Source organism: Gastrolobium bilobum, unplaced genomic scaffold, assembly GCF_033153095.1.
Source record: "Gastrolobium bilobum isolate Gb01-03AN ecotype WA unplaced genomic scaffold, APGP_CSIRO_Gbil_v1 utg8690, whole genome shotgun sequence".
Lineage (NCBI taxonomy): Eukaryota > Viridiplantae > Streptophyta > Magnoliopsida > Fabales > Fabaceae > Gastrolobium > Gastrolobium bilobum.
In genome coordinates this window covers 27,993-97,727 of record NW_026896141.1, presented here as the reverse complement: position 1 = coordinate 97,727, position 69,735 = coordinate 27,993, and the positions used below count along the sequence as shown (strand labels likewise).

Here is a 69,735-nt window from a genome sequence, read left to right as displayed (position 1 = left end):
TTAGCTAATCAGTTTGAATTGAAGGATCTTGGATCTCTCAAATATTTCCCGGGTATGGAAGTTGCTCGAAGTAAGGCAGGAATTTCTTTAACTCAGATGAAATATATTCTAAACCTGTTACAAGAAACAAGAATGTTTGGGTGCAAGCCAGCAGCGACTCCAGTTGAACCCAATATTAAATTGGGAATTGAAGATGAGAAAGAAGTTGACAAAGAGCAGTATCAGAGATTGGTGGGGAAGTTGATCTACTTATCTCACACTCGGCATGATATTGCATTTGCAGTTAGCATGGTTAGTCAATTCATGCATTCTCCTAAGGAAAAACACTTGAGTGCAGTTTATAGAATTCTGAAGTACCTTAAAAACACCCCTGGTCGAGGATTGTTCTTTAAAAGGGGACACAAGAGGATGATTGAAATATATACATATGCAGATTGGGCTGGCTCTGCAATGGACCAAAGATCCACTTCAGGATATTGCACCTATATCTGGGGAATTCTTGTGATCTGGAGAAGTAAGAAACAAACAGTTGTTGCCCGGAGCAGTGCAGAAGCAGAATTTCGGGCTCTAGCCCATGGTATTTGTGAAGGAATTTGGTTAAGAAGACTCCTTGAGGAATTGAAGATCGCTTTTTCCCTACCTATCAGAGTGTATTGTGATAATAAGGCCGCTGTTAGTATTGCTCAAAATCCAGTTCACCATGACAGAACAAAACATGTGGAGGTTGATCGCCACTTTATCAAAGAAAAATAGATGATGGAAGTGTATGTATGATGTATATTCCTACCAAAGAGCAGATTGCAGATATCCTCACTAAGGGCCTACACCGGCCAGCCTTTGAAGACCTGATTGGCAAGTTGAGAATGATCAACATTTACCTCCCAACTTGAGGGGAAGAGTAGAAAATCGAGATCAGAATCTTTTCATTTTTATTTGGGATGCAATCATATCCCTGATTTATATCCTATTAATTAGAGATTTATTTTTTCCTTTAATAAGGATTTGAATTTGTTTCTGTTTTTCTCATTTACTCTTATATCAAATCAGAAAACCATTTGTCCTACATCTTACAATATTGCTATAGTGATTTCCCCCCCAATGTATCAGGTAGCAGATTTGGGTTCTCCAGGGGTTAGAAGATCTTCTCATGCAAGTCATTACTCAAATTGTGAAGGACCAGATTCAACCCCTCAAATTCCACCTCCACCACCACAGAGTTGAATATTTGATGTAGTCATTGATGTTAGATAATGTTCTTGCTTTCTTTGTCATTATCATGTGGGACATAACAGTTGAGACATTTTTTATGGTTGTTAAACATTTTGTTGTATGATTTTGGTTAATGTATGTAATTATGCGCTTTTAATCTTGTGATGAATTTATATATATAATCCTTTAAATTCAAGGATGTTAAAATTGTGCAACAATTAAAAAAAAACAGATTAAATGCACTGGCTTTTGGAGGGTTATAAGTAAACATACATTAACAAAATTAGAATAATTATATAAAAAATATATTATATAAATTCAGAGGTGGTTCAACGAAATTGCCTATATATGCAATGCTTTAAATTCAACCCATTGCTAGGAGGCGGTTTGAAAAACCGCCTTAGAAATAAGAACAAGGGCAGATACCTCAACAACCCAGAAATTTATAAGGAGGCGATTTTATAAATCGCTTAAGAAAAAATTATATGAGGCAGTTACTAGAAAGGCCTCCAAATGTTATACAGAGGCGGTTAACTAAACCGCCCTTGATTGCACACCAGATTCTTGTTCTGCTAACTGAGGCATTAATAGCCTCCGTTATGTACGCCTCTATTTATCCGTAAGCGGTTCTACCCGCGCTTTCTTTTAACTGCCCTAGATAGCCTCTCGACAGTGGTAACTGAGGCAGTTCTAGAATCGCCTATCGATGCAATCAAAGACGGTTATAACCGCCTCAAAATATTAGTATAATCGCCTCAAAATAGCATGTTTCTTGTAGTGTATGGACCTTGTAAGGTCCATAATACTATCATTTGATATCCTTGTGATGTACGGGTATTACATTTTATCTTCATGATTGTTTTCATATCAAGATATCATTTTGTATCTTAAGCAAAAGAATTACGTTGACAAGACTTTTTCATATTACTTTTTGAAATATTCATAAATTGTTATAATATTTAGGTTAAATGTGTGCAAGAATATAAATATAATACTAATTAACAATAAAAAAAAAATTGTGGGTGAAATTACCAAAAACCCACAAATTCTTTTGATTATAACACATGTACATATATAGAATTAGAATAATATTTTTCAACTGCTCTGAATTTACGTCTGTTTCTCGTCGTTTCCGGCGGAGTAAGATTATGGAGAAGTGGTAAGTTAAAAAGTGTCCTTTTTTTTCGGTAAACAAAAAAAAAAGTCTCTTTACTGATAGAAGAATATATTTATATGTAAAAAACATTTTCAACCATAAGAGAGTTATAATCATTTTTATTTTTTGTGTCCTATTATTTGTGACACAAACATCCTCATTCGTTACATGATATCCAAAGGAGTGAGGTTGAGAGTGACGAGATAATAATTTTCTTCCCTTAAGGTAAGGGTTCAATTGATCGGGTTTGCGTGACGTTTCAAAATGAATTTCTGCTTATATTTAAATGTTCAAGACTAGCAAGTATAAGTAAGGAAATAGATCCACTCTTATATATTATTTAACATTATCATGTCATCCGAGATAATCTTAAACATTGATAATCAAATCATGTAGTTATATAACTTCCTATCCATCTGATGAGAGATGTGTATTCAATGGGTCCAACAAGAGAAGTTGTCGATGTGGGTTCCACATGCAACATTGTAATAGGAGCTAATATTGTAGAATTGGGAATTGAGGAAGAAGAGTAGCAAGAGCGTGACAAGAGAGAGAAAGAGGGAGTTAGTGGGAATAGGAAACTTATCTTGCACCGTAATGGCATTAAGAGCACGATAGTCTACGCAAAACCTCTAAGTTCCATCTTTCTTTTTGACAAATAAAATTGAGGAGCTGAAAGACGAATGGTTGTATTGTATGATGCCCTCCTGTAGCATATCTACCAACAATTTTTATATTTCATTTTTCTGGTAATGTGGACAGTGGTAGGGTCTTACTTGGACAGATTTAGAGTTGGGAAGTAGATGGGTGTGATGGTTATAAGCCCGGTTAGGTGGTAGCGAGGATGGTTCTGCAAAAATATCAATAAAGTTTTGTAGTAAGGTAGATAACTCTGGAAAAGGTACCGAAACAGGCTTTGATGGTGGTGAAAGAATGCTGGGTGAAGTGAAACACTTGGTTGGAAGGACTCTGTAAAGGACTCACTTGGTTGGAAGTGACTGTTCCTACCCCTTGGAGTAGCACTTGTGAATCGTTATGGACAAAGGACATGATTAAAGCATACTAATATGTTACAATAGGGCCTAATGTGGCCAGCCATTGAACTCCTAATGTCAGCACCCTTTAAGTCAATGACATATAAATCAATAGTAAACAAGTGAGATTGAATGTCAACTGTGATAGTCTTACAAGTAGCTGAACATTTGAGGGCATCACCATTTCCCACCTGAACCCTGAAAGGAGGAATGACATGTAATGTTAAATGAAGATGAGAAGCCATACAAAGAGTGATAAAGTTATGGGTACTACCTCCATCCACTAGAATTTGGATTGGCTGGCTAGTAATTTTACCTTGCAAACGGAATGAACTTGCAGATCAATGACCAAACAATGCATTGTAACTGATTTCATGAGAAATATCATTAATTTTAGTTTGCTCTGTTTCAACGACAGTAGGCTCTTGTATATAGTCATTAGGACTATCAGGTGGTTCATCATTTGTGCCTTTCAAGTATAAGAGGGTGGCATGACCTTTGCATATGTGACCAGCAACAAACCTTTCGTCACAATTATAGCAAAGATTCTTTTCTCTACGTGCTTGCATTTCTGCAGGAGATAGACGTTTGATGGGAATGGCAGGTAATGACAAATGAGGTTTAGCAGCGGGTGCAATTGAAAACTACTGTCATTCTGCACGATTTTGCCAAGGCCTTGAGTTTCTACTGTCAGCAAATTGTTCTTCATATAATTTGGCAAAAGCAAAAGCAGCTGTAACATTTAATGGTCGATGAACTAAAACTACTCTACGAATATGAGGTTTTAACCCCGAAATGAAAAGACTCTTGCGGGTAATAGGGGATAAATAGGGAACTCTTCTAACAAGCAACTCAAATGTTGATTGGAACTCAAGAACAGAACTCGATTGCTATAGCTTGGCTAAAGAACCCAAAGGATCCTCAAATTCTGATGGTCCACAATGCTGATGTAGCGCTGTGACAAAGGAATTCCAATATGAAAATTGACTATTGCTAAAAAGAGCTTCGAACCAGCAAGAAGCAAGCATATCTAAATTAAAAGAACCCAGATCTAATCTGTCCTGATCAGGAGCATGATGGTAACGAAAATACCTATCCACAACAAATAACCATGGACCTGGGTCTCCAAAACCAAATCGTGGGAAATCGATCTTCGTGGAGCGTGAAGGTGGTGTTGTGCGGCCAGGCGAAGCACCAGTAGACCTGTGTGGGCGTTCGCACCCAGATTTGTGATCTGTTGCTACAATGTTTGCAGAAGTGTGAATACTTCTTGGATCTAGTGATTGACAACCTCAAACCATTGGTTTTGCTCTTCAAATCGTTGGTTCTGTGCATTGTCAAAGGTTTCTAGACGATGATCCATCGTCCTCTCTAGTGTGATAAATTGTTGGTCATGAACATGTAGCTGGTTAGTAAGGTCTCATAATCGAGTGTTTTCTGCCATAGCTCAGGAACAACAATGAAAGCACCAATGTAATAGGAGCTAATTTTGTTGAATTGGGAATTGAGGAAGAAGAGTAGCAAGAACGTGACAAGATATAGCGAAAGAGGGAGAGAGAGAGATATTTCTGAATATTGCCTATGTATTATCTCCTTTCATGGTGTAATAATACTCATAGTTAAGTTACATGATAATTGAAATACTGTAATTAACTAGGACATGGTAATTATAAAGCAGTAACTAGCATAGTTGCTGAATTCCACTATGGGCATCTCCATTTCAGCCTAGGATATAATCCTTCAGGTAAGCTGGTCTACTCCTCCTTCTTATGTTGTTTCCATGAGTGTGAATTGGGCCTGAACCTCCAACTTGGTCCATTACAAACACTATGCATCTTCCCATTTGGTTTCTAGGCCTCTCTAGGCGTTGATTGTCCTTTCTTCACTTGCTTAATTGACACACGAGAGAATCAACTCCCTAAGTAAACACGAAATTGAAAAGGGAAAAACGTGTGTCATTTTAAAGGATGTAAAGTTGTGTCATTTAAAGTGAGAGAAAGAGATAGATAAAGGGGGAGAGAGAGTGGATAAAAATAAAATAAAGGTGTGGGTCTGATGTGCCTCTGACATATGTGATTTTCCAAGCTAAAAATAATAAGGATTAAGTCATAAAAGAGCAGTTTTTGAACATATTTTCTTTTTATATTGACTTTTCCATTTCAGTCTTATTTTTCACTTATTTGTTATTTTTATATAGGAAAAAAAAGGAAAATATGAAATTGTGAGAAAAGAAGATTGCAAAGCGAGTCTGCGCGGATGGTGGTGCGATCCTGCGCCAATAGTGCTTCTGCCATTTTCCAGAAAGTTGGCGCGATTATGCGTCGTGGTGGCGCGAGTCTGCGTCAGTTTGCGGGAACCTGACCTCGTGTTTTGAAGGTTGGTGTGATTCTGCGCCATTGTGGCGCGATTCCGCGCCAAGTTGCGGAAAGACCTGACCGCATGTTTTGAAGGGCAATTTTGGAACAACGCATGAGAGGAATATAAAAAGGATGCTGAACAGCGAGAGGAGGAGAAAAACAAGGATTCGAGTTAGATGAGTACGTCAAGGGAGCAATTCATCGTTCTTGGTGTATGATAGTAACTTTATTTTCTTTTCTCTTTTATATTTGAATTGTCAAACATGAATATGTCTGGCTAGTCTTTTATTTTTGTGGTAAGGGTCACAACCCTTGATGTGAACCCCTTGTAGTTTGATTAATTTTATATTTGTTTATTCCAATTGAATTTATTTTCCTTTGCTCTTTATCTTTTAATTCTTCTAGAATTGATCACTCTATCGAGATTGCGAGGGTTAGGGTTTCAATAGGGATATTGGGATTCTAATTCTAGACAAAAAGGAAAGTAATTGTTCATGTATGCATTAGGGATAGGCTACATGAACCGCAAACGTTAAGGATTTGATGGGACGTAAATTCGTTCCCATCTAAGCCCATTTTGATGGCAAAATACCATATGTTCCCTCATCTGATGAGCAACTTCAGCATGAAAATCACTTGTTTTACACATTTGTGACAAAAACACAGTGGGGGAACGGATGGTAACGTATTCCTTTAAAATATATTAAAAGGGGAACTGACTGAGACGCATTTAATGCACCTGCTCCATTCATTTAATGCTTCTGTACACTTTGCAGGTAACGTAGAGTTAAAGACTTCTAAAAAGCAAGGCGGTGCACCAACTGAGCAGCTGGAAACGTTAAGAGCAGGGAATCAAGAGTTCTCATTGGCTGAAATCAGAAGCAAAACATGGGAAGGCCTGCAAACAATGGCTAATCATCACCAAACCCTGTTCTATTCAGCAATTCACGCAAGCTTCACACTCTGCTGCCACCGTCCTTAAGCAACTAGCTCCAAGGGAATTACAGTCTTGCCATTCCTCTTCCAGCTATAAATAGGACCTCCCTCACACAAAAACATCATCGAATCCTGGAGGGTTTGCAGTCCGAAAGGAAGAGATCACTTAGTAGTAGTTAGTAACTTAGTTTAATTTTCAGTTGTAATCTTAGTTAAGCGACAACCCCTCTTCCCTTCTCTATAAACAACCATCAAGACTCCTCACGAGCAAATACCCATCTTTCTCCATTTTCTGTTTCTTTTTGTAAACTGTATTTTAAATTAATATAAGTGTTTTTCTCTTCGTTCCAATCGTTATCTCTTGACTGAATCTCGGGTCTATGTGATCTCAGTTGAGAATAATTATGTTTAAACTATCACCCATGAGCTGAACTATCTGTGGAACGGGTAAACTGTGAAACTCTTAAAGAACTGTTTTCAAAACTCTTGACCGAAGCTTTTTGTATTTCTTTGGCTGAGTAAGCTATATTCATTGTGCGCCAATGGAAATTGAGTACATACTGAGAAAGGAACTTCCATAAGGAAGGGATTTCAGAGAGCTTAGCCATTGGGGGAAGGTAGATGTCATGACAAAAACGCTACTGGCCACCTTAGGAATAAGGGGCCAACTCGTCCATTTTAAGGTTCTGAACTAAGTACCTATTGGAGTCAAGGGAGCCATAAGAATACTCTATCCTCGTGGGAACGATAAACAATGATAAAACAATAATTAGCACTCTATCCTCGTGGGAACGATAATTTGGGCATTAATACTCCCTTTATTGCTTGATGCGTGCACTTGCGCACTTGGGTTGGAACTGAGGGACGAATCTTTGTTCTGCAAGAACAGAAGAACGTCCCCTATCAGAACTTATATTTTTCCACCATCAGCAAACCACCCAACATGATTCACTGATTCAAAAGTTTAACCTAGAAAGGGATTTCTAAGGGATTAGGATTCTAATAGGGTTAATAAAGTTAAGATCACTAAGGAATTAGGGCTTAACTAATCAATTAAAAGATGATGAATTGTTTGATCAATGGTTAAATTAAATGTAAACATTAATTCAAATTGCAAGGTGGGGATCATAAAGGTGTTGGCGTCTCTTTACCGCAATATTCTCTTAAATATTTTCTCAATCTTAATCTGTTATTCTCGAGATTTCTAAAGAATTCTTGAATTAATTACATTGTTTTAAATTATTCTAAATTTTCACAACTTACAATTGTTCTCAAACCAATTTTATTAATCCAACAAGAGAGGAATAGTTACAATAATTTCAGTGCCTCAATCCTTGTGGAGACGATACTCTACTCATCATTTTATTGCTTGGACGATCGGTACACTTGTTGCAAAAATCGGCAAGTTTTTGGCGCCGTTGTCGGGGATTGAATACGCCAATTTTATTTATAACTTTTGATTTTCTTGATTGGATTTTATTTTGTTACTAATCCTTTTGCTTTAGTTTATGCGAGGTAAAGTAAATCGAGACACTTTACAGTTTGATCCAGAATCGAGAAAACTGCAAAGAAGAATCGAAAGCTAGCGAAGCAAAGAAAGCAGGTAGAGTCTTCGAGTTCTAAGCCAAACACAGAACCAATGATGGCAGCTAATAATCCACCTCCAGGAGAGGAATTGATGGAGTCAATTCTCACTCCTCTTTTCACGAGGCTGAACTCTATCATAGTCAAGCCACCGATAGATGCCAACAACTGTGACATCCATCCGTCTCTGATTACTTTGGTGGAGAAGAATCCTTTTGGTGGAGAAGACTACGAAGATCCCCATGACTTTATGAACAGATTTATGAGAATATGTGATACAACCAAACATCATGGGGTATCCGATGATGCAATCAGACTCCAGTTGTTTTCTTTTGCTTTGATCGGAAAAACCCTGAGATGGTTGGATCGACAAGCTCCTAACAGTATCCGAACATGGGACGAGTTAGCATCGAAGTTCTTTGCTGAGCACTTTTCCAGGGAAAAGTACAATAAGTTGGTGAACGGAATCACCAACTTCACTTAACAACCGGGAGAGACCTTATGTGCAGCCTGGACCAGATTCCAGGAGTTGATAAGAAAATGCCCCAAATACGACTTGCTAGATACCAAGAAGGTCAGAGTCTTCTACAATGGAATGACACCAGATTCCAGAATGGTTGTCAACGGTGCAGCCGGTGGAACCATAGGAAATAAGACAACAACTCAAACTCTAGAGCTGATTGATTACATGGCAAGGAACGAGAATGCTTCAATGGAAGTTCAACCGGTTCAACCAATTCAACCGAAGAAAATACTTCTACAACTGGGGAACAATGATGTATCACTAGCTGAGCAAAAGGTGATTTTCCAACACCTAGCCAGTATGAATTCCAAGCTAGACAAGATGCAAATCTCTACAGCTCAGGTTAATTCAGTTAACTGCGAGTACTGCAAAGGGGAGCATGGGACTAATGAGTGCCCAACACTCATGGGAGCTGAACCGTTTCAGGTCAATGGAGTTTGGTATGATCCAAGGCCACCACAGAATACCCAAAATTTTCAGAGGAATCAAAATGGTGCTCAAGGAAGCAATTTTCAAAGGAGAAGTCAAGGTGGAGGGTTGGATTATAAATCCAACAATTATCTGCAACCTCCTCCTCCTCCACATAAGGAGCCATCTAAACCAGAGAAAGCAATGCTGCATCTTTCCAAGACCACAAATGATCACATGCAGACTACTGATGCCTTCATGAATGAGACAAGAGCCTATCACAAAAATCAAGATGCTTCCATCCGGAACTTGGAGAACAAGATAGGCCAGTTGTCTAGGCAGCTAGCTGAAAGAGGTCAAGGGCAGTTTTCTAGTGATACTATTGTGAATCCTAAGGCACACTGCAAATCCATTGTAACTAGAAGTGGAATCGTGATTACCCCTCAAGAAAAGCAAAAGATGGTTCAGAAAAAGAAAGCTGCCGAATCAGTAATTGAACCAGAGCAAGAAAAAGAGGAGGAAACACCTGCAAGTGAGAAAGAAGAGCTGCAAAGATAGAAGTAGCAGAAGAGAAACCTGTTGAAGCTCCGAAGAAGCTAATGGATTATTCTCGGTTTGAGAAACCTCTTTATCCTATGAAGCTCAAACAACAGGCACAAAAACAACAATATGTCAGGTTTTTAGATATGTTTAAAAAGTTGCATATTAATATTCCTTTTGCTGAGGCTTTAGCTAATATGCCTAACTATGCTAAATTCATGAAAGATTTCTTGTCTAGAAAGCATAAGTTGCAGGATTGTGAGACAGTAGCACTTACTGAAGAGTGTAGTGCCATTATACAGAAGAAGTTCGCACTAAAGCTTCGAGATCCTGGGAGTTTCAACATCCCAATTGCGATAGGCAACACTAATTTTGGCCGGTCACTTTTTGATCTTGGAGCAAGCATCAACTTGATTCCATTGTCAATATGCAAGTCATTGGGAGTTTCTGAGTTAAAGCCAACCATGGTCTCTTTACAGCTTGCTGACCGTTCGTTAAGAAGACCTAATGGAGTCATAAAGGATGTCGTTGTCAAGGTTGACAAGTTTATCTTCCCTGCTGATTTCATTGTGTTGGATATGGAGGAGGAGAGTGAAATACCTCTTCTGTTGGGAAGGCCATTTTTGGCCACAACTCGAGCTATGATTGATGTAGAACAAGGAAAGCTCGAATTAAGGATGAATGATGAGACAATCACTATTAATGTGTTTGATGCGATGAAGAATTCATCTGACCAGAATGATTACTTCAGACTTGATGTGTTTGAAGAAGTAGTCAAGGAAGAGAAAATTGATGATCAAGAGCTCGAAGAAGAGTTGAAGGCTCAAGATGAAGCTACTCCACAAGAAGAGCGAGAAGTTATTTTTGAGGAGCTAGGAAAGAAAGAAGATGACTTAGTTACACTGGCACCAAAAATAGAATTGAAAGAGTTACCTGAAATTCTGAAATATGCCTTCTTGGGAGATGAAGAACAATATCCTGTTATCATCAATAAGGAATTGTCTTCTGAAGAAGAGAAAAAGCTGTTAAAAGTACTTAAGCAACACAAGACAGCTATCGGGTGGTCTATCTCTGATTTGAGGGGCATCAACCCTTCAATCTGTACTCACAAGATTCTGATGGAAGACAATATTAAACCAGTGAAACAGCCTTAAAGGAGACTAAACCCCACAATGAAGGAAATAGTCCACAAGTAAGTGGTGAAGCTCATGGATGCTGAAATGATTTACCCAATTTCTGACATTGCATGGGTAAGTCCAGTACAGACAGTTCCAAAGAAAGGAGGAGTAACTGTTGTGAAAAATGAGAAGAATGAGTTGATCTCCACCAGAACTATTACTGGCTGGAGGATGTGTGTGGACTACAGAAAGTTAAAAGATGCTACAAGGAAGAATCATTTTCCTCTTCCTTTTATTGATCAAATGATGGAAAGGTTAGCCGGGCATGCTTTTTATTGCTTCTTGGATGATTATTCCGGCTATAATAAAATTCCAGTGGCACTGAAAGATCAAGAGAAGACGACTTTCACATGCCCATTTGGAGTCTTTGCCTACAGAAGGATGCCATTCGACCTCTGCAATGCGCCCGCGACTTTTAAAAGGTGTATGCTTTCTATCTTCTCTGATATGGTAGAAAAATGTTTAGAGGTATTTATGGATGATTTTTCTGTCTTTGGTTCCTGTTTTGATTCATGCTTAGTTAATTTAGCTAAAGTTTTGAAAAGATGTCAGGAAACTAATCTAGTTCTAAACTAGGAAAAGTGCCATTTTATGGTACGAAATGGCATAGTATTAGGCCATAAATTTTTTGAAAAAGGCATTGAAGTTGATAAGGCTAAGTTGATGTTAATTGAAAAACTTCCCCCTCCCGTTAATGATAATGGTGTGCGAAGTTTCTCAGGCCATGCAGGTTTTTATCGAAGATTCATAAAGGATTTTTTGAAGATTGTAAAGCCTCTTAGCCAACTGCTGGTGAAGGAAAATGAATTCCTTTTTGATGAAGCTTGCCTCAATGCATTCAACATATTGAAGGAAACACTTACCACATCGCCTGTTCTGACGGCGCCAGACTGGAGTCTTCCGTTTGAACTCATGTGTGATGCGAGCGCATACGCCATGGGTGCAGTACTTGGTCAGCGTAAGAACAAGTTGTTACATGTTATTTACTATGCTTGTAAAGTTTTTAATGAGGCACAAGTTAATTATGCCACTACTGAAAAAGAGATGCTAGCAGTAGTTTATGCTTTAGATAAATTTAGACCTTATCTGATAGGTTCTAAAGTGATTGTATTTACTGTCCATGCTGCTCTTAAGTATTTGATGACCAAAGCAGGATGCAAAGCCACGTTTGCTGCGTTGGATGCTCCTATTTCAGAAGTTTGATTTGGAAATCAGAGACAAAGCTGGAGTAGAAAACAAAGTGACAGATCATTTGTCTAGGATTCAAGATAAGAGTTTGCAAGAAGGATCTGAAATAGAAGTTAATGAATCCTTCCCTGATGAACAAGTGATGGCAGTGATCATGAGTCCATGGTTTGCAAACTTTGCAAATTACAAGGCTGCCGGATTGATGCCTAATGATCTTACTTGGCAGTAGAAAAAGAAATTCCTTCATGATGCAAGGAGGTATCACTGGGATAACCCTTTCCTTTAATTTCAATGTGCTGATGGTGTTATTCGTAGGTGAGTTGCTGAATTCGAAGCGCCAGATATTATGTGGCACTGCGATGCATCTGATTATGGAGGGCATTTTGGAGCCAACCGGACTGCACAGAAAATACTACAGAGTGGCTATTATTGGCTCGCAATATTTAAGGATGCGCGAGACTTTGTGAAAAAATGTGACTAGTGCCAGAGGACGGGAAACATATCCCGTAAAGATGAGATGCCCCTCAACTGTATATTAGAGGTGGAGCTGTTTGATGTTTGGGGAATTGACTTCATGGGACCATTCCCTAAGTCATATTCGAACCAATACATCTTGGTTGCTATGGACTACGTGTCCAAATGGGTAGAAGCGGTTGCTTTGCCTACGAATGATGCAAAGGTGGTAGTTTCTTTCTTAAGAAAGAATATTTTCACCCGCTTTGGAGTCCCTCGTGCTATCATAAGTGATAGTGGCACTCACTTCTGTAATAAGCAGTTTGAAAGCTTACTCACAAAGTATGGCGTCATTCACAAGGTGGCTACACCATACAACCCTCAGACCAGTGGACAAGTAGAGATTTCAAATAGAGAGCTGAAGAGGATTCTGGAGAAGACTGTAGGCAACTCAAGGAAAGATTGGGCCAAGAAATTAGATGATGCACTCTGGGCATACAAGACCGCTTTCAAAACACCAATAGGTATGTCACCATTCCAACTGGCGTATGGTAAGTCTTGTCATCTTCCTGTAGAGTTAGAACATAGAGCTTTGTGGGCTATTAAATTTTTGAATTTTGAACCATCAAAAGCTAATGATAAAAGGTTAATGCAATTAAATGGGCTTGATGAGTTCAGGTTAGCGGCCTATGAGAATGCCCAGATTTACAAAGAGAAGACAAAGAAGTGGCATGACAAGAAGATCCAACCAAAAGAGTTTGAGCTAGGACAACAGGTATTATTATACAACTCTCGACTGAGGTTGTTTCCAGGTAAGCTCAAATCTCGCTGGTCTGGCCCTTTTATTGTTAAGAAAGTATTTCCATATGGTACGGTTGAAATCTCCCCTCTCAATGTGGAAAGACCTTTTAAGGCCAATGGGTGTAGATTGAAATTATATCATGGAGAGCAAGTAGATAAGGAAGTAGTTTCTATTCCTTTGGCTTCACCTGAGGCTTAAATTGCTTCCGTCAGGCTCGAGATGTTAAAGAAGCGCTTCTTGGGAGGCAACCCAGGAGTATTGAGTAAGTATAAACACCAGAGAATTGGCGCTAATTTGCGCCATTCTCGCGCAATCCCGCGTGGTGGTTCAGTATTACGACCAGAGAATTTGCGCGGGTTTGCGCCATTCTCGCGCGATGACGCGTCGCAACCCTGGGCGAAAACCCAGTGAGTTGGCGCGATTCTGCGCCGTGGTGGCGCTATCTCGCGCGGGAATTATTTTTTTGACAAATGGCGCGATTCCGCGCTAGTCCGCGCGGTTCAGCGCCAGTTGGTTTTAAATGCAACGCTGCCGTTTTGGCAGCGTGTAACCTTATTTCCTAACCCTCCCTTCTTCCTTATCCCGCGTTGCTTCTTTTCTTTCCTTTTCATTTTTTTCTTCTCCTCTTCTTCTTCTTTTCTTCCTTTCTTCTCACTTCATCTCTTCCTCTCACTCTTTTCTCCCATTCCCTCACACATTGTGCTTCAATTTTCCAACACCGCAGGTCACTCACTCACACACTGATGTGCCTCTGGCAAATGCGGTTTTCCAAGCTAGAAATTATAATAATTAAGTAATAAAAGAGCAATTTAAATACATATTTGCTTATTATCTTGATTCTTTTATGTAAATGATATTTCTCACCTATTGATTGTGTTTTTACAGGAAAAAAGAAATAAAAATTATAAAAGCCTGTTAACACAATTCCAGATGCGTGCAATGATATGCCTTCAATATATGGGAAAAGCAGACAAAACTGGAGCCAAATGGAGACTTGCCAAAATGAAGATCCACGCTCATAGCGTGGATTTCACGCTGATGGCGTGAAGAACCAGAAACTCCCACGCTCATAGCGTGGATTTCACGCTGATGGCGTGAAGAACCGGAAAATTCCACGCTCATAGCATGGAGTTCACGCTGATGGCGTGAAACCATTCTTTCTCCCATGCTCATAGCGTTGATTTCACGCTGATGGCGTGAAGATTCAGAGGCAACCACGCTCTTGGCGTGGAACTGGCGCTGAGAGCGCCAGTTTGCGGAAATCACAGCCCGTGCTTTTCAAGAAGGCTATTTTGGAAGATGAAAAAGAAGATTATAAAAAGTAGGCTCAGCACAGAATTAGGTATTCTGGACCTAAGGAGACCGTCGTGCGTCAGAAGGAGAGCTCCGGAGAGAAATTCTTGTTCTTGTTCTTGTTCTTCTTTCTCTTTTACTTTATGTTTTTATGAATATTGGATTTTTAGTCACGATTATGTTTGGCTAGTTTACTTTTATTGTAGTTAGGGTCACAAATCCTATGTGAACCCTTGTTACGACGGATTGGTTGATTTCTACTCATTTATATAAAGTTCTTTATCTTTACCTTGTGCGAAATTTATATTCTCTTTATTAGAATTGATCAATCTGATAGTTGAGGATAGTTTGGGGGTTAGAACCCTAGATAGGAATATTGGGGTTTTCATCCTGAAAAGGGGTAGGATAACGGTTTGTATGGATGCTGGGAATAGATGTGTATTGAATTGCAGATGTTTGAATTATCGTGTTCATTGCTTAATTCTCATGAGGGGTTGCTAAGGGATTAGGATTCCAATTGAGATTAAAGGGTTAAATTGCCAAGAGATTGGAATTTAACTAATTAATTTTAGATGATAATTATCTGAGTACGCTCTGGCTACATAAGGTGAGTGCGCTCTGGCTACAATGCTTTTCTCATTTTTATAAATCAAATCATTCTTGTTCTTATTTTTATTCTTCATCACAGAAAAATTACAAAAACAAGTCTTTATTTCAGTTCTCAATTTTACACAACTCGACATTATTTGTCACAAACAAACTCTTGTGAACTTTTCCATTCTTGAAAGGAATATAATTGATATTCGACCCAATCCCTGTGGAGACGATACTCTATTTACTTTCTATATTACTTGTGCGATCGGTATACTTGCCGGGAAGCACCAAGTTTTTGGCGCCGTTGCCGGGGATTGGCGTTTCTTATATCAATTAATTTTGATTTTTAAGATTAGATTTTATTTTATTTTTGATATTTGAATAGTGCTACTAATCTCTTTTCTGAGTTGTATGCGAGGTAAAGAGCCAGAATTTCCACTTGATTTGGAGATTACTAAGACTGAAAAGAGATACAGAAAACTTGCTCGAAAGAGGCTTGCATTCGACGAGTCAGAAATTCTGTTTGAAGAAGCACACACCATGGCAGGGAACAATGAAGAGGACAATCCGCTCATGGATACTATCCTAACTCCATTATTCAACAGGCCCAATGCGAGCATTTTTCAGCCAAATGTTGCCAATAATTGGGAGCTCAAGTTCTCTCATATTCAATTGGTGGAGAGAGTTCAGTTTGGAGGAGAGGAGAGTGAAGATCCTCACCGATTCGTTGACAGACTCTTGAGGATCTGTGACTCAACCAAACACCCTCAGGTGTCGAACGATGTGATCTGGTTAAGGCTGTTCCGTTTTGTTCTTAAGGGAAAGGCTCTTAGTTGGTTGGAGAGGCAGCCTGCAGCAAGCATTGCAACCTGGGATGATTTATCACATAAGTTCTTTGCTCAGTTCTTCTCAATGGAGAAGTACAACCAGATGGTGAATGATATCACCAATTTCACTCAATCTGAGGGTGAATCAATGTGTGAAGCATGGAACCAGTTCAAGGATTTGATGAGAAGGTGTCCTCAGTATAACCTGACTGCTAGTAATCAGGTTAGAAATCTTCTTCAATGGTTGCAAACTTGAGGTTCAGATGGTGTTGAATGGTGCAGCAGGAGGCACTATTAAAACTCTGAGAGCAAACGAGACTCTTGACCTGATTGAGAGGATGGCTGCCAACGAAAACCAAGGGTTGTCAGCAAAGCCTAAGAGAGGTATCCTTCAACTGGAAGGTAATAATGCTGTGCTGGCTGAAAACAGTTTGTTATCTCAGCAAGTAGCAAACTTGACATCAAGGCTTGACAAGATGCAGCTTGCTGGTGTTCAGACTAAAGCTGCCGCTGTTGTGTGCGAATATTGCCAGGACAATCATGAGTCTAATGAATGTCCTGAGATGCCTTCTGATTCACCTAAGCAAATGCAAGTGAATGGCATTTGGTATGATCAAAGACCTCAACAATAAAATGTTCAAAGTGGTCAGAATTTTACTCCCGGAGGTAATAATTATCAACGGAAGATTTAAGGCGCAGGTCTTGATTACAATTCCAGCAACTACTTGCAGTCTCCACCAGTCCAAGCTAAGGAACCTTATGATTTGGAGAGGTTAGTTGGACAAATGGCTCAACACTTCAATGCCTTCATGGAAGAGACTACGGCCAATACTAAAAACATGAGTGCTTCTATCAGAAATTTGGAGAATCAAATTGGCCAGCTGGCTAAGCAAGTTGCTAATAGAACTCCAGACACTTTCCCTAGTAACACAGTTACAAATCCCAAGGAGGATTGTATGTTTGTCACAACTAGAAGTGGTAAGGTGATAGCAGCTCCAGAAAAGCTGAGCACAAAGGTGAAAGCTAATGAGAAGCTTAAGGCGGTTGAGGAGCCAGAAAAAGAGGAGGTGATTCCTTCTGATGTTAAGACACCTCTTCAGAAATGTGAAGAAAAAGAGCTAGCTATTGTTGCTGAAAAGAAGAAATTTGAGCTGAGTCCCGAATATGTGAGAGCCATGGCACCTTATCCTGAAAGATTCCAGAAGGATGATCAGAAGCAACAGTATGGAAGGTTTCTTGATATATTCAAGAAGTTGCATGTCAACATTCCATTTGCTGAAGCTTTGGCTAGCATGCCAAATTATGCCAAGTTCATGAAGGATTTGTTGTCAAGGAAGCACAAGTTGCAAGAATGCCAAACGGTGACACTCACTGAGGAGTGTAGTGCTATTATTACAAAGAAGTTCCCGCCTAAGCGTCATGATCCAGGGAGCTTCAATATTCCTATTCAAATTGGTAACACCAAAAATGGCAGGGCATTATGTGATCTAGGAGCTAGCATTAATTTGATACCCCTTTCTGTTTGTAATTCTTGCAGAGCATTCAGAACTACAGTAATAGGATCTGGTGCTGCTAGATGTCCTGCACCTCGAGTTCCACGGCGACCCCGAGCCCTACTCATGATATCTGTACATGTAACACAAAGGAATGAGCTGATTAGACCCACACTGAGGAATCACATATACAGTAATCATAAACAGTTCAGAGATAGCTATGCAACACAAAATACAGTTATGCATTATCAGAGTTCCCTTACAAAACTGCTCTGATACCATAAAATGTAACAGCCCGTTGTACACCGGTATTGTTAACATTAATTATGATATTAAGCGCAGTTACAATCACAACAATTCATTTATAAAAATGCGAATAAACTTTTTCTGATTATTACACGAGCATTTAAAACAATAAAAAGCGTAATAATTAAAAGCTGTGACCGTAACTGTAAACTCTTGCGGAATACTTATTTTAACTATTTTTACATCTTACTTTACATATTATAAGTCACTAAGGGATTCCCATAAACCCACTTATCCAATTTCTCAATTTTACCTTTTTACCTATCCGAACATGGTTCACTAATTATTTTTCTGCAAACACATCAGACCAAATAAGACCTTCCCCTCTAGTTATGTTTTTTTCTTATTCAATTCCCTTTCTAAGAAGCTATCACACGCTCAATTCCGAGCTCATTTGCTCCGGTTATCGCCGTTTGAAGTTGGACAAGCAAAACTGCCAACCAACCCCAAAGCAGCTCAAAACATCTTTCACTCCACGACTTACTGTAGAAATTTTACTCATCCAATTGCTCTCAACTTTTTTATGCTACAAACTAGATACCTTAATCTTCAATTTGATATATCATACGCTTAATTTGACTGAGAAACGAAGTGAGAATTAATTTCCCAAACACTGCCAGAAACAGCCCCTGCATTAGGGGGTTCTGGACAGTCCGTATTCAATACATCCTACAGGGCTTCTTACAACCCATAATTTGCTCATATTTTGAAACTATGTAGGGGACATCTCAAGCTTTAAAATGGCGTATGGCACGTCCCTATCGGACCCCTGTGGAGGGAGATATGTTCTCTCGAAGTTCATCTAAAATCTGCCAATTCTACAGAAAATTCGCTAGAGTTTCCTTTGTTTTTCCTATAATCCCCAAAATTGCACAAGCTCACTAGTACCTCAAATGTACCTAATAATCCAATGGGTGGCACACACAAGGACCAACAATGCCATGGGGCACTTACAACCCAACTCAGTTTATATTTATTACACAACATAGCTCACTTTAAATCCTTAAATGGTTTCAATCAACAAAGTCCCTTTTCATGCATATTTTCAACATACAAGGAATCATAAACCTACAATAGGCCTAAAGCCTTTCCATCATAGTATATCATGCATTTCTGGTACATTTATAACATTTAACTTACAAGTTATAACTTACAACTTCAACTTTAAATTACAATCTTCCAAATATTACAACTTTAATTACAAATCAAAACATAAGCTTAAATGACATAACTACTAGACTTAGCCAAAACGACAAGAACAAATATGCTAATGAAACTCATCCTACATACATATGAGATGTTCATGCCCTAAGTCTAGCCTAGGCCACATGGCCAACAAAATGCAAAATGGCAAAGGTGCTCCCACTAGTCATCCTACGGGCTTCTTGCCCGCCACTCCACTGCCACTGCTACCTCCTGAAATAGTGCCCCAAGACGGGGTGAGATATACAGATATATCTCAGTAACCCAGAGGTTCTGGAGAAAACTCTGCCTAATGGTTCACTTCGATGCATATAAGTAATGTAAAACACGACGAAGCTGGGGAATATCGGGATATAAAATACGACGAAGCTGGAATGGTAGCTACCAATACCACGCAACGTCCTCGGCATATAAGCCTACGGGTCTCATCCAAAGCGTGTTCCAAGAACCACAACCAAGGTACCCCTTCCATCCATATACACCCGAGACTTCCTAGTGTGCTCCTACCCGGATGACACACCACGACCATAGGTCAACTGGAACTTCCTCTCGAAGACCTATCCAGTGGAAGTCCGCACTACCCGAAGGCTACACTGTCTTCTGGCCAGAGACTCAGTACATAAGTACCCTCATAAATGCTACATGCATGCTCATGCTGTTCTACACTACTCATATACACCTCCTACCATTACCCTCAACGGGTATGGTGGAACAGAAAAGGGAACAAGCCCCAATACCAAGAGGTTACCTTAATATGTTCCTCCACTTAGCTCCACAGCAGCTTATTTCCCAAACTTGTTACTCCACAGAATGCCTACACAGAGGACATTCCCAATTACTCAAATTTCACACAACACATGCTAATTCACAATTATACATGCATTGATCCAGTCACTTACCTCAATCCACTTGGTCCAGGACCAAGGGTAATCCACCGATTCACGGTTCCGGATTCAAATCGACGTACGACAACCTATACAACCATGTACAGCCATCAGTATACGTCAATTCTATCAAAACGCGAAAAACCACAAAATCACCTCCCCTCCCTTGGAAGGTTCGGCCAAACAAGGCCATTTTTCAAATTTATTTTTCTAAATTTTCTTTCGCAATTTATTACACATCCTTAGGTTTCTAAGAGGCTAAATCAATTGTCGTTTTTCCGTTTTATGTGTTTGAAGTATCGTTTTGCTAAATAAGTCACTCTAGGTTCTTTTATGTCTTTAAATACCATTTACTATTTTCTATTGATTCAACCACTTTCCAACCACCACACAACCCAATTTAATACCATTTAACACTTGATATATCATCCAATCAACACAAACAACATCAAATTCCTAAAACTCACTCTATGGCCGACTTGCACCCTTGGGATTTCTAAAGAATTCTCACTCTATTTAATCATTCCACACCTCATACAACACCATTATATCAACATATAATCATCTATCAACTCACCAATAACATCTTAAAACATTTTCCAAAATCCAAGTCATGACACTTCCAAAAATATTCTAAGTTACAAAATCACATTTTTCACCTAAAATTTCCATTGCATTTATAGCTAATACACATTATTCTAAGACACTTTCATGTACAAACTTTTCCCAATTGAGCTCTCTAACATCACACATCAAAATTTCAAGGTTTAGGGTTCATGAAAATAAACTACAATCAAACCATGTAAAGGGGATGAAAATATACTCACAACCAAGGCTTGATGCTACCCCAAGACTCCTCCAAGCAATGGAAGCTCAAATGACCCCATGAACATCAAATTCCTCCTTAAATTCGAAACTGAAATTGGCTTGGATCTCCCTAAATACACGGTTTCAAGGCTCAAGAGTAGTACCAATGTGTTTGGAAGGTGTTTTCCATCACGATTCAAGACAAAAATCGTTGGACTCGGTGGAGAAATGGCTAAGTTATGATCCAAAGAAATTTTTGCACAATGAAGGGGGGAGAAGGGCTGCAGCTCGGGTTTGAGGAAGAGAAGGGAGTGGGATGATGATGAATAGTGTAAGGGTGAGGTGGACTTAAGTGAATTTTAAGTGGGGTGGGTACCACGCCACCTCATGCGATTTAAAACTCGTCCGAACTTTCACTAAACGTCCGTAAATTCAAAACCTATTTAAAAATTCTAATTTTTAACATTAACTAATCTCCTTTAATTATACTTGATCAGATGAATCCGGAGTTTTCCGTTCGTTCGGAGAAAACGCTGTTTTAAGCTATTGCGCGCGCCATTGACACACTTCCCCAAACTGACTTAATTGCATCAAATATTATCAGAAATCATATTTCCTAGTTCTATAGACCATTTATAACTCATTTGAAACCTAGAGCTCAAAAATCAAATGACACGTTTTACGGTGCAATCGTACCGCGATATTTTGACCCGGTAAAAACACTATTCATTGATTTTTCTAAAACTTGCCTAACCACTCAATTTTTCGTTCTGAATCCATTTCCAGGGTCATTTTTATCATCTGACACCTTCTACTCAATTTTTATCTTCCTAGGGTTGCGTGTTGCTAATTACCGTTTTGTCCTTTCTTTGTATTTTGGCCTAATCTTTAGGATTTTCTCTAATCCTTCACTTAATTACTCATTTAATATTTTAAATACTTAATTTAAAATTGTGAGGTGTTATAATGAAGATTTCGATGTTAAACCTGCCTCAGATATGACTCATGCTACTTATATAGATTATTATTCTAAATCTGAGGTTAAGTACAGAAAAAAGGGCTAATACTGTTGGAGTTGGTAGGTCTGCTTCTCCACGAGTTCCACGGGTGCCTATCCCACTTCCTGCACCTGAGCCTGCTACTCCTGCGGCTCCTGCTGCTCCTGCTACTTCACAAACGCCCCTTCCTAGTTTTGATTTCTATGGTCTGCAATAGCAGCTTTCTCTGATATCTTTCCAGAATGAAGTGCTTATTATGCAGGGGGAGTATACACACAGGTTTATGGAGCATGCTTATCGTAGTGTACCCTTCAATACATTTCAACCTGTGTATCCTCATATTCCTCCCCCTATATATATCAGTAGCCTTATCCTGCTCCACCACCAGCTGATGTTCCTATGCCATCACAGCCATTCCATGATCCAGGGCTATATTGTCCTGCTACTGAGTTCTCCCATGCTGCTAGGAGGATGGTCATGGATGATAGTGATGACTCAGACGAGTGATATCTCTTTGCTGTCAGAGATTTATTTGTATATATTCTTAGTTTATTTTTGTCTTTTACTGTTTTTAGTGGTGACCTTTAGTTTGATGATAGGGTCACAGACTATCTTTTGGGTTGTATACGTCCCCATACTATGATATTGTGCTGATCTTATTATTATCTATCCTATGTTGTTTGTTCCATTGTGCAGTTATGATAAACCTTGGGTTTAGTTATTGCTGGGGACAACAATTTTCTAAATATGGGAATGGGTAGCATTATTATGAAGGATAGCTGCAGAAGCGGAACTGCACTTTATATCAGGGGAGATATTCTAACCATTATTATTATTTTTATTTTCTTAGTAGTTTTCTTGTTTTTTCTCTTTTAAATTTAAAAAAAAAATTGAAATATTTGAAAATTCTTGGAAAATATTTTCTGAGCAAGTCCCAGGTTTAGATATGCTTTTCCTAGTTAACTTGATTGATTTCATCATAGAAAAAATGTTTTGTATGAACTTCTGGCATGATATTGCATGGGCATGAGTAGATTTCATGATTGCTCGTTTGTCTGAATTTTGTGCTTGAATGATTAATGATGCCTGATGTTTCTTTTGAGAGTCTAGCTTGATACCATAGCCGGTGAGGTTTTGTGCTAAACACTTAATTTTATTCTTGAGAGACCTTACTGTGATAGCACTCTAGAACTTGCTCTGTTTCTCTATGATACATGCATTGATTGAAATGATTAAGGCAATTTTATTCTTGTTAGCAATGGCCAGATAGCCCAACTCTTTTATTTTTCCATTGTTAACCCCTTTGAGCCTGAGCCTATTTGTTCATGATGCATGTTGATTGCTTAGCCATGCTCCTATTGTCTTACCTTTGTTGAGATTGAAATGCTTGACAAGAAAAGAAAATCAATTGAGGTAAGCTCCACTGAAGCTAAGTAATTTAAAAAAAAAATTGAAAAAAAAATTGAAAGTGTATATAGCAATGTGAAAAAGGTGGAAAATAAAAGGGATGGACCCCTGATCTTAAAGAATAGTGGAGGTTAAATTTGTTGAGATTTGGTTGTTTTTTTTTCTCAAGTGTATATCAGTATTTCAATCTCAACTTACAATTTTAGCTACTTCCCATAAATTCCTACCCCTAAGCCAGGCCAAGTTATATCCATGTGAAGTCCTTTTGATCAATGGTGAATGTGTTAATATTCCTTATCTTTAGGAACTTGAGAATATGATCAAGCTTATGGTAGTACTATTGCTGTGGTGGATTGAGTGATTGCTATTCTCCCAAACACTTGAGTGTTGATTGTTATATGTTTATCTTGGTGAGGGGTGTTCAAGTTAGATTCTGACATTCTTATGAGAATAGAGGGTATTGTTAGGAGTTCTTTGCATTAATTCAGTCATGCTTAGCATAGTGAACTATTGATTGTCTGTATGATGTTATGCTGGATTGTTATTTTTTGGTTTTTCCATGATTTGATCTTGTTTGTTGCTGGGGACAGCAACGTTTAAATCTGGGAATAATTTGATGCGCCTCTGGCATATGTGATTTTCCAAGCTAAAAATAATAAGGATTAAGTCATAAAAGAGTAGTTTTTGTATATATTTTCTTTTTATATTGACTTTTCTATTTCAGTCTTATTTCTCACTTATTTGTTATTTTTATATAGGAAAAAGAAGGAAAATACGAAATTGTGAGAAAAGAAGATTGCAGAGCGAGTCCGCGCGGATGGTGGCTCGGTCCTGCGCCAACAGTGCTTCTGCCATTTTCCAAAAAGTTGACGCGATTCTGCGCCGTGGTGGCGCGAGTCCGCGCCAGTTTGCGGGAACCTGACCTCGTGTTTTGAAGGTTGGCGCGATTCTGCGCTGTGGTGGCGCGATTCTGCGCTGTGGTGGCGCGATTCCGCGCCAAGTTGCGGAAAGACCTGACCGTGTGTTTTGAAGGGAAATTTTGGAACAACGCGTGAGAGGAATATAAAAAGTATGCTGAACAGCGAGAGGAGGAGAAAAATCGATCAAGAGTACGACAGAGAGAAAAACAAGGATTCAAGTTAGAGGAGTACGTCAAGGGAGCAATTCATCGTTCTTGGTGTATGATAGTAACTTTATTTTCTTTTCTCTTTTATATTTGAATTGTCAGACATGAATATGTTTGGCTAGTCTTTTATTCTTGTGGTAAGGGTCACAACCCTTGATGTGAACCCCTTGTAGTTTGAATAATTTTTATATTTGTTTATTCCAATTTTCCTTTGCTCTTCATCTTTTAATTCTTCTAGAATTGATCACTCTATCGGGATTGCGAGGGTTAGAGTTTTCAATAGAGATATTGGGATTCTAATTCCAGACAAAAAGGAAAGTAATTGTTCATGTATGCACTAGGGATAAGCTACATGAACCGCAAACGTTAAGGATTCATTGATTCAAAAGTTTAACCTAAAAAAGGATTTCTAAGGGATTAGGATTCTAATAGGATTAATAAAGTTAAGATCACTAAGGAATTAGGGCTTAACTAATCAATTAAAAGATGGTGAATTGTTTGATCAATGTTTAAATTAAATGTAAACGTTAATTCAGATTGCAAGGTGGGGATCATAAAGGTGTTGGCGTCACTTTACCACAATACTCTCTTAAATATTTTCTCAATCTTAATCTGTTATTCTCGAGATTTCTAAAGAATTCTTGAATTAATTACACTGTTTTAAATTGTTCTAAATTTTCACAACTTACAATTGTTCTCAAACCAATTTTATTAATCCAACAAGAGAGGAATAGTTATAATAATTTCGGTGCCTACTCATCATTTTATTACTTGGAACGATCGGTACACTTGCCAATTTTTCGCAATAGGGTCCCACCTCTTTGTGAGATTGAAGTGACATAAATTGTGTCATTTAAATTAAAAGAACAAACACTTTTCCCAATTGAAAATATAAAATGTCCAGCAAGATATCTAATGTCATTAATACGTTTAAATAAAAAAGGCTAGTAATATTTATCTTGATAAAGTTTAAAATGACATTTCCTTATGGTATAAATGATGAATAACACGAATCATTATTTTGAAAACTTAGTCGGTGGTTCATTATATGCATGGTTGTTAAGATCGCGTTCAAAATTGTAACAATGTGCGATCTTACGATTTTTTTCAATCAAACGAGTTCGATGACAATTGGGATCATTTTCTTCTCAGATCGTTTCCAATCGACGTTCAAACAAGTAACATCAGTGAAATCAGGCGATTCCACCATTTCAGCGATTCAATAAAAGAAGAAGAGAGAGACCGAAGACGAAGCTCGAATGCGCACTGGATCGATGGATGTGCTCCATGGGAAGAAATCCTCTCAACGGAGGTCGATTTCGTGCACAAGAGTCTCAACGAAGGTGAAGGGGTTCCTCTGCATACTCCGGAAGCCATTGAAGCTTTCAAGATGCTGAACCATAAGTACCTGAAGAAGAAGATGGAGGAGATGAGAACCGAGGATGATTACTACCTCAAGCAGATCGAGATCAAGGGTTACATTCCTGAACTGCTGGTGTTGTGGTTGATTCCGCTGCGGGTTTGGCCATCATGAGGGTGGGAGGTGAATCAGAAGATGACTCTCTCATCTCTTCTTCTCCTGCATGTGCGCTTCTGGCAGTGGTGAACAGTGATGATAAGAAAATAAATTGGTAATCACGCCTCATATGTGTGAGTTGCAGCCTAATTTGTACTTTATCGAAATTTTTATTGTGCTACGGTCGCACCATTCTTTGGGTGCGACCCACCAATTAAAATAGGAGAGAGAGAGAGGATGTAAATTGTACGGATTAGAAGTTAAAAAAATTAAATAATCCAAATGTCAAAAACTGAATGGAAGACTTACATGCGTCGGTTGCATTGAAAAAGCGCTCGTACTTTATTTGCAAGTTGGAAGTTCATACACACCTAATACCATGTCACTATTATATCCTAATTTATAATTAATGTGCAAGTTGCCGTGCAATCGACAATTTTGTCCAGCTCATGGAATAAAGAATGACATAGTGTACGTGACATATAATTAAAAAGAATATTGATTTAAGTTTAACTATAGAATAATAGTATATTAAAAGTAAAAAAATTGTAGAAGTGGAAGAATATTATTATTATTTTTACTTAACCAGTAAAATAATAAATTATCAATTAAGGGTTATGTGATAAATTATTTTTTAGTTTAAATAGAAAAGCTTAATATAATGTCATTATATGATAAATATTTAATCATTTATGTAATTTTAATATTGTATATGCACAATAATAATTTTACGATCCGTGTCGATATTACGATTTACGATTTTTTTTTATCCTCTTCCATCTTAAATAAGATCTCAATCTTAACAACATTGAGTATATGGTATATTATATTGAATATTTGCCGTCGAAGAAAATTATAATGTTGGATTATTAGGTAAGTGGAGAAAGGACAAACAACACCGTGAGAGGCCCAGAAACCAAATGAGAAGATGCAGAGTGTTGCATGTGGAACCCACATCGACGACTTCCCTTGTTGGAACCGTTGAATACGCATCTCTCATCACATTCAACACTCATGAGTACGACTCTCGTCTCTTACATTCACCAAAATACCAAGTGAGTTTCCGTTCATTCTCTCCGAACACTGAGAAACCGTTCTTCAACTGCCTTTGCGGTGAGTTTTCGAGATTAATAAGATTCGTTTTCATATCACAGATACTTACTCCCTCGGAGATCCTTTTTCCTGCGACTGTTTTGGACCATAGATTCCAATAGCTTCCAGTTCTTCCATGGATTCCAGAAAATTCCAAAGCAGCAAGTCATCTCAGCGGATCTGTAAATACGATGTGTTTATCAGTTTCAGAGGTACTGATACACGCAACTCTTTTGTTGATCATCTTTTCGCTCATCTCTCCAGAAAAGGTCTTTTTGCCTTCAAGGATGACAAACGGCTCGATAAAGGAGAACCCATTTCAGCACAGCTTTTACAAGCAATTCATGATTCACGAGTTTCTATCGTTGTCTTCTCCCCTGATTATGCTTCTTCGACATGGTGTTTGGATGAAATGGCTTCTATAAACGAATGCCGTAAAAATTTGCAACAAACTGTTTTCCCAATTTTCTATGAAGTGGATCCATCTCATGTACGAAATCATCAGAAGGGGGTATATAAGGATGCCTTTCTTTTACACACTACGAGATTTGAACAAGATCAAGTCAAGGTTAATCGATGGGAAAGAGCTATGAAGGATCTGGCAGGATTAGCTGGTTGGGATGTCAGAAATAAGTGAGTACTATGCTCATTTTGTTTTATTTTTTAAGATAGGTTTCTGGTTAACAACAAATTCATATCCATTAATATATTATCGTAAAATGAATTTCTACCTTTTTTTTTCTCCTTATTTTTTTAGGTGATAATTTAATGATTTTATTTTATTTTTCTCTCTCTTTCAGGCCAGAGTCCAAAGAGATTGAAAATATTGTTCACAAGGTAATAAGTATATTGGGTCATAAATTCTCAGGATTTGTCGTTGATGAAGTTATTGGGATGCAACCTCGTGTAGCAACATTAGAAAGCATATTAGAATTAAGCTCACCGGAGGATAAATTTAGAGTTTTGGGAATTTGGGGAATGAGCGGAATAGGAAAAACAACTCTTGCTAGTGCTTTGTATGATAGAATCTCTTATCAGTTTGACGCTTGCTGTTTTATTGGGGACGTAAGCAAAATTTATGGAGATGGTGGTGCTGTTGCCGTGCAGAAACAAATTCTTCGTCAAACTCTAAAAGAAGAAGATGTAGACAAATGCAGTCCTCTTGAAATATCCGGAATCATAACATATAGGTTTCACAAGATAAAGGTCCTTGTAGTTCTTGACAATGTTGATGAATCAAAGCAATTACGGGAATTATCTATAAATCCTAAATTGCTTCGTGCAGGAAGTAGAATGATTGTAACCACTAGAGATGAGCATATTCTTAAGGCGTATGGAACAGATATAGTTTATGAGGCTCAACTGATGAAAGATAATGACGCTCGTCAACTTTTATGCAGAAAAGCCTTCAAAAGTGATGATTCAAGCAGCAATTTTGTTGAGCTGATCCCTGAGATACTAAAATATGCTAAAGGCCTTCCATTAGTAATTAGTGTATTGGGTTCTTTTTTGTGTACCCGAGATGCTCCCCAATGGATAGACGCCTTGGATAGATTGAAGAAGAATCCAGACAAAGATATTATGGATGTGCTTCGTTTAAGTTTTGATGGACTCCAAGATGATGAGAAAGAAATATTTCTGCACATTGCTTGTTTCTTTAAAGGGGAGAGAGTGGATTATGTAAAGCGAGTTCTAGATGCTTGTGGATTGTACCCTGGCATTGGAATACAACGTTTGATTGAGACATCACTCATAATCATTAAAAATCAGAAAATTCATATGCATGAAATGTTGCAAGAATTGGGGAAGCATATTGTTCGGCAACAATTTCCCCAAGAACCAGGATTGTGGAGTAGATTGTGGCTTTACCTGGATTTCTATTATGTCTTGATGACAAAAACGGTAACAACTCATCTTTCTGAATTTGAATTCCTTGATCTTCCTTTTCTTTCTTCGTTAGAAAGTTTTAATATTTTAATTATTTAATAAGGGTTATATTTATTTCATTTAATATGAGATAAATCAAATTTCTGCACACACATAATAAGGGTTATATTTTTTTTCTTTCCAATTATTTGTGAGTCTCTCTCATGATTTTATTACACTAAGGGCATGTTTGGTGCATAGTATTAGATAAGGCCTGATAGACTGATAGTATAAGACCTGATTGTATAAGACTTGATTAAATTTTAATACTATCTAGCATTTGGCATGGTATGGTATTGTATAAGATAATATCCTTCAATATTTTAAAAATTAATATATTAAAAACCATTATTTTAATATATTAATATTGAAATGATATATTAATTCTTGAGAATTGTACTTGTCAGCAATATTAATACATCAGCCCCTTATCAGGCCTAATCACACCCTCTTAGGCCTGATTAAGTTATACATTATTTTGATGTATTAAGGGGTTCTGCTGTATAAGCTTATACTATACGATGATCACATTTAACAATTGAAAATATCATAACGTATAGTATAAGCTTATACTATCGAGCCTTATACATCACACCAAACATAAGATAATCCATCTCCAACAACATAAGAAAAATATTTCTTATTTAATAAACATATATAGTCAAGGTTTTATTCCTATCAAAAAATAAGTTCAGTTAATTCAAGTGAGTTCATTTTTTCCATTTTTTAAAACATGTTTGTTCTTAGGGAAAAGTGTGTATAATTTTAAAGGAGGTAAAATTATGTCATTTTAAGAGAGAAAAAGATAGATAAAGTAGGAGAGAGAGTTGACAAAAAAAAATAAAGGTGTGGGTCCCGCCTCTTTGTGAGAGTGAAAGGATGTAAGTTGTGTAATTTTAAATGATAGACACTTTTCCTTTGTTCTTATATTTTTTAGGGAACAGACGAGGTTAAAGCTATAGTTCTAGATCAAAAAGATGCCCAAAGCCCTCTGACGATTGCTAGTGCGGAAGGATTGTCGAAGATGACAAGTCTTAGATTGCTCATATTAAATCATATGAAAATTTCAGGAGACCTCAATTTTCTTTCTAACAGCCTGCAATACCTTATGTGGCGCGGTTACCCTTTCACTTCTTTGCCATCCAATTTTGAACCCTATCGTCTTGTTGAATTGAATTTGCGTAATAGCAGCATCCATCGACTGTGGGACGGCCGCAAGGTACTTTAATGTTTTTCCTTTTCATTTTCTTATTGCTTTAAAAAAATAATGGGAACAACAATTATATATCTCAATTATTTTTCAAAAGAAGTGGCACAATAATTGGATTTTTTTAATTCTATAATGACATAATAATTTTAAAAATTGTAAATGAATATAATTTTACTTAAGATTTATAATTTACTTAAAAATCTTAATATGTTTAAAAGGCTTAAAAATAAACAAAAATGTATTAATGGTCTACTTTTTTGTTTATTTCAAAATAAATTGTATGCTCAATTATTTCTTGAAAGAAGTAGCATATATTATAAAGATTTAAATTTAAACACAATTTTTTTTTTTTTAATTTTATGCTGCCTTAATATTTTGAAATTAAAGATCCAAATAAAAATTATTATGTTTAAATTTTTTGATAGAGCTCTTTAAAAATGAAAAATGTCTGTGAGAGGTGAATTTGTTTTCAAAATAATTTTTTCTTATTTTTAAATTATACTAAATCATAATTTACCTTCTCACTTTCGTTCTCGTTTTTTATAAATAAAACTTTTGACTCCAATTCTAATAACATGCCAAAGTAAATCAATGAATGGAATTCAAGTTTTGATACAACATGCTAATTAGTATTTTCTAATTCTTTTTTCATAGGATCTTCCGATTCTTCCCTTTTTAAAAAGGATAGATTTAAGCAATTCTAAAAATCTTATGGAAACTCCAGTCTTTGATGGGATTCCAGAACTCGAGCGGTTAGATCTCACAGGATGTACAAACCTACACCATGTCGATTCATCAATTGGAATTTTGAGTAAACTTGCTTTCTTGAGTTTGCAAAACTGTAGCAATCTGGTTGGCCTTGATTTTGGCAGTTCCTCTAATTTAAGTTCTATGAGAATTATGGAGCTCTCTGGTTGCACAAAACTTGAAAACATGCCAGATTTTACTGGGGCATCGAATCTTGAGTACCTTGATATTGATCAATGTTCTAGTTTATCTGCTGTTCATGAATCAATTGGAACTCGTACAAAGCTTAGATTCTTGAGTTGTAGAGACTGCACAAGTCTTGTGAGTATACCCTCTAAGGTTTACACCATCGAATCTCTTAAAACTCTTGATTGTCGTGGCTGCTTAATACTTAGAGAATTTCCCCGGGGATGGTTTTTTTATTTTTCTGTGTTCTTTCCAGCTTTGATTCTTCTAGATTTAGGCTTTTGCAATCTAAGTGAAGTACCTGAGGGTATTGGAGAGTTGAAGTGTTTAGAAAGACTAAATCTAGAGGGAAACAACTTTGTTTCATTACCTTCTACTATCGCGGGGCTTGAAAGGCTAGCATATTTAAACTTGGCGCATTGCCATGAGCTTCAATTTTTACTGGGGCTTCCAGTTCCGTGGGGAAGTGATTCATCAGTGGGAAGCTATTTTAAAACGGAATCCGGATCTCGTGATCATAGGTCTGGATTATATATTTTTGATTGCCCCAAGCTGGATGTCGATGAGTGGTTGTTTAACTCTGCAATTGAGTGGCTTCGATGTCTAATTAAGGTGCGTATTGTAAGGAACTAAATGAACCAATTCAACCCAAAATCTTAAGGTGTTGAATGAAGACTCTTTTAATGGTTTATATTATTCTCTGACAGTATCTTTCTTTAGCTCTAATATTCCTACGTGGTTTTTTTTTTGGTACAAGGAACCCCGACACTTCCGGTGTGGCTTTGACATTGTTATTCCTTGGGATTGGAAAATTATTGATTCTTCCTCAAATCAAATTCTTCCTGAGTGGTTCGGACATCAATTTAATGAGGCTTCAGTAAAAAGGATAGAAGATTTTGATGTGAATGACAACTGGAATGGTTTTGCCTTTTGTGTAGCATTTGAGGTAAACAATCATAACGCGATCGCTGGTTCACCAGATTCTTCCTCCTTGTCACGACCACATCATTTTTATCTTTCTTTTGAAAGTGAATTCACGGAAGAATGCTTCGATATGCCACTCAGTTTGGAATTGAACAAGATTGATGGCTCAAAATATCTTTGGATAATCTATATCTCTCGAGAGCATTGCCATTTTGTAAAAACAGGAGCGCGTATCACATTTAAAGCCCGCCCAGGTCTGATGATGAAACAATGGGGATTACGCATGGTAGTCACGAAATATTTGTTTGAACAAGAACTCCATTTTGTCATTAATAATGTAGAAGAAAGCAGCTTGTGCCCTGAAATCCAGCTTCCCTACAATTGGTTGGTTACTGAGGAAGAGGAAGTCGAGAATCATGTAGCAAAGGAGAAAGAAAATAAATTTTCTAATCTGGGCCTTTAGAAATGCCGACCAGCGAAAGAACACAATATTTTCCCCGAGGCATGAGGTAATTATCTTTCTCAAACATTAACACATTATTAATTAATAATTAATTACCATGATTAATTAATAAAATTAAAAATATATCAATACTTTTTTTTTTTTTTTTGGTAATCTGTAAGGCTAGAGACAGTCCCACAGAAACTAAATTAAATTAACTTTGCGAAAAGAACAAACATGAAAAAAGTCTGCTAGATACAATAACCAAATACCAGGGGGAGGAGAATGGAAAACACATAGATTATTTTCCATTGGATGATCCAGTGGGAGTTTAGATAACCAATCTGCGCAACCATTGCTTTCTCTGTAGGTACGAGTAAGATGAACCTCCCAATCTTTCGCTAACCATGCTCGAATGCGAGTCACTAATCGCGGCTCTCGAGCTGCTCCTCCATCTTTGGTGAGCAAAGTGATAACAGATTTTGAATCACTTTCTAAAATAATATTCATCCAACCTCCTTCCCAAGCCAGTTGTAAACCTTTAAGAACGCCCCAAAGTTCAGCTGTAAATGCTGAACATTGACCAATATGGTATGCAAATCCATGGAGCCAATTATCTGATGCATCCCTAAGCACTCCACCACAAGCAGCTCCACTATATGGTCTCCTAGATGCCCCATCTGTGTTGATTTTTATCCAACCCACGTATGGAGGATTCCAACCAACCGAAATGAATGTAAGAGCCCTTGTAGTCTTGTAGCCTTGTTTCATTTTCCAGCAATCAAAGAATTCTCAAACCTTAAGCTTAATTGTTTGGGCTTTGTAGGCATGCTCATCTGTCTCATTACCGTGAACAATTGAATTTCTCCAAGTCCAAGCCATCCACACCGCCACTGCAAAAATTAAGGCCCATAGAGCATTGAATCTCGCATAGGATTCTTTTTTCAAATTTTCCAGCAACCATCTATCAAGATCATGGTTAAAAAATTCAGGAATCAGATCTGAGTTCACCAGATCCAACCATACCTTCTTCATGTTGCTGCAATCTCTAACCATGTGAAGGATAGTTTCATCTTCCACATTGCATAAAGGGCACGTAGCAGGGGCTAACCTTAAATTCGCTAACTAGCTTCTAGTTGGTAAACGATGATGGGCCACTTTCCAAAGAAACAAACTAATCCGATTAGGTCCTTTAATATTCCAAATGTGATGCCAAATCTCTCGTTCCTCCAAGATGATCTCATCATGTTCCCTTAGAGAAAAATATATTTGTTTGACTGTGCTCCCATTTGATCCCCCAAGGTTCCAACAGATTTTATCTATCCCATTAGATGCATGAGGAGGAAGAAAACTTCTAATAACCTGAATAACCTCCTCTGATAGGAATTGTTGCATGACATCCGTATTCCACTCTCCATTTAGACTCACATAATCCATAACATTTTTATGGTTTCTGTCTGTGGGATAGGAGTTATAGCTTTGCTGGCCAGATTTTGATCATGCTCTAACCACTTGTCTTCCCAAAATTTAACAGAAGAACCATCCCCAACATCCCAAATTAATCTGGGTTTGAGTTTGTGCCAAACATCACACATAGCCTTCCAAAGTCTTGAGCAACCACGTTTCGACATAAACTCCTCCTGACCATTAATAAGACTGCTGTATTTTGTTTGTAGAACCTTAACCCAAAGATCATCTGGCCTATTTAAAAAGGACCAAATCAGCTTTCCCATGAATGTTTCATTCATTTTTGATAACTTCCTCAGGCCCAACCCTCCAACACTCTTTTGTCTAGTAACTTTATCCCAGGCAATGAGATGCAACTTTCTTTTTCCCTCTAAATCTCTCCAAATGAATCCTCTTTGAAGCTGCTCTAACTCTTCACAAACAGATTTTGGGATCATAGTACTCTGCATATGAAAGAAAGGCATCGTAGATAAAACTGACTGAGATAAAATTACTCTACCCACTTGAGAAAGGGATTGCCTATGCCATGCAGACAACCTTTCTTTAACTTTATCAATAATTCCAGAGAATAGATTCTTTGTCACACGACCTTGTTGAATCATCGCCCCAAGATATCTCCCCACATTTGTTACTCACTTAAAACCACTAATATCAATGATTTTGTTAGCTATGTTATTCGGAGTATTCTTCGAAAAGAACACAGTGGTTTTTTGCTCACTCACCTTTTCACCAGAAATTTCCCCTAACAGACCAAGACATTGGAGAAGAACTTGAATCTGATCCTCATTTGCTTCTAAGAAAAGCATCAGGTCATCCGCAAAGAGTAAATGTGAGATTGAGGGCCCATTTTTTGCTGCCCAGATAGGCTTCCACTAACCTCCGCTTACAGCAATGCGAATATATGAGAGAGCTTTTCCATGGCTAGAACAAAAAGATAAGGTGACAAGGGATGACCTTGCCTAACACCCCTACTCGGTTGGAATTCCTCAGTTACTTTCCCATTCCAAATCACTGTAGTCTTGGATGATGTTACTGCTGCCATTGCTAGTTCAAGAATTGTATTCGGAATCTGGATTTCTTCCATAACATTACGAATGAAATTCCAATTTAACCGGTAGTATGCTTTTTCTAGATCCACTTTGATAGCCATGAAACACTTTCTACCCCGCATTTTTCTCATTGAGTGAACTAATTCTTGAATCACAATTATATTATCTTGAATATGACGATTGGGAACAAAGCTTGTTTGAGCAGGAGAGACCACTTTTTCCATGATAGGCTTCAGACGATTCACTATGAGCTTACTAATAATTTTATAAATAACCGGGCAGAGTGAGATAGGGCGAAACTGGCTGATATGCACAGGAGATTGAACTTTCGGGATCAGCACTAGAAGAGTGGAGTTCACATATGCCAATAATTCAGGATATCTCCAAACCTGATTCACCAATGTACAAACCTTAGACTTGATCAGCTGCCAATTTTTTTGGTAAAAGATAGTTGGAAAACCATCAGATCCAGGAGCTTTGAGTGCACCCATCTTAAAAATGGTTTGTTTAATTTCTAGCTCGCTGGGGGATCTTCGAAGGCCCTCATGATCTTCACAGGAAAGAACTGGCCATAAATTACCAGACGTAATCCACCTTTTTTTTTCGATATCATCTGTGAAAAGATTCTTAAAAAAATTACAAGCTAAAAATTGGAGATCATTAGGATTTGACACCTAAACATTAGCATCATTTTTAAGTTTGGAGATTTTATTCACATTTCTTCTCAACACTGTGCTCAGATGATAAAAATTAGTATTTCTATTCCCATCATTCACCCACTTTTGTCTTGATTTTTGATGCCAGAACAACTCTTATTCTCTTAGTACATTAGTCAGCATTTTTTGGAATTTCTCCTCCTCATATTTCAGATGATCTGTGTCAAATTGTTCACGTCTTTTTTGTATGCTAGCAATTTTCCTAATAATGCTGTTCTTCCTAGTTTTAATAATACCAAAGACCCTTCTATTCCAAATTCTGATTTCGGATACCAGCCTTTGAAGCATATAAGGAGGATCAAAATCCTGCTCCCACTTTGATTTAAGAAAGTCACTGAAATTGTGATGTTCTTGCCAAGCAGCGAAAAAACGAAACGGTCTCTTGCCTTTATCATTAACTTCCATAAATAATTTGATCAGTAAAGGGTTGTGATCTGATAGTAGACGAGGAAGAGAAACTACTCTAGCTTCATCAAACTTCGTTCTCCAGGACATATTAGCCACCACTCTGTCCAGCCGCTTGAAAATTCTTCCCATGCTTCCCCATTTTGGACCTTGCCATGTATAGAAAGATCCATCACAACCTAAATCTGCCACTTGACAATCATTGAGAATAGAAGCAAATTTTGCACATTTATTAGGGTCAGGTGCAACACCTCCTTTTTTCTCATGAATAAATGCTATCTCATTGAAGTCACCCCCAAGGATCCAAGGATCAGAGATAGATTCACTAATACTCTTGAGATCATTCCATAGCAGTTCGTGGGTACTTTGAAGGGGATTAGCATAAATCGCAGTAAAAATAAAGGAGTGTACATTTGGAAAACTGACCTTACAATGAATGAACGGAAAAGCTTGGGCAAGAAGCACTACATCTACCTTCCTTCTATTCCATAAGATCCAGATACCTCCCGAGAACCCGACGGCTTCCTCCATAAGATAACTGTCAAAACCAAGCTTCCGCTCCAGTTTTTTACACACCCCACTATGCGTACGAGGTTCAAGGAGGATTAAAATCTCCACATGATTCTTACTAACCATAGATTTTAAAGCACCACCTAATTCTCTTTTAGCAGCACCTCTTACATTCCAAACAAGAATATTCATTAATAACTAATGGACTTTGTTACAAGTTTAAAGGGAACCTGCTTCTTTTTCACAGCTACAGGGCTGTCTTTAATCTCTACCATATTGCAATCCATTTCCTGCCTAACACTATGCTTCTGTCCTCGCCTATATTGATCTGGTAGTTTACGACTAGGAGGAATCTCCACATCATTCACAAGTTGGTCATTCGGCTGACTTATCTCTTCCATTCCCTTTGAGACAATATTTTGGTTTGAAGGCAGCTCTATTAATTTATTAACCTCAGTTCCAAGAGAAGGTTGCTCGTCTACAGCCATTCCCTCCTTTGATTCCCACGATTCAGGACATAAAGCAGTAGGTTTTGACTTAGATTTGTCAGAAAGAGTTGCCACATTATCTACCTTCCCTTCCTTATTGTAGACATATGTATCCTTGATAGTGTCTCAAACCAACTGATACGCTGTGGCAGTTTCAATTAGTTTAGCTTTGTCTTTCTGGCCCCTTTTTTCTTTCTCATGCGACTTTATATTGAGCTCTATAGTCTGATCTAGAGGAGTCTCCCTCACAATCTCAACATTCTCCAAATTAATATTCCGTGGATCCATCATCTTCAACGCATCAAATTTATATACATTTGTCCCTAATCCTTTTTGATTCGGAGTAACTTTGTCTCTACTATTCTCCAATTTATGAACCTGCAGTCTCCTTGGACCTCTCTGCTTGGTAACAAGCATCCAAGGGCCATAATTGCCCTCTACATCCTGTGAATGACCAGTTTCACTCCCTTCTTCATGACCCAAACCAACTGGAGGAGCATTTTCCTTATTCTCTGATTCCTTTAAACTCATGCTTTTGGGATAGTTTTCAGCTTTATGTCCATATTGGCCACATGAAAAACACACAATATGTAGCCCTTCATACTATATCTTTTTCAGTCTTCCTTCAACTTTGTATTCCGATTGGAGAGGCTTACCCAAGTCTAACTCCACACAAATCCTAGCAAAACGGCCCCTTGCTAAGGATGTAGTAGCAACATCTAACTTGATGAATTTACCAATCCAATTCCCTATGCTCTTCAATAGACCTGTATTAACATATTCGATTGGGAACTGAGGAAGTCTAACCCATGCTATAACCCTATTAATTGCAGCTTGGAATGGCTGAAAGTCAGGCTCCCAAGATCGAATAACCAGATAATGGTCCATAATCACCCATGGTCCTGCTGTCAAGGCGTACTCCATATCTTTTTTCTCTGAAAATCTTACTAGGAAAAACCCATTATCTACATCAGTAATCAACAAACGCCCCTCCCTTGCCCACATGTTTTCCAATCGTTTCTTCATGAATGAGAGCGAAAGCTTTTTACCTAGCAATTTCACATACAATGCCTGATGCCAAGGACGCCACGCTTTTCGTTTGAACTCGTCAGATAGCAGGAAATTGGTCCTTCCATCTCCATCAACTACACATGTAACCTCTGGTTTCTCAATAGGATTTTCATTCACCAAATCTTCATGCGTGTCTTCATCCTCCGCCTGACATTGATCCTCCATGGGATTCCACTCCCCATTATGTCTCAAGACCATCTCCTTGTAAGACATCCTCTCATGCATCCACTCCTCATCTCTAGACTTCAGAGTTTGATCATAGCTGAACTCACCTTCCTCCCTCTTCTTCTTTCTAGTAGACCGTTGAAGGATGTCAGCTTCCTCCTTTGATGGCGCAAATTGTTCGGATTGATCGGACACTTCCATGGCGGCACAAACCCTAGCACCTACAGATTGTATTTTTATTGTAGAGAAATACTACAAAATATAAAGAATTTTCTTTTAGTTTGTTTCTTTAAAAAAAATAAAAAATAAAAAATATCAATACTTTATTATTATCAAAGTGCATCCAACTATGTTAAACCAAGTTTATCCAAGAATTTTCTTATTAATATGGGTTTAGGGTTTAGTTCAGTTCTGGGCAAAAAAATTAAATTTTTTTATTTTAATAAAAAATTACAAAAAATATAGCTGTTTTGAATCAATTTACGAATCTATTATACTTAGTCACCCCCAAAATTGGCATGACCATTCACGCCTCATTTAGGCGTGACCAACAACAGGAACACGCCTAGAAAATGTGTGACCAAGGTAGTTAAAATCGAGATTTTACGTAAAATCAGAAAGGGGATAATAAAAATCGTAAAACATAAAATCATAATGTAAAAAAATCGTAAAAATGTAAAAGCTTTAGGAATATTGGTAAAATCATTTTGATAAAAAAATCATAAAAGCATAAAATCGTAGTGATAAATCGAGATTTTAACAACCATGAGTGTGACTCATCTGGTGTTGACACGTGGTGCAAAAAAGTCAACAGGTTGACTATTAAACTTTGGAAGGCTATGACTTTTGACTCGGGTGTCCGAATCAGGTAAAAAAAATTTGTTCTACATAACTTTACGAGATCTACGCAATGACATCTCATTGAAGGGGATTTGGTTAAAAAAATTTCCAAATTTTTTTTGAATTTGCAATAATGGTGCCACCACAAGAGTATTTTATCTCCCAAAATTTTCCAAAAAAGGACAACATACGTTTATTTGACTTTTGACCCATTTGCCCCTTTTTAAAACAAAAATTAACATGTCTGTGTTTGATCGTTGACTGAATGATGTAATCGATTACATGAGCTCAAGTTTAACATAAAACTTCAGAAGGCCATAAATTTTGGCCTAGGAGTCCGAATCAAGTGATTTTTTAAGAGTAAATACCATTTTGGGTCCCTAACAAATTTCACAATGCCCTCTTTGGACCCTTGCAATAAAAAAGGCCACTCGTGGTCCCTGTAGTTTGAAAAAAGAAGCCATGTTAGTCCTTCTGTTAGTGGAGCTCAAATGGCGTCATTAACGTTGCTTACGTGTAACGTTAAGTGGCTGACTCATATTACACATAGGATAGAAAACGACGTCGTGCACCCTTCTGACTTTTTCTTCTTCTTCTTCTTCTCTGCAATACGAGTCCCTCCACAGTTGGTTGGTACACTAACAGAACACGCTAATCCCAGAAAGCTCAAAACTTAAACCCAACAACCTGTATAAATCGTCTCACAACATCAGTTGTCCCTTGGAACCATTTCTTCCCTGCCTCTCCAGGAGTTTGAGTAGCAGCCAAGACCTGTTTTAATGTAAATTGTGCACCTTAGATCAATAACATAGCTTCATTGATAAATTTCTTCAAACTGGTTTATAAACACCATTTCCTAGAAGGTAGTAAAACTCACTTCTACGAAATATTACCAATAACTTACCTCCACAAAACCATCTCCAAAGCTCACACCATTTCCAAAATTATGTGCGAGACAAGTGGCCATTGAGGGAGAGTGTTACACCATCTCCACAAAACCATCGCCAAAGTTCACGCCATTTCCACAAAGCCATCTCCAAAGTTCACGCCATTTCCAAATTATATCTCCAAAGTTCACTCTCATCTTTCTCGTCTAACTTATCATCATTCCATTTTCATTAAATGTTCGCTATACTGAGAGAATTTCTTTTCGGGTCTTTTAGTCTGTGTAGAAAATGCCACTTGAGCCATTTCATATTATACATGTGGCAATCTATTTCCAACTTACCCAATGCATGTCGTGCACATGTTAAACAAATTCCTTCTCACATTCACTGCATGGACGCCACCTACACCCTCATGATGACACCTTGCATCCCTTAGTTGATTTTCGGCCTGCACCTTGACCACACTTACCCATTTTCAAACACAATACTCTTCTCTCATTCCTCTACATGCTCTCAACCGAAGCTCACTATCCTATTTTCACATTATGAAATTTTCTTTCTCATTAGCCGAGACATATACCCTATCACCACCTCCATCAATTTTAAGATTTATTTTGTACACACAAGACTTCCCAATAATCTAATCCTGCAATGCTCTAGGATAGTCTTCCCTCCTCATGGCCAAAGCAAGCTAACTTCTTAGGTTATTTACAACCACCTCTTAACAACCTCACATGCAAGGTTGTCCCTCTTCTCTACTCCTAGTCGCTGGTCTTCAAAAGAAATAAGGAGATACGTAACTCTTGTTAGAAGTGTCTAGAAGGAAAAGCAAATATCATTACCAGGAAGCCATTTGGTTAACCATAAATTGAAAGGTAAGCCACATTTTATGAATATCCTTTCCATCTTCGAGTATGGCTGTTATGGGGGAGAGATTGTTGTGAAAAATCAAATTAATTCACATAACCTGTTGATATAAGTGAAACCTAGGAAGTAAACTTGATGAATTTGAGTTACTTATAGACTTTAATTCTGTTTTGGACTGATGTATTCAGGTTTTAAGTTGAACAATTTGATGATGATTATTACTAAAAATCAGAAAATAATTTTTCACAGTACCTGTGTACGGGTAATCATGAAAGTATGAGCAAAATCGCAATGCCTCTAACTAATAAATTAAAAACCTTCCTATTAGATGTTAAATAGGATGAGAGAAAAAACATTACTGCCAGAGGCCAACTTCAACCTTTTAAATGATATTCAGTGATTTTCTTTTGGTCTCTCACTCTTTTAAATTTTAGATTATTTATTATTATGACAGATCGTCATGCTTATGATCGTATGCAATTTTAATATTGGGAAACTTATTAGTTACATTGTCCACTTTTGTCTTCAACGGTCTGTAGAACGTGTCCGAATTGCATATGGGAAGAAATGTAAGCAACTCAGGAACCAGGATTTTCAAGGAGATGACTCCTCTTATGCAGATAAAACAAGAACTAGCTAGGCCTTAGAGATCATACATTGTAAATTATCTTTAAATTGTAAGATCCTACGACGGTTTCCAAGGAGCCATTGAAATTTTTGCAGGCGGTGTAAACCGACTCCATGATGAAAACAAACCGCCTTTAAGATTCATTTTTGTTGTAGTGCATGTATTGCAGAGAAGAAGAAGAAGAAGAAAAAAAGTCATAGGGTTACACGACGTTGTTTTTGATCCTATGTGGAATATGAGTCAGCCACTTAACGTTACACGTAAGCAACGTTAATGACGCCGTTTGAGCTCCACTAATAGAAGGACTAACGTTGCTTCTTTTTTAAAACTAAAGAGACCATGAGTGGCCTTTTTTATTGCAAGGGACCAAAGAGGGCACCGTAAAATTTGTTAGGGACCCAAAAGGGTATTTATTCTTTTTTTAATTCCACGTAAAATTTTGAGATCTACGCACTGGCAAATTCTCAGAGGATTATTTGTTAGTGTTGGAAAGTAAAAATTTAAATAACATCATTCACAAAGATAAAAATTACCAAATGGAGCACAAAAAAGCATTTTTTGGGAAAAAATTTTAGAAATAAAAAAATGCAACTGATTCAAACACCTAATTTAAAAGTTATAGCCTTCCGAAGTTTTTATGGTAAAATATCCCATATTTTGGAAGAAAAATTGACCAAATCCTCCTCAATGAGATGTTTTTGTGTAGATCTAGAAAAGTTATATGGAATAAAATTTTTTTATCTAATTCAGACACCCGAGTTAAAAATTATGGACTATCGAAGATTTATGGTCAAACTGTTGACCTTTTTGTGGCATGTGTCAAAACCAGATGAGTCACGTCTTTTCTACGCGTGTTCCAACTGTTGGTTCAGCCTAAATGAGACGTGAATGGTCACGCCTATTTTGGGTGTGATGGAGTGCAATAGATCCATAAATTGGATCAAAATAACTATATTTTTGTAATTTTTATTAAAATAATAATATTTTAATTCTTTTGCCTTCAGTTTTGCCAATAAAGAAATGAAATAGGGAATTACATTGCAGATTGAGTTTGTTTGTCTAAATACTCTGGAATGACTAAGAAGACATATCAGAGTTGACCACAGTGAAGCTTAATTGTACAATAATATGATTTTACTATAACTTCTATATTCTAATTATCTGGAAAGACAAAGGAGGTATAACAAAGTTTGATTGCAAAGTATCCTTCTGTGAGAACAAAGTAAACAAACATGCTTGTGGATGCATAAGCTCAAGCTGGAATATGCTTTGGCTAGTAGCCTATAACGTAAGTGATGCTTTTCTTTGTTTATGTTAGTGTGTGTTGTTTTCAAAACATTACTTTTTACATGTATATTGATGGGACGAAAGTCCATTCTCATCTAAGCTTATTTTAGTGATAAAAACTCATTAGTTCCATTATCTAACATCCAATTTTGCTGTTAAAATATGTTCCCAGCTCATGAGAACGAAAACATCAGAGAGGGAACATATGTTGATATAACCACTAATAAAGGAAGGAAAAAGGGGGAACAGATTGACTTATTTCTAAACCTGCTCCACTAACTCCTCCTCTGACCCTTTTGCTGGAAAAGTCTGAAAATAAGCTTCTAAGCAGAGAGAGTACAATAATCAAGCAGCAAGAAGCGTGTACAACAGAGAAGGAAGAATGCTCATTGGTATAAAGAAAGGAAAATCATGTGGGATTCAGAATAAAAAGGCAAAATTCAACCCTAAGCTCTCTATTCAAGCAACTTGCTTCCTCTGTCAGAGCAACAGTTCACCGCCTCTCCACACAATCACGGAACAGCTGAGGAAAAATCATAAGGCTGCCATAATCTCCCTCAGCATATAAATATGAAGGCCCAAGACGAAGAAAATGATCGAATTCCTGAAGAAGAGATAATATAATTCATAGTTTAAGTTTCTGTCTTATAACTTGTATAGTTTTAAGAATATCTAAGTGACAACAACCTTTTCGCCATTCTTCACCACCATTTAAGACTCCTCACGAGCAGATTTTCATATTTCTCCATTTTTTATTTTTTATTTATTGTAAGAACTGGTGTTTATTAATACATGTTTGTTATTTCTTTTCTCTTCTATTCGATATCTTCAACCTGAATCTCGAGTCTATGGGATTTCAGATTGAAATAACCATGTTTATGTTTTCAGCAATGGGCTAAGTTATTTTGGAATGAAAAAACTGTGAAGTTCTTAAAGAACTATGTTCAAAACTCTTGCACGGAACCTTTTGTATTTCTATGATTTAAGTAACTTTAATTCTTTGGGTATAAATAGAAATTGAACATAAACTGAGAAAGGAACTCCCTTAAGGGAGGGATTTCAGACAACTTAATCATAAGAGGAAGGTAATGTTAGTACATAGGTGTCTTAGAGACAATCTGAGAGTCAGATGAACCCATGTACTTCTTTATTGTTATGAATAAAAGCATTCTTTATCTTGTTTCATATTGCATATTTCAAATATTGAATATGAGTAACTGGATAAAGCTCTTGGAATGGAACGAGTGTCACATTGAGGATCTGTGATAGGGATCATGATCATGAGGGCTCAATGACACCACACGTCGATTGCCAGAAATATGTTCCTAATCTAGAGATACAGATAATGGGCATTGATGATCTCGAGTAAGACTAGCACGACTCAGCTACTTGTATGGAGATGCAGGGTAAAGTCCTCGTGAGCTACTGACATGGAGATATCTTAGCTGACTCGTGGGTGGACCTATTGGAGAATAGCTCGCACTGAATTGACCTACAAAGAGGCACTACAAGGAAATCTCACAGATAATATCAATAGGTAATGTCTCTTATTATTTGAGTGTGTCTTTCCTTAGACTTGACGCTGTCATATCGACCTGTGCTCTTGAAGGCTTGCTTTGATTGTATACCATGTCTGCCTGAAACATGGAGACTCGTAGGTATACTCTTAGGCATGCCCTAAGGACTCAGGGCTAGTGTGACAAGCTAAAGGAATTCGTCAATCTCTGTGAGAGATTAGGTTATCCGTAGACCGATGAAACGGGGATGACATTTAGGGGACTTGAAAATCTATGCATAGTAAATGTGTCATGAAATGACCCGCTCTTTAGAGTATGTAAATGAAGATTCCCTGTTTCGGCTGAAGCTAACCCTAGACCGCAGGGGTTGATACATTTTCCTTGACCTAGGTTAATGGGACGGATAACCGAGACGAAAGGACAATTCACACGGTAACCAAATACGTATAACAGGTTGATCATTCGATGAACTCAACTAGCTCTGGGACAACAAAGCATTGCTAGTGCTTTGTGTTGTCATTAGATGGATTGGGCCTCATGGGCCTAAGCCCATTTGTGTCAGTGGCTATGTTGGGCCTGATGGGTCTCACACAAACACCTTAAGTTGTCTTGAATTCTAGCATATGTGGTTTGGGCCCTATAAGGGATAATGGGCCTAAGTTGGTAAAGTCCACATATTGGGCCAAGAGAGGGTAGTTGGCATCATGGGCCAAGTTGGATTTGATCCATAATATAACCTAATTAATTTAAATGTTAAATTAATAAAATTAAGGGAAAAAAGTATATAATGTTACTTTAGACAACATTGTCTAATGTTCAACGAAAAAACGTCGTTTTGGGGTTGAAAAATTAAAAAATTAGAATGATAAAGACTATTACAACCCTGAAATAAATTAAAATTACAAAAACACCATGATTTCTGCCCAAAACAACGTCGTTTCGATGAACATTAGATAAAGTTATCTAAAGTAACTTTAGAAAAAACAAACCCTAAAATTAATTTGAATTCTAATTTTGAATTTTGAATTTGAAAATGAATTTAAATAAAATTAATTTAAATTCTAATTTCGAATTTTTTATTTAAAATTTGAATTTAAATATAGTCATTAAATTAGATTTACTGAAGATGAAAAAAATAAAGGAAACCAATCAATTAGATTGATTGACCAAAATTAAGGAAATTAATTAATTAGATTAATTGGCTGAAATTGGAGAAATCAATTAGTTGGATTAATTAGATAAAATTAAGGAAATTACCCAATACTATTGGGATTTGATAAGGGCGCTGATTTGACCTAGTCTTAGGTTAATGAGCCGCCACATATATAGCCCATTTTCTTCTTTAGTTTCGTAACTCTTCTCCTTTAATTTTCTCCACTGAAACTCTAGCCAACACACACATTAGTGTGACGACTATCTCCCCTCTCTTGGAATAACCAAAGGCACCATCCACTCTCTGTTCTTTTCTTGAGTCTAGCAACCTCCATTGAAGGAGATTGGACATTCGAAGAAGCGTTCTTCTCTTACAAGACAACAAGGTGGTATGGATTTCCATCGGAGGACTTGTGTTCTTCAAGTCTGAAGTATTGATCAAGAACACATCTGATCAGGAATAGATATCCGAATAAAGGTATCAACTTTAAATCCCTACCATGTCTATTGCATGATTCATGGGTTGAACATGCTTGAGGGTGGACAAAGGTTGCTTATTCCGCAAATTTTTTTAATTTTTCCCTCCTTTATGTTCATGCCCTACAAAAGGCTATTTTCAGGTAAGACTGTGGAAACATTCTTACTGGTTGCCTTAGGAATAAAGAACTACTCCATTCCCTGAAGGTTCTGTACTTAGTAACTATTGGAGTCAAGGGAGCCATAAGAATATAGAAACTTGTGAGCTATTTAGTCCATGAGCTGAGAAATCAGAGTTGGCAATGAAAAGACTTGAACAAATTCAGAAGGGTTAAGTCTTGTATTGAGAACATAGTTATTTAAGAATGGAACAGTGAATCCGTTCCTAGTGTTAAAAATTGTTTTCTGTTGATCATTTCACCTTGTTGTCTCTTAATTATTGCTAACTTTAAATTCTGCATTTAATATTCTGTAGTCATAACACCAAACGTCTCATGATTTTGTCCTTCCTCCTGTAATCAGGAAAGATTTAATATATAACGACGCGGGGAGTTGTTTAGAGTCAATCTGAACCTACTATCTTAAGGGAACATCCTTAAGGTACTAGGGAATGAAAGTCCAAACAGTTCTTTTATTCATTTCAAATTTTTTTAGATTAGTTTAAAATATTATTTAGAGTCATTATCCTCGTGAGAACGATAAATTGGGCACTAATAACCCCTCTTATTACTTGATGCGTGCACTTGCACAACTGGGTCAATATCTTGAGAACAAATGCATTTTCTCTTGATAGACAAAATAATGAAACGTCCTTCGTAGCAACAGCACCCAACATTTTATTTGTCCTTTTGTGTGCTTTATAACAACTATTTTATTATTTATTTTTAATAATTATCGAAAATATCCTCTATTATAGGATGGATTCGCATCCGGCCCAAATCCGATTCCTTGAAAGGCCTAAGCCCAAAGAGTAAAACTTTCACTTCAAATCAAAAACTGAGGAAATCTATAAACTCTAACTCTTCATATACGGCTTTTTGACTATTGTAGTCCTTATTTAATAATTAATTACCAAGTTGACCTTGATTATAAACTATTCACAAATTTAACCTCTCCAGAAAACATAACACCAGTCTGCCTCTATTTGACCGTTGACCATGAAGCCTTCCCGGATAGCCCCCTCCCTACCCGGGTATTTTTTGAAATTTTTTTCCTACCCGGATAGTCAAGGGGATACCCTAGTATATTTCAAAATTCTGGAAAAATGTTTGAATTATTTACTCGGGTAGGGAAGGGGCTACGTGGATAAATAATCATAGTTTTTCCTTCTTTATCAATGCTTTGGATTTTCCTTCTCCATCAATGCAGATTTTGAACAAGCGCGAGTTCCACAACGAACTCTTCTTCGCCTCCAGGCTCCGCTCCGACCTAGTCGTCCCCGCCATAGGTTTCTCTTCTGACCCCGAACGCCATCTATTCTTGCTCGTCTACGATCTCAAACCGAGTAACATTCTTCTGGACCGTTGTTTTTCGGCGAAAATCGACGATTTTGGACTTGCCCGTTTGAAAACCGAATCGTAGTTTGAAGTGAAAAGTGAGAACAAGAGAAAGGAGGAGTTGGAGAGTGATGGTACTGATAGTGTGAATACTGGATTCGAGGAGCAATCATTTGATGATGTTGGTGAGATAGACATTGGTATGAAAAGGAATGAGGTTGCAGCCTCAGGATCAGGTCTTGTGAATAATGGCAGAGTGAAGGATTATGTGATGGATTGGATTGGGAAGGAGGTGAGCAAGGAAACACCAAAGGGGGAATAGGTGAATCTGCATCTAGCATTGGAACTGTGGAGAAAAAGAAGAGCAGGAGGAAATTGGAATGGTTGGAATCAATGGATGAGGAAAAGGATGGTAGTGGAGTTTTGAAGATGGAAAACAGTGATGACAATGGCGATGATTGGTGGGAGAGGGATGATAGTAATAAAAACCGTAATAGGAGTGGTTCAGTGGGGAGCTAAGGAGAGCTCAATGGAATAGCTATGATTTTGGTAGTAGTGAAATACACAAGAGTGGTGGTATAAGCAGTACTTCAAGCTATGATTATTTACCTGGTAGCCTCCTCTCTACCCGGGTAAATAATTCAAATATTTTTTCAGAATTTTGAATTATATCAGGGTATTCCCCTTGACTACTTGGATAGGGAAAAAATTTAAAAAAATACCCGGGTAGGGAGGGGGCTACCCGGGTAGGCTTGATGGTCAACGGTCAAACATGAGCAGATTGGTGTTATGTTTTCTGGAGAGGTTAAATTTTTGAAATAGTTTATAATCAAGATCAATTTAATAATTAATTATTAAATAAGGGGTACAGTGGTCAAAATGACCTTCATATACACGTACACACATCATCACTCTACATCATTGCATTTATTGCATAAAAAATTGGCCACCTATATCATCTTCTTAGTAATTGATCACATCCCTGCAATTTCAATATGAATCATCTGCATCGAACATCCTTAATAAAATAGTCTTGTTATAAACTTTCATTCTATTTATTGTTCACACGTGTCCATTAAATTAAGGCATTTCCAATCCATATTCACACGTTTCAAAATAAAATCCCGTGAGATAAAGTTTAGAATAACATTTCCTTATTGTATAAATGATGAATAACATCGAATCATTATTTTGAAAACTTAGTCGGTGGTTCAGTATATGGTCTATTATATTGAATATTTTCAGTTGAAGAAAATTACTATGTTGGATTGTTTATCAAAAAAAAAAAAAATTATTATGTTGGATTATTAAGCAAGTGGACAAAGGACGCCTTGAGAGGCCCAGAAAGCAAATGGGAAAATGCAGAGAGTTGGATTTGGAACCCACATCGACGACTTCCCCTGTGGGACCCGTTGAATACGCTTATCTCATCAGATTCAATTCTCATGAGTCTTGATTTCAACTCTCTTCTCTTATATTTACCAAAATACCAGGGACTTTGACCAAAGTAACACGTTTTGAATAATAAATTATCGATATGCCACGCTCCATTTTGATTTTTCCAAAATGCCATGCTCAATCCCGCTACACGACCAAGCGAGATTAAAAGATGACACGTGGCGTTCAACCATGGAGACCCATTCTCGCTGGTCTGACAAGCTGGAATGGTTTGTCAATCAACCAGTCTGCACACTCTGAAAAGCAAGACACGTGTCACCCGCGTACCATTCGCGCTGGTCAGTATAGCTGTATTGGTTGTACGTTCAGTAAAGCAGGCCACGTGTCACCATACCACCATTCACGCTGATCAACCAAGCTAGATTTGGTGTACCTTCAGACACGTGTCAGCACCCCCTGAATCGCGCTGGTCTGCCTAGCTGGTTTGGTCGTACTTTCCATACACGTGTCATCACCCCCTTATTCTAGCTGAGCGGCCTACCAAGTTTGGTTCTTCTATAAATAGTAGCAAAACATGAAACATCCAGTAACCAAAAGAAGTAAAAAAGGGTGCGCCAAAATTGCGAAGGTTAGATTCTATAATCATTTATTTTCTCTTGTAATTTTATGTAATTTTATGTTATTAGTTAGAAAATGAGTGACGGTAATGATTCAGTAATTGCTTTGTTATATTACAATGGGAGAAAATATTTGGGTCCAAATGGCCAAGTTTTCGAAGGAGAAACGAAAATATTTCGTATGAGCTCGCGGTGTGGTTTTAATGAACTAAAGAAGACAATATATCAGAAGCTGAGATTACAACGAGGCCAAGTTTTATCTCAGTTGACTGCTAGATGTGCCTCTGGACCTGAAAGTTGGGTTCCTGTAGAGATCGTTGAGGATGAATATGTTGCTTTAGTGGTAGATGCATTTCGAAATCATTCACACTCCACATTTATTGAACTATACGCGAAAGTAGACTCCGGTGGACAGTGTAGCAGTCAACATTTTCTCTCTTCCACTCACTCTATCGACGTTAATATGGAGCCGATTATGAGTCCGCAATATTCTCTCCCTTCAATTAACGTTATTGACATTAACATGGAGCCAGTTGTGAGTCCTGAAGACATAAATGTGTCACCCGAACCACCCCTTCCCGAACCAATGTGTGCTGAATATGATGTTGCTCACGATATGTATGATCCGGCATGGCGTACTGACAGTTCCAACGAAGAGGTGGATGAAGGGTTAGTCCCGGGCAGTGACTCTTCGGACACCGACGTGGATGGAGATTTTGATTCATGTCCGTCCACCGCTGTGTGTTATGCGGTTCCTTCTCCGGGCATTGATGGAACGCACGAGCCCAGAGTGGCAGGTTAGTAAATATAAAAAAAATTGTGCTTATACATACGTCATGTTGATTTGTATACATTATTAATGCACTGCTGATACAGGTGAAGGACAGACACCATTTTGGTCTCAAATAAGTCATTATAGGCGTATTAACTGGGCTCACCCAGATCAGGAGTTGCCAGAAATAGATGGAGCACAAGTACCTAACTGGCAGATAGGTCATGAACTGTATAAAGACCAGGTGTTTGACAACAAGCACGATGTTCAGATGGCGATCAAACAATTTTGTATGGGGCAGCACCACACCGCCATTGTATGTAAAAGTGATACGAAAAGATTAATCATGGTTTGCGAAAATCACAACAACAGTTGTCCGTGGAGGGTGAGGGCACACGTTAAAAAGGGAAGGACGGAATGGATTATCGGCAAGTGGGTTAACGAACATAACTGTGTTAACCAGACTCTTTCTCAAGACCACAAGCAGCTGGATTCAAATTTCATATGTTCAATGATTCTAGGTATGTATATCTATTATAATATGCGATATTATATAACTAAGTTATCATAAACTAATTGTACATCCAAAATGCAGAAATGATAAGGGAGGAGCCAAATGTGAAAACTTCTCTCATCCAAGAAAGGATAGCAACAAATCATGGATTTCATATATCATACAGGAAGGCTTGGAAGGCAAAGCAAAAAGCAATTGTCAAAATTTATGGGGATTGGGATGAATCATATGGTTTTCTGCCAAGGTGGTTGGACTACATGTTGAAATTTTCACCTGGGGCTGTATATAAGCTGGATCTTAATGATCATTTTATTGACAACCGATTGGATAAATCTCGAAAGGTGTTTGACAGGGTTTTTTGGACTTTCAAACAGTGTGCCGATGCCTTCAATTATTGCAAACCTGTGATCCAAATCGATGGCACGCACTTATATGGTAAATATCGGGGGACCCTATTAATAGCAACTACGGTTGATGGAAACAATTACGTTTTACCCATTGCATTTGCCGTGGTAAAAGGGGAGAATCTTGAAGACTTGACGTGGTTTCTAGCCCTAATACGAATGCACGTGACACAAAAAGAAGGCATTTGTCTTATATCTGATCGACATGCGGGCATTATATCTGTCGTCAACAATGCCGCGCTGGGATGGCAGCCGCCTAAAGCGTACCATGTGTATTGTATACGACATCTTGGTAGTAATTTCAACCATAAGTTCAAGAACGTTATGTTAAAGAAGCAACTAAAGAAGTTAGGTAACTTTACATGTTACAATTCTTGTAATGTCTTTTATTTGGTGTTTAGATATGTCATACACTTATGCCATACTTACTATATACAGGTTATACAACTAGCCGGTTAGATTTTGACGCTGGTTTGGAAAAATTAAAGAAGCAGGACCTCAAATAGCTGCCTGGATAGATCGTATTCCTAAAGAGAAATGGAGTATTGCATACGATGAAGGTGGTAGAAGGTTTGGTCACATGACTACAAACTTGTCAGAGTGTTAATAAAGTCCTTAAGGGCAGAAGAAACCTTCCTATCACGGCATTGGTGCAGCTCACATATGCCCGATTGGTGGAATATTTTGTGACACACGACCAAGAGGCACGTGATGAAATGACCAGGGGTAATCGTTTCACAAAAGTCTTTTGGCAAGCGTATGAGATAAATCAGCAAGATGCCGCAACACACTGGGTAACAGTTTATGACCCTCGGAAGACACGATTTGAAGTGCAAGAATCGTACAATCAAAGAACTCATCGTGGTGGAAAGAAATGGTCGATTTCATTACCTGATCAAACATGTCAATGCGGTGAATTTACTGCTTTTAGATACCCATGTAGTCATGTTATAGCAGCATGCACATCCACAAATCACGATCCAATGCAATATATTGATCCAGCTTATAGTGCCGCATATCAATGTCAGGTATACGCAGGGCAATGGTACCCAATCGGCAATGAGGATTTTATCCCACAGAGTCAGGGACCAATTGTGATTCCAAATGTGTTGATGCGGCGTAAGAAAGGAAGGCCTAAAAGCAGTCATATACAAAACGAGATGGACATACGTGAAGGGTCAACTATTCATACGCGATGTGGTTATTGTCGAGTTGTGGGCCACAATAAGCGTAATTGTCCAAGACGCCAACCTACTGAGCAGACATAATTTCTGTTGCATTCACGGTTTAAAATACTATGTAACTTTGCAGGTTTATTATTATATAAATTGGTAACTGCACGTATCTAAGTCATCCTTTGGTTGCAAAATAAGGGTAAATGTTTTAATCGATAATATAATAGTAAGCCGACATGTTTACACAACATCAATTAGTATGCCATAAACCTAACTATATATACGACAATAACAGCATCCAAAATAACATAACCATAAATACGGTTGCCTAATGTCCACCGTACATCATCCAAAATAACCTAACCATAAATACGTACATAAATGTCCAATGTACATGACCCAAAATAAAATAAACATATATGCGATGATGTCCAATGTCTATAATAAGCTAAATGGCCATCATACATTAGCCAAAATATGCTACACATAAATCAACATGTCAACGGGGTTCATGATCACCATGGCAGAATCTCGGGTCATGATCGTATGGGGAGAGGTTACATCTAAATCTGGCCTCTCTCTCAGGGTTCCTCTGCAGACCACCGTGCTGATCACCTGGTCTAACCTCACCTTCTATAACGTCCTGCAAGGGGTCCTCCATCAAGGCTCGCTCAAGACTCTCTCGTGAAAAGGATGGAATGGAACTGCCACCAACATCCTGCATGATGCTGGTGCCATATGTTGTAGGTGTAGGTGTAGGGGTCACAAGAAAGGGTGAGACCCTGTATCCCTCAACAAACTCGTCTAAGCCCTGACTCGACTGAGAGCTGCTCTCTCCCTGCCACAAGGGTGCCGGTGTGGCCATGAATGTTGCCTGTGAACGGGCCTCTCCATGGTACTGGGGACTGGGAGGGGCTGTATGTGCATGTGTTCCGAATGAAGAAGCAGCTGGATAAGCTGAGACTGGACAATACTGCGAAAAAGGCCCAGATGGCCAATAGTACGGCTGCGAAGGCCCTGAAGGAAAGCCTTGTGGAAAAAATAACTCAGGTGGTCGCTGGGGAAGAACAGGCACAAATATAGGTCGGTCGGTGACTGAGGGCCGAGTGTGGTGTAAAGGATGTCCCTCAATACGTGCCCGTCGGGATCTGTGTGGCTCGTGAGGGGGTCGCTGTGTGTGACGGACACTCGGTGGAGGCAAGTCCTCTCCAGGCTCGGTGATCCTATTTCCTTCATGGACAGCACTCAATGCCCGCTCTGCCTCATGACGGAGAGACTCCATCGAGAAAGCACTCTGAGACTGCTCTTGCACCATGTAGTATACAGTCTCCACACGATCGGTCTGTAAAAAAATAATCCACATAAAAATCAAGAATTAAGGTTACATAAAAAATATGTTTAAAAAAATAATATGCATAATAACATACCACATGTGATGCCTCAGCAGCCCTCTTAGTCAGCCATCATCGGGTCACTACCCTATACCATTGAATATATCTGCTATTAACAGATAAGTGGCCCTCACCTTCTAGTGCATGAAGATTTTCCACCACTAGATGATCTCTGTCATTCCACTGGGCAACATAAGCAGCAAACCGAACTGTCCAGTCCACATCGGGCTTTCCCCTCAAGGTGGTAGTAGACATGTCAGGCGGGCAGTCAATAGGGGGCGCGGGGATAGGCTGCCTAAACCCAAACTGTCTGAGCACCCTATCGGGCTGCTGGTACACCACGATGTGGTAATAAATAAGAGGACAAACTGCCAGCCATCTGCGAGATTGATCAGAACTCGGCTGGTGTGCATGAAAATTACGATACAACAACCAAACAATCTCATGCCTACGTATAACATCTAGGCGAAACCGAACTCTCTCCAAGTTGGCGGAATGATGCTGCCGCCTATCATATACATTAAACCTGCGTAATTAAAAAAAATTATTAGTAACCCCTTTATGACAAACATACCACATAACTATAATCAATAAGTTATCATACCTGTGACCGTATATGGCCTCTTGGTCAACCACATCGGGAAGAGGAGGGGCGACTCGGCGTAAGCGCGTCCACGCCCAAAGTTGTAGAAGCAATACACATCCACCCATCTCTGAGTGAGCTATGTCTGTCGCTCTAGCCAACTCACGATATAGATAAGCAAGTACCGCAGAACCCCAGCTAAAAGTGCCTGTGCGCTGAAAATCATCAAGAAATAATAAAAATCGTACAAGCACATAACTTGAGGCGGTATCTACGAACAGCAACCCCCCAACACACGCATGATCAGGGCGCGTGTATACATAATGCGCTATTGCTCAGTGGCATTATGCCCAGCATAGACACCAAATTCCTCATGCAAACAACGGAGACTCAACCCCCCACCACTTAAATCTCGCACTGCTGCCGGCTCAATCCCAAGATATCCACGAATCAGCTGTCGCCAATTATGCTGTCCAGCACTACCAGAAACAACATGACCATCTGTCAGCAAGCCCAATAGATGATGAACATCCTCCAAAGGAATGGTCATCTCACCGTGGGCCATATGAAACGTCTGTGTCTTAGGGCGCCAACGCTCAACGAGAGCAGAAATAAGCACATGGTCAATCTAGAACAATAAATACATGTGATGTATCAAAAAAAATACTATTACAAAAACTTGTGAACACAATTCAACAAAACAATATATACTCACGTCATGGTTGCGCAGCCGCGCAACGTGGAAGAAACCTGCCTGCCTCAAGTATGGATGAATCTCCTGAGGAATGTGCATAGGATCGTGTGTGGCCGCCATCCTCACATTAAGTCGTCGATCTGGCGCACCATTCCATACGTATGTGGATATGTGCTTATCTTGTAATGTCAGGAGAGACGGGTCAATAGGCCCGGGTGTAATCAACCTACGAGGAGAGTCGGGGGATCCAGGAGGTGTGGGAGCATGGTCCTCATGGGGCGGTGAACCGTGTAGTGAATCAGGTGGGGATGCCATGAACCTATAATAAAAAATTTACATTTTTATCCTATAATTTTTTATTAACGCTACTGATAAATTAAATATAGATACAAAACGTAATTACAAATTACGATAATTAACAATCCCTAAATAATATTAAACTAATTATTGTAATTAACATTAACAATGTCTCTTATCCTATAATTTGTTTATTAATAAATACTAATAATCACAACAATATTAAAAAAATACTACCCAAATTACTAATTACAATAATTTTAAATCGTAAAATTTACTTATTCTACTAATTTATATGATAAAAAATAACTGAATTTTGATCCTATACTTTTTTTATTAACAAATGCTACTAATTAAAAAAATATTAAATTTAATTGCAAAATCTAATTACTAATTACGATAATTAACAATCCCTAAATGATATTCAACTAAATATTAGAATCCACATTAACAATGTCTTTCATCCTATAATTTCTTTATTAATAGATCCTTATAATCACAACAATATAAAAAAACATTACTATCCTAATTACTAATTACAAAAATTAACTCCCCCAAAATTTACTTATTCTACTAATTTATATAATAAAAAAATAAAAGAACTTTTATCCTATAATTTTTTATTAACAAATGCTACTATTGAATAAAATTAAATTTAAATACAAAATCTAATTACTAATTACGATAATTAAAAATCCCTAAATAATATTCAACTAAATATTAATATTAACATTAAGAATGTCTTTGATCCTATAATTTCTTTATTAATAAATCCTAATAATCACAACAATATAAAATTATTACTATCCTAATTACTAATTAAAAAAATTTACTATCCTAAAATTACCTAATCACAACAATAAAAAATAATTACATTTTTATCCTATAATTTTTTTATTAACAAATTCTACTATTGAAAAAAAAATTAAATTTAAATACAAAATCTAATTACTAATTACGATAATTAAAAATCCCTAAATAATATTTAACTAAATATTAATATTAACATTAACAATGTCTTTGATCCTATAATTTTTTTATTAATAAATCCTAATAATCACAACAATATAAAATTATTACTATCCTAATTACTAATTAAAAAATTAACTAACCTAAAATTTACTTATTCTCCTAATTTATATAATAAAAAAATAATTATATGTTTATCCTATACTTTTTTATTAACAAATGCTAATACTAACAACAATATCAAAATTAAATACTAAACTAATTTAATAATTCTAATATTTAACTACAACACAAAATTAACTTATAACTACTACAATACACATGCTGATAATTAAAAGAAAAAAAAATTAAATATAAACTAACCTTGCAATGTAGCTGTGGTCCGCGGAGAGAGAGAGAGTTTTGAGAGAAGAAAAGAATATTGGAAAGAAGAAAAGATGAAAGTGATGGGTGAGTGGTGGGGTTGGGAGTGAGATTATATAGATCCACCGTTGTACATATCCCGCTTTACTAACAAGCGTGAATAAGGAGAAGCAGCCACGCATCCAATATGCATCAGGAGGTTGTACGATGTGTACCATTCTAGCTGGTCTGACCAGCACGAATGGTGGGAACATGACACGTGGAGAACTTTTCAGTATCTGATTGACAAGTCATTCTAGCTTGTGAGATAAGCGAGAATGGGGCTCCATGGTTGACCGCCACGTATCATCTTACAATCTCGCTTGGTGATGGTGATGTAGTGGGATTGCGACGTGGCATTTTGAAAAATTCGAAATAAACCGTGGCATACCGGTAAAATATTATTCAAAGTGTGTTATTTTGGTCAAAGTCCCAAAATACCAAGGGAGCTTCCGTTCATTCTCTCCGAACAGTGAGAACCGTTCTTCAAGTGGCTTTGCGGTGAGTTTTCAAGGTTAATAAGATTCGTTTTCATATCAAAGATATTACTTTACTCCCTCGGAGTTCCTTTTTCCTGCGACTTTTTTGGGCCATGGATTCCAATAGCAGCCCATCATCCCGTAATCCAAAGCGGATCCGCACAGCTACAACTTCCAGTTCTTACATGGATTCGGGTAACATCCAAAGCAGCACGTCATCTCCGCGGATCTGTAAATACGATGTGTTTATCAGTTTCAGAGGTAGTGATACTCGCAACTCTTTTGTTGACCATCTTTTTGCTCATCTCTCCAGGAAAGGTCTTTTTGCCTTTAAGGATGTCAAACGGCTCGGGAAAGGAGAACCCATTAAATCACAGCTTTTACAAGCAATTGAAGATTCACGGGTTTCTATCGTTGTCTTTTCCCCAGATTATGCTTCTTCAACATGGTGTTTGGATGAAATGGCTTCTATAAATGAATGCCGTATAAATTTGAAACAAACTGTTTTCCCAATTTTCTATGATGTGGATCCATCTCATGTACAAAAACTGTTAGAACTTGTATCAATGGTGAATTCATCTATTCAATCGTATTCATCCTCAGTGAGGGGTTTCATATAAATACAAAACAGAGCAACAACTTGCTACTAAGAAGGAAACTATCCTAAACAACCTGATCTCATCTTGTTACAAACAAACCAAATATACATAACAGTAAACAACAACTTAGATCACAACTAATTTCTATTTTGAATTTTAAATATCATATTTCAACACTCCCCCTCAAGTTGGTGCAAAAATATCAATCATTCCCAACTTATCTATTGATTCTTGAAACGTTTTTACTGATCCTTCCTTGGTGAGAACATCAGCGAGTTGTTTTTCAGACTTAATGAAAGGAAAGTGAATTGTGCCTTCATCTAGCTTTTCCTTTATAAAGTGTCTGTCAACTTCAACATGTTTGGTTCTATCATGTTGGATGGGATTATGAGCAATTTCTATGGCAGCCTTGTTGTCACAATGTAAGTTCATAATTTGATCTTGAAACAACCCGAGATCTTGTAGGACTCGTTTGATCCAAAGCAACTCACACACTCCTTGTGCCATTCCTCTATACTCTGCTTCTGCACTTGATCGCGCAACTACCTTTTGTTTTTTACTTTTCCAAGTGACAAGGTTCCCTTCCACAAATGTAAAGTATCCTGAGGTTGACTGCCTAGTTGTTTTGTCACCTGCCCAATCTGAATCATTATAGCCTTCAATGGAGGATGTGCTGTTTTTCTTAAACAGTAACCCTTTTCCCACTGTTCCTTTTAAATATCTTAGGATCCGAACCACTGCAGCCATATGATCACTACTAGGGGAATGCATGAATCTACTTACCACACTTACTGCATATGCAATATCAGGTCTAGTGTGGGATAAGTAGATTAATCTTCCTACTAATCTTTGATATCTTCCCACATCAGCAGCTACTTGGTCAGAATAGATGCCTAACATGTGATTCATTTCCATAGGAGTTTCGATTGGTTTGCAGTCCAACATTCCGGTTTCTGTGAGAAGATCTAAAATATATTTCCTTTGGGAAAGTGAGATACCTTTTTCTGATCTTGAGATCTCAATTCCAAGGAAGTACTTGAGTTCTCCCAAGTTTTTCATTTCAAACTCAGTGTTCAAGTGTTTTTCCAATTTTTTCATTTCTTCCAAATCATCCCCAGTGAGCACCATGTCATCCACGTACACAATCAAGGCTGTGATCTTTCCATTTTGACGTTTTATGAATAAGGTGTGGTCCGCATTGCTTTGACTATACCCAAAGTTCTTCATGACCGATGAAAATCTCCCAAACCAAGCTCTAGGAGACTGCTTAAGGCCGTACAGTGCCTTTTTCAATCTGCAAACCTTTGATTCCCTTTCTGGCTGTGTATTACTTCCAGGTGGTATATCCATATACACCTCTTCCTTGAGATCTCCATTCAGAAATGCATTTTTTACGTCAAACTGTTTGAGGGGCCAATCTCTGTTTGCTGCAAGGGAAAGGAGGATACGAATGGTGTTCAACTTGGCTACCGGAGCAAAGGTGTCTTGGTAGTCAATGCCATATTTTTGGGTGAATCCTTTTGCTACTAGTCGTGCTTTATATTTGTCAATGCTACCATATGCTCTCAGTTTTACAGCATACACCCACTTGCAACCAATTGTTCTCTTGTTTTTAGGTAGAGAAACAAGCTCCCAGGTTGAGTTTTTTTCCAATGCCTCCATTTCAATGTTCATGGCCTCTCTCCACTTAGGATCTTCAAGAGCTTCCTGCACATTGTTAGGTATGCATACAGTAGATAATTGGTTTACAGATAGGGCATATGAGTTAGATAACCTGTGAGTTGAAACATAATTGTTAATAGGATACTTTGCCTTAGCTTGTAGATCTGGTTCATACAATTTTTTTGGGATTCCTTTGGTTGGTCTTAGGGAATGCCGAGTAGAAGGTTCAGAAGAAGGAGGAGGTTCAGGAATGGTGTTGTCAGGAACATTCGAAATAGAAGGAAGAAGAGTATTTGGTTCAGATATTACCTCAATGAGAATCGGTTGTTGTTCAAAAGTACCTCCGGATTGCTGTTCAGGAACATCTCTGAATGCAGCTTCGGCTATTGGAGTTAGAAGTGGAGTTTCAGCTTGTGAATTCATTATGGTGTCTTGATGGATTGCCTCAGATGTAGTTTCGGCTGTAGGATGTGAGTTTGAGTGAGGACTCAATTGTAACAGTACTTCTCCTCCAAGATAATCATCAGATGGTGTCTCCCCCTGAGGGGAAGGACTAAGGACTCCCCCTGAAAAAAAAGGTTCCCATTCGTGAAAGGAGACATCCATTGTAACATGTAGTTTGTGTAGAACTGGATCAAAGCATCTGTATCCTTTTTGAGAGTCAGAGTATCCTACAAAAACACACTTAGTAGCACAAGGATCTAATTTGTGACGTAAGGGTTTAGGAGTGTGAACATAGGCACTACAACCAAAAATCCGTGGTTCTAAATTTGGAATATGAGGGATGGAAAAGAAGGATTCAAGTGTTTGTTGAGGAGTTTGGAAACCAAGGACACTAGAGGGTGTCCTATTAATAAGATATGCAGCGGAGAGGACTGCCTCTCCCCAAAACCGTTTAGGAACCTGCATACCAAAGAGAGAAGCTCGAACAACCTCAAGCAAGTGCCTATTTTTCCTTTCAGCTAGGCCATTCTGCTGTGGAGTATATGTGCAGGATTTTTGATGTTTGATTCCATTGTCAAGCAAAAAAGAGTTAAAATTGTGATGTGTGTATTCGGTTCCATGGTCAGTTTGTAGGATTTGAATGCGAGATTGATACTGAGTGAAAATCATAGAGTGGAAGCGTTTAAAAACAGTAAAAACCTCACTTTTTTGTTTTAAAATACTGACCCAAGTCATTCTTGTGCATTCGTCAATAAAAGTAACAAAATAACGTGCTTGAGACAAGGAGGGTTCCCGAGAGGGACCCCAAACATCCGAATGAATAACCTGAAATGGAACCTGACTTTTATTGATACTTGGAGGGTGGGGAACACGATGGCTCTTGGCCAGTTCACAGATATTACACTGAAAATTTGTTTTATTCAAAAGCGAAAATAAATTGGGGAACAATTTTTGTAAGTAGGGAAATGAGGGATGTCCTAATCTACGATGCCATAACCACACAGAGGCAGAGGCTTGATCGACAGCAGTGGTATTGAACGACTTGACATAAGTGGGAATAGAGCCGTGACTTAAATCCAAAAAATAGAGCTTTCCATGTCTAACTCCATAACCAATTGTCATCCGGGTTGAGATGTCCTGAAACACACAAAAATCAGGCCAAAAAGAAACAGTGCAATTCAAGGAAGTAGTAATTCGGGAAACAGATAAGAGATTAAATTCTAAAGAGGGGACTACTAATACAGAGTCCAGGAATAACGAGGGAGAGAGGGAAAGGGACCCTTGGCCAGTAATGGGTGATGTGTTTCCATTTGCAGTGGATATGAAAGGCAAAGTTGAGGGTTGGCAATTATGCAAGTCAGAGGAATTTCTAATCATATGGTCCGATGCACCTGTGTCAATTACCCATGTATGGTTTCCAGACAATGTAGAAAAAGCAAAAGGGTTACCAATTGGACCTTGGTGAGCAACCAAGGCTGCAGGGGAGATGGGCGGTGCAGAGGCAGGAGAAGCGGTGGCAATTGCAGCAGTGGAAGGCTTCCGGCGCGGCTGTTTGTTGAAGTCCCACCATTCGGGGTACCCTATTAGCTCATAGCAGCGCTGTTTAGAGTGTCCAGTCGTCCCGCAATAAGTGCACGAGAACTGAGTATGTTTGGCTGATGAGGTTTGCTTGCGAGTTTTGGAGGGGCCAGAGGCAGGAACTGTGAGTAGTGCAGTGGAGTCTGGCGGGAGACGAGCAGAATCCATGGTCTGACGTTGGGTGATTTCGCGACGAACAAAAGCATAGGAGCCCTCAAGATCGAGTTTTGGCTCCTTTCGAAGAATCTCCCCTCGTAGGTGAGCAAAGTCAGGGTCCAAGCCGCTGAGAAAAATGTGCACCCTGAGACGAGCCATGGTGGAGTGGAGGTGAACCACACCAGCGACGGTAGAAGCTTGAGATGGCGTTCGGTGGTCGATTTCTTGGAAGATTGCAAGAAGTTCGTTGTAGTACGTTGCCAGAGGTCGCCCTTGCTGCTTCGTTGTGAAGGATTTCTGGTTTAATTCGAATAGAACCGTTTCATCGGATGCATCGTAGTACGTCCGTTTGCAAGCCTCCCAAATCTCAGAGGCGGTTTCCAATCGTAAGAAACGGGGCATGAGGGAAGGACTCATCGAATCGATGAGCCAACTCTTAACCCGTTTGTTTTCGGTGACCCATGCTTCGACGGTGGGATCGTCTTGGGGGGGTTTCGGATGCGTTCCGGTGAGATAACCGGTCTTGTTGCGGGCCCCGATCCGCATGTCCATTAGTTGGGACCATAGAGGATAATTCGTTTCGTCAAGGATGATAGACACAGGGAAGGAGGAGGAATCTTGATTGATGATGATGGGATTTGGTGGCTGGGTAGGAGGGACAGGGATGGCGGCGTCGGAGTTTGCAGTGTTATGGTTCGGGTTCTCCATTTAGAAGGAGGACAAATGAAGAGAGTAATGTTTTGGGTTGGGCTGGATGGATGAACAGTAATGGGTTGTGAGAGGAGGATACGAAAAAAAACAATGGGTGGGGATCTGTGTAGTGTTTAAAGGTTAGGCTGATACCATGTTAGAACTTGTATCAATGGTGAATTCATCTATTCAATCGTATTCATCCTCAGTGAGGGATTTCATATAAATACAAAACAGAGCAACAACTTGCTACTAAGAAGGAAACTATCCTAAACAACCTGATCTCATCTTGTTACAAACAAACCAAATATACATAACAGTAAACAACAACTTAGATCACAACTAATTTCTATTTTGAATTTTAAATATCATATTTCAACAAAAACAGAATGGGGTGTACGAGGATGCCTTTCTCTTACACACTAAGAGATTTGAACAAGATGAAGACAAGGTTGATCGATGGGAGGAAGCTATGTCGGATTTGGCAGGATTAGCTGGTTGGGATGTGAGGAATAAGTGAGTACTATGGTTATTTTATTTTATTTTTAAATATGAGTTTCTGGTTAACAACAAATTTATATCCATTAATATGTTATCCTAAAATGAATTTCTACCCTTTTTTCTCTCCTTAATTTTTCAATTTATAATTTAATGATCTTATTTTTTCCTCTCTCTTTCAGGCCAGAGTTTGAAGAAATTGAAAATATTGTTCACGAGGTAATAAATATATTGGGTCATAAATTCTCAGGGTTTGTTGACGACGTTATTGGGATGCAACCATGTGTAGCAACATTAGAGAGCTTTTTAAAATTAAGCTCCGAGGAGGAGGATAAATTTCGAGTTTTGGGAAATTGCGGGATGAGTGGAATAGGAAAAAACAACTCTTGCTAGTGCTTTGTATGATAGAATCTCTTATCAGTTCGAAGCTTGCTGTTTTATTGAGGACGTAAGCAAAATTTATAGAGATGGTGGTGCTGTTTCCGTGCAGAAACAAATTCTTCGTCAAACTCTAAAAGAAGATCTAGATAAATGCAGTCCTTCCGAAATATCAGCAAGCCTAAGAAATAGGCTACAGAAAATAAAGGTCCTAGTAGTTCTTGACAATGTTGATCAATTAAAGCAATTACAAGAATTACGTATAAATCCTAAATTGCTACGCGCAGGAAGTAGAATGATTGTAACCACTAGGGATGAGCATATTCTTACCGTGTATGGAGCGGATAAAGTTTATAAGGCTCAACTGATGAAAGATAACGACGCCTGTCAACTTTTATGCAGAAAAGCCTTCAAAAGTGATGATTCAAGCAGTAATTTTGTAGAGCTGATCCCTAAGATACTAGAATATGCTCAAGGCCTTCCATTAGTAATTAGTGTTGTGGGTTCTCTCTTGTGTACCCGAGATGGTCCCCAGTGGATAGACGCCTTGAATAGATTGAAGAAGAATCCAGACAAAAATATTATGGATGTGCTTTATTTAAGTCTTGATGGACTACAAGATGAGGAGAAAGAAATATTCCTGCACATTGCTTGTTTCTTTGAAGGGGAGAGAGTGGATTATGTAAAGCGAATTCTAGATGCCTGTAAATTACACCCTCACATTGGAATTCCACGACTGATTGAGACATCACTCATAATCATTAAAAATGAGAAAATTCATATGCATGAAATGTTGCAAGAATTGGGGAAGCATATTGTTCGGCAACAATTTCCCCAAGAACCAGGATTATGGAGTAGAGTGTGGCTTTACCTGGATTTCCATCATGTGTTGATGACAAAAACGGTAACAACTATTTGAATTCCTTGATCTTCCTTTTTTTTTTTTTTCATAAGAAAGTTTTAATATTTTAATTATTTAATAAAGATATATATTCATAGACAATTAAGGTTTTAGAGTAAATATCATTTTCGGTACTTAGCAAATTTTATGATGTCCGTTTTAGTTTCTAGCTTTAGTCCATAGCAAATAAAAAGACTATTTGTGGTCCCTAAGAAATTTATAGTGGATTCATTTTAGTTCTTTTGTGGGACTAATGTGGGTCTTTTAATTTGTGAGAGATCACGATTTCAACTAAATGGGTCCATTTTGAATTTTTTAGGACCACAAATAGCCTTTTTATTTGCTAGGGACCAAAGCAGTCATCATGAAATTTGCCAAGTACCAAACAAGATATTTACTCAAGGTTTTATTTTTATCAAAAAATAAGTTCAGTTAATTCAAGTGATTTCATTTTTTCCATTTTTCAAAACATGTTTATTCTTATATTTTTTAGGGAACAGACAAGGTTAAAGCTATAGTTCTTGATCAAAAAGATGTTTCCGAATGCCCTCAGGCGAGTATCTTATGTGGAGCGGTTACCCTTTCACTTCTTTGCCATCCAATTTTGAGCCCTATCGTCTTGTTGAATTGAATATGCGTAGTAGCATCGTACAACGACTGTGGGACGGCTGCAAGGTACTTTAATGATTTTGCTTTTCATTTTTTTTTTTATTGCTGTTAAGAAATAATGGGAACAATAATGATTAGTTATTTTTCAAAAGAAGTGGCACGATAGTTGGAGATTCTGAAATTCTATAATGGAATATTAATTTTAAAAATTCAAAATGAATATAATTTACTTAAAAGTCTTTATTTTTTAAAATGAACATAATTTTTTAATTTTTTAAGCATGAGTGCTTTATTTTTTATAAATTTTATGGTGCCTTAATAATTTTTAAATTAAAAATTCAAATGAAAATTCACTTAAAAAATTATTATGTTTAAAATTTTTGAAAGAGCTCTATAAAAATGAGATATGTGTGTGAGAGGTGCATTTTTTTTCAAAATAATATTTTGTTACTTTTAAATTATAGTAAATCATAATATTTGGAAATACTAAAAAAATTAAATGATTTTGACAAACTTTGAATGTAAAATTATTATTATTTTTTACAATTTTTTAATTATTTATTAATAAATCATTTGAAAAGTCTGGACATGATTGGGTCAGATTTTAAAATATTTGTACATAATGAACTATTCTTGAATATTACTTTCCCATGTTAATGCACTAAACTTAGTAAAATATTTATTTTTTTATAAATAAATCTTTTGACTCCAATTCTGATTACATGCCAAAGTAAATCAATGAATGAAATTCAAGCTTTGATACAACATTCTAATTAGTATTTGCTAATTCTCTTTTCATAGGATCTTCCCTCTTTAAAAAGGATAGATTTAAGCAACTCTAAAAATCTTATGGAAACTCCAATCTTTGATGGGATTCCAGAACTTGAGCGGTTAGATCTCTCGGGATGTACAAACCTACGCCATGTCCATCCATCAATTGGAATTTTGAGTAAACTTGCTTTCTTGAGTTTGCAAAACTGTAGCAATCTGGTTGTCCTTGATTTTGGCAGTCCCTCCAAATTAAGTTCTATGAAAGTTCTGGAGCTCTCTGGTTGCACAAAACTTGAAAACCTCGATATTACAGGGGCATCGAATCTTGAGTACCTTGATATTGATCAATGTGTCAGTTTATCTGCGGTTCATCCATCAATTGTGACTTGTAAAAAGCTTAGATTCTTGAGTTGTAGAGACTGCACAAGTCTTGCGAGTGTACCCTCTGAGGCTTACACCATGCAATCTCTTAAAATTCTAGATTTCCATGGCTGCTCTGAACTTATAAAACTTCCCCCGGGATGGTCGTCTTTATATCTTTCTATGCACTTTCGGGCTTTGATTCTTCTAGATTTAGGCTTTTGCAATCTAAGTCATGTACCTAATGCTATTGCAACGTTGAAGTGTTTAGAAAGACTAAATCTAGAGGGAAACAACTTTGTTTCATTACCTTCTACCATCTGGGGGCTTGGAAGGCTAGCATATTTAAACTTGGCGCATTGCCATGAGCTTCAAAATTTACCTTGGCGTGTGATTCTGTGTAGAAACGATTCATTAGTGGGACGCTATTTTATAGCGGTATCCGGATCTCGTGATCATAGGTCTGGATTATATATTTTTGATTGCCCCAACCTGGTTGCTTGTAAGTGGTTGTTGCACCCTGCATTTGAGTGGCTTCAATGGCTAATCAAGGTGCGTATACTCTCAATTTCATTAGTAATCATATATCAGAATTACATGTATATTTTTGACAGCCCATATAGAAGGTTGGTTAGGGTACGCACTTAGCATGCCTTTCCTTCCACTATCTCTCTCTAGCTCTAATATACCTACGTGATTTTTTGTTTGGTACAAGGAACCCCGACACTTCCGATGTGGCTTTGATATTGTTATTCCTTTGGAATGTGAAGTTTTTGATTCTTCATCAGATCATAGTCTTCCTCCGTGGTTCAGGGCTCAGGCATCAATTTAATGAGGCTTCAATAAAAAGGATTGTAGATTTTGATGCGGATGACAACTGGAATGGTTTTGCCTTTTGTGTAGCATTTGAGGTAAACAATCATAATGCAATGTCTGGTTCTCCAGATTCGTCCTCCTTGTCACTACCACATCCTTTTTATCTTTCTTTTGAAAGTGAATTCACGGAAGAATGCTTCGATTTGCCACTCAGTTTGGAACTGAACAAGATTGATGGCTCAAAATATCTTTGGATAATCTATATCTCTCGGGAGCACTGCCATTTTGTAAAAACAGGAGCGCGTATCACATTTAAAGCCCGCCCAGGTCTGATGATTAAGAAATGGGGGTTACGCATGCTAGTCAACAAAGATGTGCATGCAGAAGAACTCCCCTTTGTCCTTAAGAATGTAAAAGAAAGCAGCTTGTGTCCTGAAATCCAGCTTCCATACAATTGGTTGGTTGAAGAGGAAGAAGTGGAAGTGGAAGAGGAAGAAGAAGAGAATTCTAGAGCAATATTGTACCATTGGGGCAGCCAAAAGGAATCTGCCAAAGGTTTTCTGAAGCATTAATACATTATTAATCACTAAAATTAATAATGTATCAATATTTTATCATTGTCAGAATGCATCGAATTTTATCCAAGAATTATTTTTATTAATAGGCTGGTGCATCTTCACTAATTAATTATTGTTAGTTCTGCCAATGAAGAATTAAATTAGGAAATTACATTGCAGATTGAGAGTTCTTTTATCTAATTACTCCGTGAAGATTAAGGAGGCATATTAGACTTGACTATAATGCAGTTTAATTGCAAAGTAATCTGGTATACCTTCTGTGAGAACAAAGTAAACTAACATGCTTGTGGATGCGTAAACTCAAGCTGGAATATGCTTTGGCTATTAGCCTATTAATTAAGTGATGTTTATGTTGGGTTTTGCTCTTTCACTAAAGCCCAATAGAGCCTAGTGTGTAAGAAGAGTTCAAAAAATCTAGAGCCCGTTCAGTTTAGGGCTAGGATTTCTTGGAACCCATATATATTTTACTTTGGTGGTTGTAGAGGCCGAGGTAAGGTCATCTCTATGATAATGAGAAAATGCCCACACACCAATCCTATTCTCCTTGAGAGATAGTCTGGAAGATCTACCACTAGCCAGATTTAGGGAGATTGATCGTGCTGTAAAGCAGACAACTTTACACACAAGGAGGTTGCTCAAAGATCTGCATTCCAAGAGGTATGCCGTGTTTGTGAGACGATGATGATTCGGTAAGCATACTAATACACTAGTTCTTAAATCACTTCCGCATAAATCCAATAGTTCCAACAACACATGTTCCATGGTTTTCATATGAAACATAGATTTATAGTATCTTCGTATAATAAACTTTGTACTATATAGTGGGAAAATGTTCATTTCATTTTGTCATAATATTTTGGTTCATTCAAATTACAACAGTGCTTTCCTTTCCTTTCATTCCAATAGTTAGTAAAACCCATCAGGTGATGCCATAGTGTTTTCCAAGTCAAATTTGATAGTACTGGATATTATCTAATTATGAAACTCTGACTTTGGTTTTGCAAACAGAAACTATATTCTGTTGTGAACTTAACAAAAGAGGAGCTCTTTTTTTTTTTTTTTTTTTCCCTTTCTGTTCTGAACATTACAAAACAAGAATACCTCTTACTCTATAAAACAATAAAAAAAACTTCTTGTAGAGTAATTTGGGGATCATTATGGAGAATACTAATTTTTTCTAGAATTGGGACTACTTTTTTTCCTCTTCATCCAATTTGCCAACATATGCTAGATCATCTAGAAAGTGTTTTGGGTCCGAGCCTGTTGCCATTAAGAGTGACCATTTCACTGATGAAGTATATATACTTCAGAGCTTCGATTCAGTATTTGTTAAATTTTCTGAATGGTTGTCTGAAAAGAAAATGGGAATAACCTTGAATTTTCAATCTCTCAGTATGAAAATTTCGTTTCTAAAATACAATGCAGAATTTGAATTTCTTGTTTTATGAAATACTCTAAAAAGGGGAATAAATAACAATTTTTAATTTTTTGTTTTATTTTCCTTGCATTATATCATCCTTATGCTTTCATGTTTTTATGGTTGGAAATGAGAAAGCTATCACGAAAGTTCAACAGTATGAAAATTTCATTTCAAAAGACAATGCAGAATTTGAATTTCTTGTTTTATGAAATACTCTCAAGTTTTAAATTTTTGTTTTATTTTCCTTGCAGTATGTCATCCTTATGCTTTCATGTTTTTATGATTCAAAATGAGAAAGCTATTGTGGAAAGTCAACAGTGGTAACGACTCCCTTCTTGGTTTGGCTTCTGAAGGGGGAATTTGATCATATTGCCTAAATGAACAGAGGTTTTCTGGCGTTCTGTTTTAACAGGCCTCAGCTTTCTTTTGCATAAACTTGATTATAAAAAGCTCTTGAATAACATGGTAGATTTTCAACATAATTTTGTATTCTTGTCACAAGCAATACATTGGCATGACCTTTACAATAATTGTGATTTTGTATCTTTATAGGGAAATGATTCATCTGATGATACCTTGTCTTGTTTTGCAGGAAGTGAATAAGGGATCAGTTGTTGAAAAGATATTTTCATCAATGGCTTAGAATGGAAAATATACTTTGTGCTTTGTGTTGGTGATGAAATATTTGACGAGTGCATGTTTTAAATAATTAGTAGTGTAATGTCAATAAATATTATTTCTGCAAATGCTTTTGTATTTTCTTGCATGGATGGACAACAACGAGCAAAGCTAAGTAATTTCTGGAATTCTGAATGATAGTTTGAAGTGATAAGCATGCAATTTTCTTTTAGTTTGCTCTTAATACTTTGTTTATGAGAGAACCGGTGGAGTGATAAAGCATTTTCTTTGTAAATTGGAAGTAACATGTTTGAGTAAAAAAAAAAAAAGGCTTCGGAAAGCTTTTTTCTCTTTATTTTTGTTTGCTACATTTTTTTTGGTTTTTTTTATATCAAACCTTTTCTGCATTTAATTATGGATTAATTAATGGGTTTAATGTTTTTCATGTTGTAGAAATAGGAGATAAATTTATCTCGTACACACATAAAAATATGTGAGACTCATGTTCTCTTTCTCTCTCTTTTCCTTATATGGATTCACATGAGTCTTATACATTTTTGTGTGTGTATAGGAGATAAATTTAACTCCGCC

General features: G+C 37.6%; 2 protein-coding genes and 1 pseudogene across 3 annotated transcripts; 2 read left to right on the top strand and 1 right to left on the bottom strand.

The window, feature by feature from the left end:
* Positions 1-26,871: 26,871 nt before the first annotated feature.
* On the top strand, positions 26,872-43,503 carry LOC133298002 (disease resistance protein RUN1-like). 2 transcript variants are annotated; one of them, XM_061497243.1, is made up of 6 exons: positions 26,872-27,547; positions 27,715-28,816; positions 29,778-30,059; positions 30,705-31,595; positions 31,741-32,416; positions 42,902-43,503. In XM_061497243.1, exons 1-5 carry the CDS (start codon positions 27,051-27,053, stop codon positions 32,368-32,370), a joined length of 3,402 nt encoding a protein of 1,133 aa, XP_061353227.1. In that variant the 5' UTR covers positions 26,872-27,050; the 3' UTR covers positions 32,371-32,416; positions 42,902-43,503. The 2 variants fall into 2 exon arrangements, with proteins under 2 accessions (XP_061353227.1, XP_061353228.1); XM_061497244.1 differs by lacking the exon at positions 42,902-43,503 and adding an exon at positions 41,354-41,472.
* On the bottom strand, positions 35,678-36,688 carry LOC133297998 (uncharacterized). The gene has a single exon (XM_061497239.1). The coding sequence runs from the start codon at positions 36,686-36,688 to the stop codon at positions 35,678-35,680; it is 1,011 nt and encodes a 336-aa protein (XP_061353223.1).
* Positions 43,504-57,179: 13,676 nt separating the features above from the next.
* On the top strand, positions 57,180-67,100 carry LOC133297997 (disease resistance protein RUN1-like; annotated as a pseudogene).
* The last annotated feature ends 2,635 nt before the right edge of the window (positions 67,101-69,735 follow it).

Bases quoted from the DNA above. Each gene is read 5' to 3' on its own strand.
- LOC133298002 (XM_061497243.1), top strand. From the start codon at position 27,051: ATGGATTCCAGAAAATTCCAAAGCAGCAAGTCATCTCAGCGGATCTGT. The intron at 27,548-27,714 runs GTGAGTACTATG...TCTCTCTTTCAG, and splicing joins GGTTGGGATGTCAGAAATAA to GCCAGAGTCCAAAGAGATTG. The intron at 30,060-30,704 runs GTACTTTAATGT...CTTTTTTCATAG, and splicing joins GACTGTGGGACGGCCGCAAG to GATCTTCCGATTCTTCCCTT.
- LOC133297998 (XM_061497239.1), bottom strand. From the start codon at position 36,688: ATGAATATTCTTGTTTGGAATGTAAGAGGTGCTGCTAAAAGAGAATTA.